The 54,494-nt window shown below is 38.4% G+C and overlaps 2 protein-coding genes across 2 annotated transcripts; both read left to right on the top strand.

The window, feature by feature from the left end:
* Nucleotides 1-1,220: 1,220 nt before the first annotated feature.
* On the top strand, nucleotides 1,221-17,709 carry TERB1 (telomere repeat binding bouquet formation protein 1). The gene is made up of 21 exons (XM_065641117.1): nucleotides 1,221-1,274; nucleotides 2,812-2,870; nucleotides 3,726-3,836; nucleotides 4,022-4,150; nucleotides 4,614-4,745; nucleotides 5,202-5,262; nucleotides 5,359-5,474; nucleotides 5,608-5,730; nucleotides 6,281-6,433; nucleotides 7,544-7,675; nucleotides 8,194-8,319; nucleotides 9,326-9,483; nucleotides 10,282-10,637; nucleotides 12,232-12,293; nucleotides 13,214-13,306; nucleotides 13,552-13,719; nucleotides 14,207-14,287; nucleotides 15,746-15,859; nucleotides 16,257-16,369; nucleotides 16,865-17,092; nucleotides 17,658-17,709. Exons 1-21 carry the CDS (start codon nucleotides 1,264-1,266, stop codon nucleotides 17,685-17,687), a joined length of 2,556 nt encoding a protein of 851 aa, XP_065497189.1. The 5' UTR covers nucleotides 1,221-1,263; the 3' UTR covers nucleotides 17,688-17,709.
* A 2,171-nt stretch (nucleotides 17,710-19,880) lies between these two features.
* On the top strand, nucleotides 19,881-47,247 carry DYNC1LI2 (dynein cytoplasmic 1 light intermediate chain 2). The gene is made up of 13 exons (XM_065640741.1): nucleotides 19,881-20,145; nucleotides 21,212-21,285; nucleotides 21,658-21,774; nucleotides 27,992-28,222; nucleotides 34,558-34,724; nucleotides 35,064-35,157; nucleotides 35,729-35,864; nucleotides 36,207-36,318; nucleotides 36,887-36,946; nucleotides 37,702-37,743; nucleotides 38,158-38,275; nucleotides 39,274-39,390; nucleotides 44,231-47,247. Exons 1-13 carry the CDS (start codon nucleotides 20,051-20,053, stop codon nucleotides 44,335-44,337), a joined length of 1,470 nt encoding a protein of 489 aa, XP_065496813.1. The 5' UTR covers nucleotides 19,881-20,050; the 3' UTR covers nucleotides 44,338-47,247.
* The last annotated feature ends 7,247 nt before the right edge of the window (nucleotides 47,248-54,494 follow it).

The following is a 54,494-nucleotide window of genomic DNA, read 5'->3' as shown; positions in this document are numbered from 1 at the left end:
GGAAAGGGGTTGTGTTCCTGAAAGCCTGGCTTTCAGCTACGTTGATCTAGTAATGGATTCTCTTCCCCGTACCCGTTGTGTTGTGCTGCTGGTGTGGTGTCCAAAGTACAGGGAACGGAAACTGAGCTGCATTGAAAACCAAGAGGTTTCCCCCTGGCCTGGGGCTGGAGCCACGCCAAGTGTCGGACAGCGCTCGGACACGGCCGAAGGGCTCTGTCTGTCTCCTGGAGCATCAGCGGCCTGGAGCCCCAGCCCGAGGGGCCGCCGGGGCCTCCCCGCCCGAGGGGCCGCCGGGGCCTCCCCGCCCGAGGGGCCGCCGCTCCCCGCGCGGGCTGCGGCTCCTCCTCAGCGGCCGGGAAGCGCGAGCGGCCGCGCGCGGCGCGCCGGGGCGGGAAAGGCGCGCGGCTGAGGGCGGCTGCGCGGAGGGGCCTTCTCCTCAGGGCGGGGAGCGCGGGGGTGACCGGGGAGCGCGGGGGTGACCCGGGAGCGCGGGGGTGGCCCGGGAGCGCGGGGGTGGCCCGGGAGCGCGGTGCCGGCCGGGCGCGGCAGGAGGGGCCCGCGGGGCCCTTCGCGGCTGAGCTGAACCACTCCCGCTGCCAGACCGACAGGTAATCCGTGCCCTATTTCCCATCCTGTTGATGTTCCCCACCCCTCCCAAAAGCTGGCAGGAGGAGGATTTTGCCGTTTCATCTTGAGACTGTTGACCTTTTTTTAATTGTTAAATCTTTTATATGTTCTTTCCTTTTTATATTTGGGATGATCCGGAGTACTTCTTAAGACTTCTACTTCAAAGCCCGACTCTAATAATGAGCTATAAATGATACATGGCTCATTGGAGAGGGCGGTGGGATGAACACTGACATAGCACTGAAGACTTCAAAGGCCTGTTAGGCTGAGCAGCGTTTCTCGAGTCAGCAGTTGCACCCTCAGCCGCTGCTGTGAGTTTTGGTTTCAACAGGACACCAACAACCCAAACTTCTTCTGACACACAGGATTTGACCATTGGGTTTTAAAAAGAACAAATACCCCTGAGACTGACGGCTCCTACCGCGGTGTGTCCGCACGGGGCTGAGTCCAGCAGCCCAGCCCCTGACCGGGCACCTTCTGTCAGCCTCCTGAGCTCCACAACCTCCCGTGTCCGTCTGTCTGAACGTTCAAGCCCTGTGTTCTAATGCTGCTGAACAAACGCATCAATATATCCACTTTTTTAAGACGGTATTTTTGAGGTTTGAGGAGATGTTACTAGGTTGTTTCCCATAACCGATGGGGAAGAGGTAATGTATTTTATAGGCAACATTTACCAGAAGTCTGTAGCAAATCCTGTTATTTATCTTTTCATCTTTGCCCTTTGATGCAACATCAGAGTTGAGCTATTTGCATTTTAATGTCGGCTGGTTTATAAATACTATTTTGTGTGCCTTCTGTATGTTGCAAAAAAAGATCCAGTTGGGGTCAAGACATATCTTTCTATAGCATTAAAAAACCCCTTGTGCTGCTTATAGTTAAGGTTTGTATAAATGTGTATTTAATTAAACTTTACTGAAATGAAATTAGCTCCAAAGTGAGCTCATTTTACAGCCTTTCTTTTGTTAAAGAATATGTAGGTAGTTTTTGTTTTCTCTTAGGCTAGCAGGGTGGTATCTGTAGGGGTAAAAAGACGTGAGGAAGACCTGAAACTTTTCTGCTATTGTGGCAGGATTAGATTTGCAAGAGAACAAAATGCATATACATTATAATTTCTGAAAGGATAAAGGAAGATAAACTCTTTTTAAACTTTCTCTCTTGAAACGTGCTTCACCAGTGCTACTGTAAGGATTTATATGGAGCATTTGAACTAATGAAAGCAGCAAAGGGATGGGGACAGTCAGTGACTACGTGGAAAGCAGGGCTGGCTCTCTTCATTAAGACGACACGTTTCTTAGAGCCTTTGCTCAACTTTGAGAAGAATAACTCATCCATTATTAAGCTGGATTTATCACCGATTTAAAGTTTCTACCTCTCATTTTTGGGAGACTGAAACAGGTTCCTGTGACACTTGCATCAACCTTTCTTTGTGTTTGGGACCTGGGGCACGGTTAAGGGACTGTCTGTCTGCTGCCAAACCTGAATATCACTCTCAGAACTGCTTGACTAACTCAGATGCTGGCACATGAGGTTTATGCAGAATCAATGCTGTGGAGTTGTCTGGTTTACATGGTTCACGTAATGTGATTTCTTTGGTGAACAAAAATAAATTCTTAGTTTAAGAAAGAGTGTCTCCATTTATGCTCGTTGTCTTTGGTTTTGATCAATTCTGATAAAACAAAATAGTTATGTTTTAGTGGCTCACTGAGTAGCTGTAGTAGAATGAATGTTTTGTAGTGGATGTCAGACACACTTGACCATCTACATAACATTACTTGGTGGCCTTACTGCCACTTGTTGGCTGATGATAAAGTTGGCAACCTGTTGTAGTGAAAATTGGATCAGATTTGTTGTGATAAATGACACAGAGATAGGTATATTTTAATTGATAGGTGTTTTCTGTGCCCCACAATAGTAACATGGAATCACCTGATTTCTGCAAACTGTTAACTTTCAAAACATAATAACAGAATAGTTACAAATGCAGTGTTACTATAAAATACTGTATTTCCAAAGGAAATCTTTGCCATTCGAGAGCATATTAAGCTGTGCATGTGTCAAATGATAGTGTAAAACCAAAAAAATGGAGTGTATTTTAAGAAAAATGATGTAATTTATACTGCATATGATATTACAAGCACTGCTAATCCAAACAGAAAATAAACCACTTTTTCCTTGTAATTGTAGAACAAGAACAGGGATACAACCAAAAATGGAAAATCAGAAGGTGCAGAAAAAACAGTGTGGTAAGTTACCTAACATAGTTTGTCATTTATTATCTGCATCAATTTTACAAAGTCTTAGTAGACTGTGATAGGTCTGTCGTGTGGTGGTGAACTGTTGGGCAAATGTTCTTTTTCTTTGTTGTCAAATTTTTGGATTCTGTATTGGATAGCAAAAGGGCAAATCTAATGGCAAACCTTGCAAGTGTTTAAAATACACAATATCTGCTGTTACTGTTGCAGATAATTATGAAATAAGTCTTTTTATTATACCCAAGAGACTAAGAAACAGATTTGCAAAGTGGTTTACCTACCTAGAGTTGTATGTAGGTGCCCAGAAAATGCTTTGTGTTAGCTTACTAACCTAACTACCTATTAAAGATTCTAGATGCTGTGGTAAGTGATTAAGCCTACTGTAACAAAATACCATATAGCAAGCCTTGCTTTGTTGGATTCTTTCCCTATTTACTCTGTAGATTTTCATTTGCATTTTCGCTCTGAATATTTTTATGGTTCTGTATTATTACCTTAAATACACTTAATGTATTATGCCTTGCAGTCGTGACTTCAATATTAAGTAATTTACATCACGTTTACTAACAGTTACTGATAGTTAAAGGCCAGAAATATTAAAAGGGGGCTGTTAGTTTAGCAAAGCAATCATGCTCAAATAACATACTATGGAGAAGAATATTTTTATATTAGGTACGTTTGTCATTTATAGATGGAAGTGGTGTAGCTCTGTTTTTCCTCACTGTATTTTTTTCTTTAAGAAGTGTATACATACTACATTTTTGGTCAAGTTTATTGTAATACTAAATGGATCAGTATAAAGAAAATATAACAATTTCCATGAAGTTTTTTTGTGTTTGCTCTTAGATATGAAAACAGATCTGAACTTACTGCTTGAATGCCTTAAATATCAGATGGACTGCCCTGTATCTCAGAAAGAGGCTTTGATCACTATTTATTCAATTTGTCAACAAAACAGTAAGAAGCATTTTTCATTAGAAACAAAGCAAATTTATGATCGCAATAAATGCTAAGAATCTGGTTGTCACTGTAAAAAAAATATCTAAAGGATGTAAGGCTTGAGAAGTTATAGAATCTTGGAACGTTTTTGTTTTACAGAGAAACAAAAGCAGAAGTTTAAGTTTTGTTTTTTTCTGTTGTAGGTGAAGCAAGTGAATATTTTCGAGAAATTGGTGGTTTGACGTTTATAAATGATCTTGCGAAGTCAAGTGTTCATTGCATAGTGAAGGAAGCGGCTTTGTTTACCTTAGGAATTATAATAGAGAGTAACGGTAATAATAAGTAATATTATTTGTATTTCTGAGTCAGTTATGATCCCATGTTATTGCTTGTGCTTTGTCTCTGTTACTTTTTTGGTCTCAAAAAATCAGATTACAAGATTACTGCCCATGACTCGAGCTGATAAAGTTGCTACCATTTCACTTGTCTCTCCCCAGATTTGGAGAAATACCTTGTTGATTGGTGCAGACAGCATGTCTGTATGATACCTGTCAGCTGCACCACTCTTCCTCAGCAAGTGTTCAGTGACTCATAGATTGTTCCAAAGTTTGCCAAGGTCCTGGTTGCATTAAAACTAACTACAGGAGGAAGCCCTCAGCCATTTTGTAGCCCTGTTTTGTCTGTGCTCGCCACATACTGGATGCAACTGAGACCGTAGTTACTGTATTACAAAAATAATATAGGATTCTGAATGGCTTGCTTTAGGACTTAATGGTTTTTATTTTCTGGTTTCAGTTTATTGTCAACAAACCTTGTGTACTTCTGCATTGTTTGAAGACCTCATTTTATTTTTAGTTAATAAGGATTCTGGTGTGAACTTGAAAAGAATGTCTGTCTATGTCATCTTAGTACTGGTTTCAAATAATAGTAAGTTGGGGTTTTTTTCTGTTTTATAACACCTTTTTTTTTTTCTATTTGCCAATCTGCAATACAGACATTTGTAGCATTCAATAAGTAATGTTTTGGTAAATTTAATTTATAAAGATGGATGGTCGATGTAACTGAACCTGAAGTGCGTAAGTAGATCATCACTTACTGGGATTTCCTTAAATTGTAGAAAGTGTTGTAGTCCAAAAACTGAAATCACAGTTAAGAAAAAAATGCAAACCAGTAGTTTCTGACAATGTATAGAAAAAAATAGACATAGAAAGAAATGGAACATTTTTGCCAAAGTGTTGCTGTGATTTTTGTTTTGTGTTTGTTTGTGGGCCTTATATGCTTAGGAGATGGAAATAGAATGCACATATGTAAATTAAATGTGACATTAAGAATTCTGTCTCAAGTTGCATGTGTCTTCGGAGTCTTGTATATGTTCTTTTTTAGAAAGTGGGCAAACCTATGTCAGAGATACAGGCTGTATTGGTCTTCTGCTACAGTTATTCAGGTAAACAAACAGTTGCAATTCAAACAGAAAATTATAGACTATTTAGGACTTATATTTGCTTGCCAATTTGGGACTGGTTTGCATTGTTCTTAACAGAACAACTCTTTCCACATCTGAGATGGATCTGTCAGATGAAAATACTAATCAGTGCTATCAGCTGTGGTCTTCAGTCTGCAGTACTCTCTGTGCCTGTGTTAACAATCCTCAGAATGGTAAGTGTTGCTGTTAAAATTGTGAAAAAAGTTTAAAGTATTTCTCCAAAGTGACAACAGTTTTCATTTTTACTGTTCAACTGAAATTTCATATTAGATTTTGATCTGGGGTTATTTGTTTTTACTTTTCCAGAAGATAATCAAAACATTTGCTGTTCAGTTTTTCCATATGCCAAAGAGTGGCTCGAAAGTTGCACAGCGCCTGAGATAGTTCGTCCTATTTGTTCATTTGTTGGTCTCACAGTTGCAAATAACTGTAAGTGAAGCTCAAGCTTTAAATAGTTTTTCTTTTCCAAAAGTAAGGTTAATTCAACAGTTAAATGTTTGATATCTTTTTGTCAATCTCTACAAATTCATTTGCTGTTCTTCCAACTTTTACCCTGAAAACTACATTCTACCATATTTACTTGCACTGCATTGTGCTTAAGTCCACAAATTGCTACAAACTGACTACATTTAGTAAAGTCAGTAAAAACTGTTTGGAAGCTATTTTGATTAAAAGTATTTTACAAATATAAGTCATTATTACATCTCTGAAAACCATGACTTAGGTAGAATTCAGGCATAATGTTTGCTGTTTGTATGCATATTTTAGGGCCATGTGTTTCCTGTAACTATTTTAAAAGGCAATTACAAAATTTCTTAAGATTTATATATATATCCAGCTTCATTTCTGTTGTATGGGTGGAAAGGTAATGCTTAATACATGCACAGAAAAAATGTGATGACTCGAATTGATAAAATGCTAAAACAATTTGAAACTTGTATTATTTAAGACACATTTTTCCTTTTTTTTCCCCACTAAGCGTATGTGCAGAAATATTTTGTTTCTGTTGGAGGACTGGATACATTAGCTAAAGTTCTCATCAAGCTGATGCATGATTCCTGTATGAGTCACTCTAGCACAAAACTTGCAGTAGTAGTAACAAAGACTCTGGATGCCTGCATTGCTAATGACTGTGAGTGAAAAACCTGCTACCATTTTTTATATATAGTAATTTTAAAGTCTGGTTTTGGTGGAAAAGTGCTATGAGTGGATGCTAAAAGGCAACTAAGTTATATGCATCTCAGTTTATATCACAGATTTGTAAAAATTCAAACATGTATATGGGGAATGATTCAGTTCATCTGAGGTTGGTTGTTTTCCCCTTGTTGCTAAAATAAACATAGTGAAATTTAACCTGTACTGAAAATGAAAAATAAGATCCTGGAGCTAGTTTTGTATAAGTAAAGCTGAGAACTGGGTATGGCAGTCATCTTGGATCCCGGAGTTAAGACCTGTGTTTCTGTAAGCCTATGTGTGAGCTAATAAGCTCTGTAAGCTTTAGTAACTGGAGCATGGAGCTGAAAATGTGATGTGTCTGTATAACACATCTTCACCCTGATTTACTCTCTGGATAGTCCTGTCCTAATGAGCTCTTTGTATATTCCATCAGGAGATTTTGAGAAACCTGTGAGCCTGATGAACCAGTGCTGCCAGCCTTGATTATTATATTTGATGCTTCTGCCATAAGTGCTCGCTAACGGAAGTTCAAAGAAGATTAATACCATATACCTGCACTGGTTTAGAGCCTAGTTTCAGAGAAGTTGTTACGTGACAGGGTTAGGTTTCAGCATGTAATTACTAGCAGTAGTGTTCCCAGTTCCAGGAAAAGATTGCCCTCTACCAGAAACTTTCCTGGCTCTTTTTATGGCAGATAGTCCATGTGTCAAACCTTATTCTACTCTTTCTTGCTCTGTTCTGGAGCTGATAAAGGATATGGAGAAACTCAGCAGAGGTCTACAAAACTTGCACATTGCAAAGCCCTTGTTTATCCGATCTTCTACCACATCTCTATACAGCACAACTAGGGAGAAAGGGCAGTGTTGGCTTTGGGGAGCAGCATGGGCAGAATTACTGCACCGGAAGGGATGTCACAATTTGAAGTGTTAAAATGACTGAGAAGGACTGTGCAGGTCCAAAGTTTGCAGAGGTCTGTAGAGTTCCCTTGAAAAACAGTGTTTTATGCTTGGATGATGCCTGTATGCTATCTAGTTTATTTTTCTCCAAATTATTTTTAACATAATAGCTGCCATGGGTATTGTCTTGACAAAGTATCACACTGTGTCAGAGCTACTGAAGCTGCTGTCCAATGACACTCTGGATACAGGAGAAAAAATCAGTATTATTCTAGCAATTGGACATTGTACTGAAGTTTGTGGTAAGATTTTTTTTTTTCTTTTTCCTGTCAGTTTCTGCTAAGTTCTCATCCATTATTTCAATGGTGTCATTTCATCAAGATGGGAACATGAGGGAAAGTTCTATTAAATAATATAATATTAATATTCAGAAAAAAATGTTTTCTATAATGTTTCATTTTTTAATTTTAAAACCTGTTAACAGATAGCATCTTCAAGAGCTTAGACGAAGTAGACTATTATGCAGGAATTCAGAGCTGGGCTTAGGTATATCGGGGGAAAATTCATCCAGACCTGAAAACTACTACAATACATATACCAAATAAATATTTTTGAACTCTATTTTTAATGGCCCTTGATATATACAACTTCTGTCCACTTTACATAGCTATTAATTTTTTTAAAAAGCTATGTAACAGTATTGTTTTTGAAGTAGCATAACCGGTAAGTAACCCTGAAATGTTTTGCCAGGCTCCTCAGGACTTTCCCAAGCATATCTGGTGAAAATATAACACTTTCTTTTTTTTTTGTCCTATTTTAGAAGAAAATCAGTGTGAACTGCTCCAGAACAATGGTCTTCCACTTATGATTCAGGTATTAACTGAGTCTCAGGATGAGGAACTAAACAAAGCTGCTACTTTTGTGCTGCAAAACTGCAAACAAATGAGTAAGCTTACTGTTACTGCTTTAAAAATTACAGAGATGACTTCCATCTTTAAGTTCTGTTGACTTTTGAAATTATTTTATGTGTAGTGGCTTTGTTATTCTGTGTACTCCAAGAGATGTTTGTTTTCTGCAGAAAAGTTGCGTATTGGTCACTATGGACTGATTATGGGATTTAAGTAGAAAAAATAAAAGTAAAAATTCCAACAGTGTTGCAATAATGCATTTGTGAATCCAATAAATTTAGGCCCAGATTTTAAAAGCTTTCCCATCTATAAATCATATGCAAGATATTAACATTGTCATGTAACACTCAATTGGCACTCTATTCCTGGGTATGTGCCGTCGTACATAGAGATTAAACCAGTAGACAATCAAGCCTGAAATCACTATGAATACAATTATTTTGCAATATTAAAAAATCTGTATTTTTAAAGTAGGGTGTGTTTTGAAGTGTCTTGCTTGTTTGTTTGTTTTGTTTTAATTAACAGTATAATACCACCAATGAAACAGAAAGACACCTTGTCCTTTAGTCTCTAAAGCATAAAAGGTATTATGCAATTGATAATTAGTAAAAAGCATGTATCTATGTTTTTGTACTGAAAACTTAACTGAGAGTTTTGTTTAAGATTGAGGGGGTGTGGTGATTTTTCACTGTCCATGAATATGGAGTTGTTTTTAAAGAAAAGAAAACAGACCCACACTGGTAGGGGACCTATAGAGTTAAGATTAAGTCCATGATGAAGTCATTTTTAGAGCACAGCATCGTTGTGTGAACAGCTTATAGTAACTACAATTTTAAGCTCACCTCTTGTAACTGTAGTTTATATTAGAAGCGTATTAACATTTGTATATAAATTTCAATTAACAGTAATACAAAATTATTAAGAGGTTATATTTTGCATTAAATTATTTGGGTCATCCCTCAGCATGCTAAAATATAATAAATACTTATTAATGTGTTAATTGGTAGAATTTGCAATATTAATTTTGATTTATATTCTATAAAGCTGAACAATTGTCCCTTCAAATAAATGATAATTCATTAAATGTGAACAATGCAGAAGAGTTGGATGTGCAAGTCAGAAAAAGAAGTCTACAAGACTACTGGAAGAAAGCAAAAGAAATTTTACACAGAATAAAGTTGATTGAAGAAGAGCATAATGAGGTGGGCCTATTTACTAAAGTAGAATCAAACTAAAGCAAATCTTTCTGGAGTTTAGGGAGAAATAGAAAGTAAACCCTTAAGATAAGGTCAGTGTGAGCTAGAAAAGCAAGGAAAACATTGGATATGTGTGAAACTACAACCTGCAACTTTTACCATTACTGTATATCATACAAAGTTACAAGTATGCAGGGCAATCAGAGAATGCAGGCATCTGTATTTCTATGAAGCATTTTAGTTTGTTATAAACCCAGATTTTCTACAAAATTGAGATCACTTAGGTTGGAGAAACAAAAGTTGGATTTGTTTTTAATTTGCCTGTCATTTGAACCAATAATCTAGTTAACTGTTTGCCGGTCATTTGAACCAATAATTTAAATATTTGTATGCATGAAATTCCCATGATTGTACAGCTGTGATGGGAAAGATGATAATGAACAAATGTGAATATGAACATTTTCCTTGTGCTGTATAGCTACTTAGTAACTCTGGGTGTGGAACAGCAAGTTTTTGAGTTATTTAGGGGGATCTTAAGTTAGTTAAATCTTTTCATTCCTCCGTGTGCCTTGTATGGTAACAAATCCATTGCTTCAACCTGGAACTGTCACATAGTAACTACCCCTTAAACACCTTCAACAGCATTGCTGTCTTGTTGGCTCTTGATCAGGGGCTTTTGAAGCTTCTCTGGAATTTGTTTTAGCTTCAGAGTTAGACTGGTCTATTCTACTTAATCTTGTTGCTATATTTATTTCATATTTTTATAGAGCTTGTGTAGTTGCTAACTAGTGTTTTTTGATACAGGAGAGAGTGCAAGGAAGAGTCTTTGTACACGACAGGTCTTCAGAAGCCAATATTGAAGCATCAAATTACCATGAAGTGAATCCTGCTGATCCAAAAACTTATGTAGAAAGAATACATAAAGAAGTACATTGTCCACAGTTGACCTCTAAGTTGGATGATCATGTTCTTGCTCCATCTTCTTCACTGAAAAATGGAATAGTGAGCACTGTGGATCCAGTCAATGCTTCTACTAAACAAAACAAACAGAGTAATATTCCGTGTTCAGTTAATGAACTGCAAACAGGCATAGTAATTCAAAGGCACGGTATAAATGAAAAAACTGCTTGTGTCAAAAATCAGTCTGTTCCTCAAGTAAGGTAAGTATCTTACACCTAAGCAGAAATACTAAGTTGCTTTTCTTTAGTAATTTCCAAATTGAATGTCAGCCTTTCAAATTATGTTACTAATTATGTATTTTTCTGCTAGTGAAAAGGCATAGGCTTTCAGTGGCTCACTAGAGAGTATTCTGTGGAAGTGTTTTTGATGAAACATATCAAAGATTGTGGGCACTGTAGTAATAAAAGCTTCTGATCTTTATCTCTGAATGGCGAGCTTCTGTCAGGTGGTATAGAGAGCATGTTACAGGCCGCGTTCTAATGCCGTCAACATAGTGATGAAAAACATCTGTAGTTTTTGCCTCAAAATTCTCACTGGTTCAGTAGATCAAGATTGGACCCATTGGTTTGGATGAAACCACAAAGACTTCTGTAGTATGCACTTACTAGGAAAACAGCACTTACGGAACTGCTCTGCAAAAAAATTGTAATTGGAATGCCAACAAACTAAGGAAAACTCTCCCCCCACTCTTCTCCCCTCATGTTCAATTGCTTCCCTGCATGGGAAGAAAAAGATAGAGTCTTGTTTAGTCATTTACTGTTCCCTTGCTTGTTGCTCTCGCACAAATACTTTTTTTTTTTCCCTGCTTATGATTATCTTTCCTACTGATAAACAAAAAACAGATTATAGGCAACTTGCAAGAATAAATACAGATTCCATTATCTTGAGTTTATATCTTGAATATCCCCCAAGGCAGGCAGTGAGAGAATATGAACAAAACTGTTTCTCCTTTTTTTGAGCTCCACATTTTTATTGTGCTTTTTATGCGGCTGGCTGGACCCTGCTCTTGTGCAGTTTCCTTGCATGCTTTATATTGTAACTTTGCAACTACTGCAGAAATTATCAAAAGCCTAGGATATTTTCTGTGGTACATTCAGGTAAATTTTGCTTTGCTGCTGATTAGCATAATTTCACACAGCTTCTTTATTTGCAGTTCTGATCTCTGAAGCACAAAACTGTTAAGAAACTAATTTGGAGTGGGGAGTGCTCTCCTTGCATATGTATTTGTGTGAAAACAGTGGTTACCAAAGCATAACTATGCATAAGGCTCCTTGCTTCTGCAGCATTTGGAGGGAGTCAAGGACACAGAAAAATGCGTGATCACCATATCGTAGGAGCATGTTGGTTGCAAAAAAGTCAATCAGTATAAGAATAAAATCAGTTACCTTTTAGAACAATTGCTACATCTGGTGAAGGCTAAACTATTTTGAAGACTTTGTGAAGGTTTTAGGTGTGCTGAGTAATCCTTATGTGAACCAGAATCGCAAATGATTCTGGAAACCAGCATCCTTTGAAAGCACTGCATTCCAAACACTGGAACAGACGTGCTGAAGAGCACAGCAGGGAATGCTCATCACAGACCTCTGGTAAACAGATTCCTATCACACAGTGATTACATGCTGGATACTACAAGCCCAGTAGCTTGGGATAATCAAATTTTTTTTGTGTGTGTTTTACATATTTAATGTGCTTCTTGTTTTGCCTTTGGAATGTGTGTACTAATTTTACAGGTAAATGTATGTTATGAAGTTTGATTATTTTTTTTAAAAATTGTTGACATTTTGATCTTCCCAGTGAACACGTATTAAATCAACCAGCAGAGATTGCTAAAAATATGAAACAGACATGCACATCAGGTACAAATAGCTAAACATGTTTCTTTCTTGGATAATTTTGTTCTTAATGAGATTTTAATTAGTTTTGTCTACTATTACAGCTGCTTTTTATCCGATGTTATATATTATTAGATGATAGAGTACATTATATATAATATCCTTTATTTGCATTGGTTTGGAATTCTATATCGTACACAATTTTAGCAGAAGAATAGTTATTCTGCTTCTCTTCTAAGACAGATGTTAGCTTTCTTTTTTTTTATTGAGTTTAACTATTCAAATGAATGTATAACAGACAGATGTTTTAAGTTTAGTCTGAATGCAATCCGTACTGAACAGTGAAAGCCATTAATAAAAAATGTGTAAGGCTGCTGGTTTTGTTCTGTACTTGTAAGACTGAGGATAGAGCCTACCCGTGAGAAGGACTTTGGCCTGGAGCTATTCCTGCATGTTAAACCTGTGTTTAAGAGAAAAATTTTTCAGATTTGCATTGATCTTCTCCATCTGATATACTTATTTCAGAATTGGGATCTGTTCAATCAAATTAGTTTCCTGTTGATTTATAAAATTTATACTTATTCATTAGGTTAATATTTACCAGAATGGTAGCTCTACAGGTAACAAAGCTGATCTCTAGGTTATACCTATTTAATTGGAGAATAAATAATATTCCAGTACGTCACATTTTTCAGCATGTGATTCCAAATAGGAATAAAGTCTATAGAACGTAGTTAAGCGATCTGAGTTTATAGTTATTTTGCTGTGTTCAAATTGAAGTAATATGCTTTGGGAGAGTGGTGAAAAAGTACTGAATTAAATGTAATTAATTTGGATTTACAAAAATGTAAATGCGATCCATTTAATTGGTATGCTGATGCGTGATTACCACGGCAAAAGACAGATTGCATTTTCTTACTGTTTTTGTTTCCTTCCTAATTTAGATGAGAATGCATTCTACCCAGAGATAACCAAGGAAGAAAAATCTACTTCAGCTACATCTGCATGCCAGAAGATGGCAGATTTAAGGTGTTTAGGTAAATATTATCTTAGGTCTTTCTTTCCTGAGTCCATAAAAGAAGGCTTAATGAGACAGCAATGCAGTAAGTGAACTGACTTTACAGAAATTTTGAGACCTATGAGAAGTGTGACCTCTTTTGAGATGTGTATTTGGAAAACTGGAGGTCAAATTGTTGATCATAGTGAGCAGAATAAAATGTTGGACTTTATGATAGGTGCTGTATCAGTCGTGCTTGAAATATCCCTTTTTTTTTTTTTCCAGGTTGTACAGCAGGACTGCCCTTCAATAGCAGAACCTTTACCAAGGTGTTGCAAAGTTGTCCATACCAGTGTGACCGTCACAAAGTCATTCTGGAAGCTGAAGAAAGATATAAAAAGGAACTTCGCAAATTGGCTGTTTGCAACAACAGTAGATATGCAACTTATGAGAGTAATTATGATATTTTTTGTAGTTGTAACTATTGTTTTAAATTACATTTAAAATTCTGAACTTTATTTGATGTGAATGTGATTGTCCCACTCTTGTAAATACACTCATTTAATTTCATTTACTAATGATTTGTAGTAAATGAGATCAGAACTAGCCACTTCTGTTTTGAGGATCTTGTGTATTTCTTTGCAGTAGTGACGTATCCTCATTGTAGGCTTTGATGAGGCTCTGTCCTGTTTACCAGAGTTAGTCAAGTACTATAATAATAGAAGGGAATATATTAGGTTGAAATAAGTGTGAATGGATGTATGACATCATAACACGGTCATTTCATTCTAATATTACGTACTTATGGATGTAAGAGTCTTATAATTCTTGATGAATTAAAAGTGTATCCTATGTTTTTCTGGTTTAAAGGAGGCATTTTGAAAAGTAAACAGTTACTACTTACTGTCATTTGTACTGATGTTCATCTTATATTTTCCAGAAATAGTGCTGACCCCAGTGAAGAAAGAAAGACTGCATACAGAAATATCAACTTTTAGGAGCAAAAAGGATAGTTTCCAAAGTAAGGGCTCGGTTTGGAAATTAATGCAAAAAGCCTTTACTGTTTAAGAAATTCTTTAGGAGGACTTTACCGTGGAATGCTGTGGATAGGGAATTATGTTGTGGGGGTTTTTTTCCCTGTGGATTCTGTGAAAAATATGTGTATTAATAGGCCAGAAAATGCATATTCTATAATCATGAAATTGCGTTATGCACCTTAGTTCACAATGAAGTTATCTGGTGCTTTCTTTGTAAATACTACGTTGAATCCTGTCAGGCTTCCTTCCATGCTATCTGGTATTTTCCAGTTTTGTGGCATTAATTTTTAAAATCCAGAGGTATAGCTGGGATCAGAACACGGTACAGCTGCCTGTTCCTGGATTCAGCATCACTCTATTACGCAGTTACAGCCATGTTATCCTATGATACCTGTTTATGTTCCTGCTCTGAGCTCTGCTAAGGACTTGGGTCTCCGTGTGCTAAACAGCTAAAGGGTAAACTTTAACATATACAAAAATAAAAGAGCAAGTAACTGAAAACAAAATTAACTACAGGAGATCTGTTTACCTGTCCTGTATTATGGGGTGTTGAATAAGATGTTATTAACAAGGTAGAGATGGAAAAGTGAATATAAGATCTGTCAGCTTCTGCAGTGCACTTTAGGAGCTCTATGTTTACAGAACCATCAGTTGCCCATAAAATCTGATATTCTTTATAATGCACAACAATTGTCCATTGGTAAATAGCAGAGTACGTATCTTTTACAGTATTTTATTCTGTACTGCAGCAAAAAAGTTAATGGTTATAATTTTTTTTTCTTACTCTGCAGCTATATAGATATATTTACATAATTCACAAGGAATTTTCTTCAGAATATGGTGATTGTGGTACATCATGCAGAGCTCCAACTACAGCCATACTTTACTACATTCATCAACTAGTAACCCATACTGTTTCTTACGATTCATGAGCAGAAATTTTAAAGTAGGCTGAAGCAGCTCTCTAAATCAGTACTTAAATTCTAAAATATTAATATTACTTTAAAAAAATCTTTTGAAAAATGCGCCCACCCATCAGGAATTTATTTTTGGTTTTCTGTTTCCAAAAACCTTGTTTACATTGTTATTTATTTAATTAATTCCCAGCAAAAGCTAGTAGATTTTTTAAATTGTCTTTTCCCCTCCAGATTCAAAAATTAATTAATTTGGCTATGGTAGCTATGGAGGTCTTTTAAAATTTAAAAAAAACCAAACCAAAACAAACAGCTTTATTTCATCGCAAGAGCCCATTACACTAATACATTACCTTTAGCAAGTAAACATTTTCTGAAGTAAACTGAATTTTCCACTCTTTCATCCAAGACCAGATAGTAGTATGGCTCAAAAGATGATTCTCTCTCTAAAACATTACCTGTGTTTTGTGTGTGGTTTTTTATTTCTAAGAAAGACACATAATGTTTTATTCTTTGTGTTTCTTTAAGGTATTCTTTTGACTCCAATTAGAAAAAATAAATCTAATACTTCAAATAGAGATGAACATCGTAAAAATACTAGGTTGACTGACAACTATAACTTGATACCTACGTATGAAAAGTGTGAGTATTACCAGAAAATTTATTCTTTAGTAAGCATAGCTTAAAGATCAGGTTTTGCATTTAGGTCAGGACAGTGAGAAAAGCACCCGTGCTTGCTATGGGAGAGGAATGGCCGAGAAGTTAAATACCTGTGTTCTTGTACCTTCAGTCATAGTATTATTGATGTTTGAGTTAATTCCTATTATTTGCCAGTTGCTTCCAGCGCATAAATAATCCTCAAGTATTAATGTCAATTATGAGAAAAAGATTGAACGAAAATGAGGTATTACTAATAAAGCAATATTTACATATTCAAGTTCGTTAGAAGAAATGTTCCTTTACAACACTATATTCAGTTTTACAGTAGATTTCAGTTAGTTTCAAGTAACTAAGAGGTTCCTTGTTCACAATTTCATAGCTTTCAAAAAAACCCAAGACGCTAACTTGAAGAGACGAAGAGTCAAAGAAATGTGCAACCAGGAATGTCAGCGCTTAAAAGAAAATTGTATATATTCACTTGACAAGGGTGAGGTTAGTTATGCAAAGCCTAATTATACACTCACATATTTATAAATGTCCAAATAAAATCACGATGAATTGCATAAGTTCTTTTAAAGTCACCTTTAACAGGAGCCCAGTAGCAAAGTGAACCTTATTGAAAAGAGATTCTACTCCAGTCCTACTGATTTATCCCTGAAATGAGTTAAGCATTTTTCAACTGACAGTCCTTTCTGAATAATGGCTATGGAGGTACACTTTTTCCTGCACTTGTAACATTTGCGTAGTATAACAGAAACCTCAAGAAAAAAACATACTAAAGGTATAAACTATGTAGGCACGACAGAAATGGTCATGGAAAAATACTGAATGTCAGTAAGCGGGTGACAGTGAAGAAATCTTGAAGAACCATTGTTATCTTGACAAAGCGATCATTTCTTCAGAATTATGTAATATTGTATTGTCAGTAATAATATGTTGCTTCCAAATATGCAATAGCATGTAAATTTACATAATTTTTAATTGCAGAAAAATACGTATTTGTGGAACGATGAAATAGGTTCCCTGGACATGAAGACAAGAACTTTAAAAAAGAGAAGAACCCGAAAAGATTTCACAACTGAAGAAATTAACTATCTTTTGAGTGGAGTAAAAAAAATGGGTAATCACTGGAATTTAATTTTGTGGTCTTATCCATTTCAGAAAGAACGGACAAATGTTGATCTTGCCAAGAAATACTACAGGTTACAGTTGCAAGTAATCCTAATTTTATTTTCTACTAATCATACATGTGGTCAGCTCGGTTTTCAGCTTTTGCCCCTGAACTGACTTGCAAAAAAAAGTCAGGCCATCAGAATTTGCAACCCATGGGATTGTACTTTGTGCCAGTTCAATGCCATGCGCGCTGAGCATTAGAATGGTCCCTGATGTAATTCAGTTGGGGCTTGTGCTTGGAGGGAGAACTAAACTGGGAAACTATCAGAGAACCTTTGAATCCGCCGGCGCCACCTGACAGGGTACAAAGAGAATAGGAATTTCAGTTAAGGACGCTCAATTAATCCCTGTGTTTATTAGGAAGTTAATATTTTCTCTGTTCAGTATCTTTTTTGATGATGGTTTGTGAAAATTCTGGTGGTTCTCCCCATGTTTAATGTGCGCTCCTCACACAGTGATGCTCTGTGTGGATGGAGCGGGCAGCATTTCTGCTGTGCTTTGGAAATGGGTGGGAGTGTTTAGTGGCAAGCAGTTTTCTACTGAAACGTTTTCTAAAATTGTGCAGTGTTTCGTGTCAACATTTGTCTCTTTTATCTCTATTTTATAGAGGCAAGAAAAAACCAAAGATAGTCAATAACATCTTTCAAGAGTATTTTGGATTTTGTTGCAGAATGTCAAAGAACATCTTTATTAACCGTGAGGTGTTGGCACAACAGTATGAACCCTGAGAGAATTTAGATTGGCTTGGACTCATGGTTTACAGGGTAACATTTATGGCCCAGTTGTTATGCTTTGTACATTTCAATCACATGTAATTTGATAAGGTGTTGTTTGGTTTTTTTTAAAATAATGCTAACATAGCTAAAAAAATATTTATCAGTAAAATTTAATTTAATTTCATTTATGTAACATTCAGTTTGGCTTTCTGTTTGAATCTTTGTATAGTTTGCTTTATACCATTGGTAAGAAAAGGCTGTATTGCTAAAATGAGTATTTTATATCAGAAACTGGTAAGCGTTAATGTTGTTGTGTCTGAATTTGTTTCGTCTTAATCAGTGAAATGTTTTAAACGGGTAAAATATTTTGTCATGTGCTTAATGTGCTGTATGTGCAGAAAAATGTATCTATGACAGAAAACACCAACTGCATGTAGCAGGGAAAGTTTACATTGGTACAGTAAGTAAATTGAAATGGAAGGCCCGTGGAAATGTCAACTTCTGGGTAGAAGATTTAATGTGTGGTTCAGCTGCAATATTTCTTGACTGATATTAATGACTGGGAAAACATTCCTGGACCTATGTAAAGTACTTCAGTGTTGAACTAAGTAGAATGCAGGTACTGATAAGATTTGGCTTCTGTTTACAGTTGGACATTTTTGGTGTATTATTCAAGTGAGCAGAACTGCCGTTTCTGCTAATTATACAATTTTTGTACAAAGCTTCAGTGAAAGCCATAGTAACTTGATTTTTCAATGATAACCTTAGATAAAAAATACAAATTAAATAATACTCTGATAAATGAATGATTATTTATTAGTTAACTAAACTTTTTCCATAAGAAATTATCTTATTAGCACTAGATTTTCACTATAATGTAGCTTAAATGCTTAAAACCAAGCAAGATAACCAAAACCGAACGTCTTGCAGTAAAGATGATGCCAATGAGAAAATAAGTAGGTCTTCTGATATTCTCAGCTGTTGCACTTTGTTTTTTATATGATTAGAATATACAAGCTTCTTCTATAAAAGATGCTGCTTTGAATAGCTCCATTCAAAGATGTAGTCAAATATTGGCATGCGTATTTGCAGCATATGAGCTAAAGAACTACCGAGAGCCGTATGCACAGCAGGGAGATTTTGGTCTGTTACACACTCTACAGTATTTTTCCAAGGGCTCGGAAGCTGATCCTGGACAAGCTGCTGCTTCGTCTGTTGATGGCACGTACATCAGTAATCTGTATTATCACGGTCTAAATATATTTCAAGTGGAGAAAATACGCAAGGCATAAATCTTTACTTGACACAAGGTCGGAATATTGCAGTACTGACAATTTAGCTAATATTAGGTATGATTTAGGTTGGAGAGGGCCTCTGGCGTCCGTGATCTCATCCCCTCAGAGCAGGCCTCAGTTCAAAGTTAGGCTGCTTGGGGCCTCATCAGCTTCTGGAGATCTTTGAGGATTAAATTCCCATAACCTCTTCTGGTGCTTCAGCTGCCCTTGGCATGCAAGGTGCTGAGCAGGCATCATTAAAACATTATGTGTAATCCAAAAGAGAAGAGTCGTGGACTAGAAGCAGGCAGAGACCTCTTGTGTCAATATTTTTTTCTGTCCTTTTCAGTGACTGCACAACCTTGATAATCTTACTAGTTTTCTTACATAAAATGGTTTGGAATCCACACCTAAGGAGCATCCAAAAAATGTAATTGCATAAGAATAATCGTCATCTTTAGGCTGCTGAAGCGCAGTATTTTTCATTTTGAAAGGCTGAATTGGTTACAAATCACAAAGGAAAGTGTGTTTTCGAGAAAACTTGAACTTGCTTTGTAGTTCTATGGGAAGAACAACAATTACTGGCGGGGTGTGAGAAGGTGGGTGGCAGTTAAAGCTTGCTTCGGGAGGAATAATGTAGAACAGGCCCTTTCCTGCAGATGCGCTCACTCCGGGCGCGTCTGCCCGAGCCGGTCCCGGGGTCACCGGCAGCCGCCGGGCCGGGGCGCGCCGCGCGGGCACCAGGGGGCGCTGCCGGCGGCGGCCGCCCCCGCCGCGGAAGGCACCGCCCAGGGCGGGGAGCGCTGCCGGGGCTGCCCGGGCGCCGCCTGAACGGAAAGCGGCGCGGCCGGGGGCGGCGGGGCGGCCGCGAGGGGCGGGGGGCGGCGGCGGCGTTGGGCCGCGGCGGGGCCGGCAGCGCGGGCTGCCCGCACAGCCGGGCCGGGGAGAGGGAGGAGCGGGGTCCTCGGCGGGCCCGGGTGAGGTCACTCTTTGTGGCTGCAGTCGGCAAGATGGCGCCGGTGCTGGTGGAGAAGAAGCTGCTGGGGCCGGACGGGCCCGGCGGCGCCGAGCTCCCCAGCGAGGAGGAGGAGGGGCAGAACCTCTGGTGAGCGGCGGCGCCGGGCGGGGGCCGCCTCCCGGGCCGCGGCAGCCCGGCGGCGGAGCCGAGCGGCTGCTCTCGGGAGTCCCGCGCTGTCACGGCGGGTCCTCCTGCTCTCCCGCGGCGGGCGGGAGTCCTGGGCCGGGCTGGAGCGGAGAGTGCGCCCCGCCGGGCCGGGCGGCGGTGGGCGCGGGCTGCCGGGCCGCGCTCGGGCCCCGCTGGCGGGGGCGGGGGGCGGCGGGGCCGGGGGGCAGTGGGGCCCTTGCCGGGTGTGGACGGGCCGTGGGGTGCGTGAGGGGAGCCCCGCGCCCCCCGGAGCGAGGGCAGCGTCGCTGCGAGGGGCGGGAGGGCAGGGGTGCGGAGCGCGGGACTCGGCTCCGCGGGAGATCGCTTGTTTTTGCGTCTGAGTAGCGCTTAAAAAAAAATAATGGCCAAAAAAATTGTGCATAAGATACAGTAATGGATTGTGGGAAGAGTTAGTCATCAGTTCAAAAGTAATGTTTGCAGCTATGTGACGTCTTATAAGGGAGAAAAACTTAAAAAAATGTTACCGCGTGAGTTTTAGGAATTATAAAAGCTCTTCTCAAAAAGGTGGCATGCTTTTGGTCTTTTGAAATGAACCTGAATCTCTGACTGTAGCATCATATGTGGTTTGTAAATAGAACGAGTGTGAGTGGATTGGCCTGCGCAGCTCTGCTGAGCTCACGGGTGCTGTCACTGGGCAGCGCGCCGTGTCTGTGCGCGCCGTGCGCGCCGTGTCTGCGCGTCTGTGCGCGCCGTGTCTGCGCCGTGTCTGCGCGTCTGTGCGCGCCGTGCGCGCCGTGTCTGCGCATCTGTGCGCGCCGTGTCTGTGTGTGCGCGTGTGCGCGTCTGAGCGCGCCGTGTCTGTGTGCGCCGTGTCTGCGCGTCTGTGCGCGCCGTGTCTGCGCCGTGTCTGCGCGTCTGTACGCGCCGTGTCTGTGCGCGCCGTGTCTGCGCGTCGTGTCTGTGCGCGCCGTGCGCGCTGTATCTGCGCGTCTGTGCGCGCACCGCCCTGCCTGTCAGCCTGACAAGGGGGATGCTGTTTTTCCAGGTCCTCGATACTGAGTGAAGTTTCTACCCGGTCAAGATCTAAATTGCCATCGGGCAAGAATATTCTTGTTTTCGGTAAGTAGCATATGCAAGCGGTTGGGTGGTTGGTTTTGGTTTTGTAGAAAGTGTGTTTAAAACAATGATGTGAACAAACTGAGGCATCAGTTTGTTAAAATTAGGTTATGTAATATGATCTACGGTATTATTGTCTTTAGGCTGATAGATTTATTTTCTTTTTGGTTTATTATCCTGTAAGATTTATAATATGTATTTCAACAAAAGGAATGCAATTCTGAGTAATTTAAGTGCTTTGTTCTTGCCACGGTATAAGTCCAAAAATGTACAAAAATATTTCTGATTGCTTAAGTGTGTTTTGAAAAAAATGTTTCTACAAAGTTAAAATTAATTCTGAAAGTGTCTTTCTTTCCTGTAAAAACTTACTGGCAGGTGATGATGGTTCAGGTAAAACCACGCTTATGGCTAAAATACAGGGAGCTGAGCATGGCAAGAAAGGAAGAGGACTGGAATACTTGTATCTAAATATTCATGATGAAGACAGAGATGGTAGGTTCATTTTATGTGTAATCTCTTTACTGTAATTAAGTAGCTGACATGCCTTTTTTATAACTGTGGTTTCATCAGTGTATTTTGGGTTACGCCCAAGTAACTGGTTCCGGTGTTGTTCTCTGTGTTTTAGAAGCTATATTAATTTCTTATAAGTGAAATGCATTTTACATTCAATGTTCATTCTCCCAGTTGCCCTTCTTACAGCTTGACCTGTGCATGAGAAAAAAGTACACTTGAGCGGCTCTCTGGATCCGTTTACTTTTAGGGCAGATAGATTTGCTGATGTTGACTTACTAGCAGATATAATGTAATTTGGTATGACTACTTGATAATGATAGAAAGTGATACATCCATGAGAATTTAATTCTCAGTATGGATTTCTGGGCATGGGGTTTTGGTGTTTTCTTGCAGGGGCTGTGTGCAGTATTTTGGTTAACTATAACTGGGGTATTTTGTTAGAATTGAGTGAGTGAAGAACAGAACTTTAAGTTAGAATTAGTATTTCTTTTTTCTCAGATTGAAACTTGTCTCTTTGCCCCTTGTCTGTCTTTGTTGTTGTTGATGATTGCTATTCTATATGGGAGGGGGATGATGACAAAAGACTGTTTAAAAGCAGGTCTAATTAACTGAATATTCCTATTTTTAGGAAGGCTAGGGACAGGAAGAGATGGGGAGTGAGTTTATTATCCTTGCTCCCAAGTCTGCCTCTGCTTCTCTCATTTTGGGCAAAATGCTGGACCTCTTTGTGTTAGTTTCCCTCTTCAAAAATGGGCAATAACAGTCTTCCTGTTTGTGACTTTGTTCTGAGTTGTCAGTTCAGAAGGGGGAAGCAATGGATGATGCCTTATCCATGTTTCTGAAAATAAATGAACTAGGAAGATCCTATAATGGTATTTTGGAAATGGAAATGTGCTGAAGACTTGCACGAGTGATTAAGTACCATATGTGACTGGTTGTTATGGAGATTGGTCCTGTGCTCACATGGTAGTAAACTGTCTTTGGATATTAAGTTATGCACAATTAAAGGATGAGTACATTGCCCTTGTCTTCAGTGGCCACCTAATCTTGCAGTTCCTAAACATCGTTTGTGCTGTAATTTTAAATGCTGAGCCATTCTTGGCTTCTTGAAGTTCTTGGTATAAGTGGTTTCTCATGCACAGTCTTCTTTAGTACTGCATAAATACTTCATGGGAGAAAAAACCACTGTGATTAGGAGTGTTAGGACAGCCCGTGACATCAGGCTTCTTGCAGCATCAAAGGAGAAGGTATTATAAGCAGAAAAATGTTTGGTGTGCCTTTTTTCCTGGTGCTCTCTTTCAAACCTCAAGTATGTCCCTACTTTGGAAATATTTTGGAGCTATTCCTGAGTATCTGGAAGTGATAAGTATTTAAGGTGATTAGGAGAAGCCTGTCATAAGAACTCAGGCATCACAAGCAGGAAAAAGAGACCCTTTTGACTGCCAGACTCAGCTGGAGAATTCATGTGTCCCTTTAATGGATGTGTTAGGATCTAATAATACATGCCTTTTTCTTTTCTGTCTCATTAGTGTCATCAGTGAGCAAAATAAATAGCAAAGTGGGTCAGGACCTCCCAGCAGGGAAAGATAACGCTTATCCTTCTCTAGGACAGGTTTGGGTTAGTTTCCTTAAACTCTTTGCATGCTCTAAGTGTGTGTATGCTCAGATACAGGTTTAGGAACAAAGCCTTTATGATTGAGCCACAATTCTTGGAAGCCCAGAAGAAACTGAAGATGGGCATTCAGGAGCTTACTATCACATATTCAGGTATCTGCTTTTTATTACACCCCAACCTATTCAAGACCAGCAAAGCACAAGGATTTCCAGCGGTGTCAGATCAACAGTGGTAACTGAAACTTCGTAGTGGAGTGAGAAATGTTTTCAACTTCTTTCCCAGGTGCTAGAAGATTTCTTTGCTCTCTCTGTCTTTTTCTTCTTCATTTTGGAAGAGTTTACTCTGTCCAGGAGAAATATTTTGGTCACAGTGCTGAGTCATTATCTACCTCCCACCTCCCTTTGAAAATCTTAAGGAAAATCTTCTGGTTTGCTTCTTATCCCCACCCCCCTTCGTCCTTAAGGGATATTTGAATCTGACTCTTCCTACCTTTGAAGTAAGATTACTCTAGATTGCTAGGTGCATATCTTAGTTTACAGTTACTTTTTTCTTTTCCCCTAAGGATTAGATCAGTGATTAAAGTGTTCTCTTTTTTAACAGGAAAATTAAGCAAATACACAGAAAGCACCTCTTTTTTGAAGAACCCCCGTGGCTAATACAGGTGGCCACTAACTTTTTGGTTTTCACTGTCATCGGCTTTTTTCTTGGCAGTGACTGGATACCAAGATACACGTCCCCACTGCATTGGTTGTTTGCTGCATCAGTTCTGTTAGATGTTAGTTGTCCAATGTAACGCTCAGTACTCTGGCCCCTAGGTCTCAGGATAGCTTAGAATAAGTTCACTACTGAATCTCTGCGTGAAAAATCTCTGTCCTAGGCTATCAGGTCAAATTCTGCCTAGGCTAAGGCATTTGTTCAAGAGGTTTAGGGATGCCTGAGAAATAATCCTGAGAGAGAGGATTCTCTTAGATCATTAGCCCCAGGTACAATATCCTTGGAGGGCATGGCTTCTGCATACATGACACCATAGTGCATCTGGATGAAAGCACACACACACACAGCACTAGCTCTAAAGTTAGCTCAGGATATTAAACAACCTTGGAGCTCAGGCCCAAGAGCTCTCTCTTAGTGGAATTTCTCAGGGAGCACGACCAGTTTTAATTTTTTGCCTTTCTGTGATGAACAGGTGTTCTGTGCTGATGCTGGCTAGTCTGCTTTCGAGAGCTGAGAAACTTAAGTCGTAGGAGGTAGAAGAGAGGCTCTGCATAATTTTTTTAAAGGATATGTATTTCTGGAGTACCTTTCAGAGTCTCTTGCAGTGACGGGGCAGAGTTAAAGTGAGGACATACAGGAAGACAATGTGACAAACTGCCTCGCCTGGTTTTGTAGCGCTACTCTGTGGCAGGGGTGCCAAACTCATTGTCACCAGGGGCCGCATCAGCCTCATGGTTGCCTTCAAAGGGCCGAATGTAATTTTAGGGCTATATAAATGTAGGAGTAGTTTGACACCACTGCCGTATGAGTGAGCTGGCAGTTATGAACACCGTAGAGAACTTTCAGTTGAACTGCCTCAGATTACAAACGCAATACAGTTGTCCTGACTTTGCCAAATGTGCCAATGAAGTAGAGCCATTCTGTTGTTGCATTCTTTCTTACAACAAAATCAAGTAGTCTTGGTTTTTTTGCCTCAGGTTTGGACTGGCCTCAGTCATATAAATGCACATTGCAGTGGAACTGGTTATTCCACATTGAGCCAAGTGCAGCTGGTACACTGGTTTCTAATGGGAATTTTTTATTTGAAACATCTTTAAAGTAGTTCTCTTGAAAATTATTTTTCCCTCTTTTCCTTCTCTTCATAGCTTGGACGAGGGATTTCTAGTTACCACTGATACCTTCTGAGTAAATGCAGGAGGTGTAGTTGCAGTTTGCAGAATCAACCATCTGCAGTAAAATTCATCAAAGCTGGAACATATTTTCTATGGCTAAAGGGATAATGAAATATTGACAGGATTTAGAAATGTAGTTTTAGCTAGTATTTTAATAGTCCTTAATAAGTAGCACCTGCTTTTCCAACAGGATCTGGTAATTGCTGTGTTTTGGTGTCTCATGTCGTAGCCGCTATGGAAGGTCTAGTTAACGTTGACATCATATGACTAACTAGGAGCTTGACGTGGTGCTGACAAGGTTGAATTTGCCTTCAAGTCCTTGCCAAACTGTGAACCACCGGTACTGTATTTTAAAGTGTGTTTTTTATTTGTAGCAAATGTAAATCACGAGCCATACCTCTTTACTGTAAGAAAGGAGGAAAACCTTTCATTTTCATGCAGTGTTATCTTTTTTTAAAAAAAAAGTACATTTCAATGTCGGTGCTGGACTTCCAGTCTTCCTAGCAGATTGGTTTCATTTGAGTGATAGTTCCACCTGCGTTCTAGTTCCAGTCTGTGTTCTAGATGTAAAGTAGAAACTTAAATCCTTAAGTAGGACGGAGTTGTTTAGCGAAGAAAACCTTTGTAGCTTTTAGGTATTGCCTTAAAAAGTGGCTTAGCAGCAGTGAACTAGGATATTAATTAATTTTTGTTATTTGATAAGGTGTGAAAGTCTTTTCTGCCATCACAGCACTCTCTACAGGAGAAACTGTGAAAGTGCTGATGGGAATTGTATACTTCCATAGACTATAGGTAGACCTAAGTTGGGTTTTTAACACTTTTGTATTTGCTTCAAGGAGGAGGTCAATGTCTATTAATAACCTTTCACTCATGGAAAGCTCCCAGGGCTTTTATTCACTGATAGGTTTCTGATTTTAGGAATATAAAAAGGATGCTTCTGGGCTGCAGAGAATAATGGAGTCGTGCGCTGATGTTTCATTTACTATTGTGAAATAGTAAATGTCTTCACATTTTGTCCTAGCTTCCTTTCTGTTTTTCCAAACTTTTATCAGACTTTCCCTCTGTCCTTAGAGGTCTTCCGACAGCTTTAGGTTTGTACATCCAGTGCTGTGAGAATCTTGTGTGGTATCAGTGAGACGGCTTCCTGAAGGGGGTGAGAAGAACAGGGGAAAAGAGGAATATGCGAAGATTAATTTCTTAGATACAAAATTATTACTGTAACTGTTTACTGTAAAGGATAGATATGAGATTAACAGTTAGAAGAAGATCTTTTAAGTTAAAAGCGTAACTGTTGGCCTATTTGTGTCATGACTGATGTTTCAATGTCTCATGACAGCCTAACAGTACATAAGTAGGAGCATAACAAATGCTAAATGAAGACTGCCCACGTATAGCATCTTGCTATAATCTGTCTGTAACTTGGCTGTTCAGTAATTTTATCCAAGACCTGATTAAAAGAATGGCATGTATATCTCTGTGCTCTTTTTTTCTTCCGATTTCCTTAGTCGCGTTTCTGCCTTTTTGTAGAGCCAGTGTTTTTTATCCTGATGGATTATTTCTTAAAGTTATGATAACTACAGTGATGGGATTTATTTTGTGAAGTTAAATGATTTGGAGCACAGGGCAGGGAAACATATTGAGGCAGAGTAATCGTGAAGTAATTGTGAAGAATTGTGAATTTTGAAAATCTGGGCTCTGCAGTGGTTGGTTTCCTGATCCGTGTATTTCAGAATTCACGTATCTTGCATGTAATACCTGTGGAGACCCACTGTTCCCTCTGGACAGATGTAGTGGAATAGGGAATATATCGAAAGAGTCTAGAAGATAGTTGTTCTGTTTCAGGAGGAAGTTCCAAGGATAATGCTGCTGCTGCTGTTGTTGTTGTTATTATTATTATTATTAATTTGGATAGATTTTATTGTTTAGAGTACCTGATAAATCATTCCTGGATGATGATCCATTTTCAGTTTCTTCTGTTCTTGCCAAAGTTCACATTTGGGGTAAAATTTCTCATGCTATCTTTCTAGGGAGAAACACAAAACTAAAATACCAGATCTTTTGTCCAGTACTCACTCTATAAGGAGCCTGCCAGTAGGAGCCAGTGCTAAGTCAGTGTGAATTAAGAGCAGGTAGCGCAACTTTACAGTTTGGGTGGTTGTCAATTTATCCTGTGATTGCTCCTCCTCCTGTGCTAGAAACCTAAGCTGCTTATTGCCTGTATCTTGTTTGCAGCTTACTTCTGTTGTGAGACGTCTTCAGTATGTTAAACCAGCTAATGTGTCAGAGGGACACCTCAGACTTCCCTGCTGGCCTCAGCTAGAACCACCCCCTTTTGAACTTGGAGTTAACATGTGTCAATGTGTATTCTAGTTTTACTCAGAATATACATATTTTGTATTCAGGAATGCTGTGCAGTATCTAAAAACTGTCGTGTCAGCTGTCCATAGTAAAAGCCAGATAACATAAATTATTTTTAAAAGATTCTGAACCTAGAAAAAATCCTGTTAAATGAAAGCATCTACTGGGTAATGTAGGCATTTACATACACACCTGTGTTGAAAATAAACAGGCAAGATCTGCTGGTAGTTGGGGTTTGGTCTTTCATTTAACACTGATATACTCATCTGTTTACTTGTAGACTAGCAAAGCAAAAAGTTGGCATCTGTTGAGTTACAACTATACCTTTTCTTTTCAGATCATACTCGCTGTAATGTTTGGATTCTGGACGGAGACTTGTACCATAAGGGGCTATTGAAGTTTGCCGTTTCTGCAGAATCTCTGCAAGACACCCTTGTAGTGTTTGTTGCAGATATGTCTAGACCTTGGACTGTTATGGAGTCTTTACAGAAATGGGCCAGTGTCTTGCAAGAACATATTGATAAGATGAAAATTCCTCCAGAAGATATAAGAGACATGGAACAGAAGTGTAAGTTTTTGCGCATCCATATATTCTGGTCCCTTTTTTTTGGTGGTTGTTTTGAACCAGCTCTTGCAGCTTTCTTTTGTAATGATAAATTTCTTCAGAGTAGTGTTTTAAGAATGGGTTGGATAAGAATTACTTTGAAATTGTGATTACAACTCTAATTCATAAAGACTATTAGGTTTTAAAACAACTTTTCCTTTTTTGCTGTGCTAACAAAACATCAGGTAAATTAATGGTCTAAATCCCTTGCAATAATGAGATTTTGATAATTTCATTTTTAAAAAATGACTACATACAGAATGACATTTTTAAAATAGTGACAAAATTCAGTACTGAAGTGAGCTGTCTGCTCTCCTGTGGTATCTAAGCCAGGTCCCATTTCCATCCTGTGTTTATCTTCCAGTAGGTCTCTTTGCCTTTGTTTTTCACATGGCTTAGGCTGTGATCCTGGTACATCCAATTGTCTCTGCCTGCAGCCATTCCTACCTTGTGACTTTAGGAATGTTGTATAAATTAACTTTCTTTCCTGGCATATCTGTGGCAGGAAAGAATCTTGCACTGGCAAGCAGTCACCGCTGCAGTGTTGTTTCCCGCAGCTTCTTTCCTTTCCTAAAATAGTTCTGAATGTTTCTTGAGAGTTTTTTGGGTTTCCCTATTGAATTACTCCAAAATAAATTCCTTCAGTGGAAAAGGCCTTAGCTGCAGTGCAGATTCAGCCTGATCTTTGCTGGTTGCTGCTTTTGTTGAGGGGTGGTGGCTCCCTGCAAATACTGTGTAGGAGCTTCCTTAGATTCACTTTAGGCAGCAGTGTAATCTGTTTGGCATGTGAGCATTCACATGTATTTCTATAGCTGATCTCCTTTCCCAAAAGGCTTGTGCCTATAGCATAATAACTAGAGTTTAAACTTAATGACAGAAACCACCTGGATTTGATCACCAGCTTATATATATATTAAAAAAAGTAAAATCTGACCATTTTTAAGGGGAAAAAAGCTTTTTTTTTTTTAAATATATGTGTGAGAGATTTTTGGGAATGGGAGATGAAAAGGCAGGTCTAGTCTCAGAATACAACAGCTAACCCAATTTGCACTTTTCTGAGGCACACCAAATTTTATGGCAGTCCAAATAAATGTAGAATTTGTGCACTTTTACTTTTGAAAAGGGAAGTATTTTAAACCTTCACTAAGAGTATACTGTGTGGAGGAGCCACTTACAGCTATGGCAAAGCTTTAGCACAGTGTTTAGGGTACTTGGAACGGTATCATCCTAAGATATTTCTAAATTAAAGTCTCGTAGAAATTCCGTGTTTCTCTTGCACTTCAATAGAGTCGAGAGCAAAGGAAAATTTGAGAGCTGGCTAGCTCACAGGCTTGCAGGACTCTGCCATGTGATGGCTGAGCAGTGAACTTCAGTATCGGTGTGCAGGTGAAACGGGCCCTACTGTCTGCACCCCCAAACTTCCATCTTTCTCATTTTCTCAGTCTCTGTGTGGGACGCTTGTGTCGTCTCAAATATGCGTCTTCTGAATTCTTGCAAGCTGGCCCTAGGGCCAGATCTGTGCTCTTCTCTTAACAGCAAATTGTGCTAAAAGAAATTCCTATTCTCGCTGTGGGTGTATTAGTGTAGCTGCTCAGACCATATAGAGCACACATGCCTGAAGAATGCCTTGTGATTGCAATCCATCGCTAAAGCTACACCAGCAAAGTTTACTTATTAAAATCCAGCTGTGTATGCTTACTAAGATAAGCTGCCACTTAGAAAATGGAGAACCACTGTGTTGGAGTAGCCTGGATGTAAAAAACCTGGCATAATAAAGCACAGATGTAAAGCAGGCAGTCAAAATATAGAAACAGGGTGCAGAGTGAAGGAATGTGCTAAATTCATTCCTGTAAAGCCCCCCTGCAGCGTCTCCCCGCTGGGAGGTGCATGTTTGACTTCAGCTTGCAGAGCCACATTCCCATACACTCGCTTCTAGGTAGAACCTGCGGCATGTGGACCAGGCTCAGTGTCCACAGAGCTTTCCCCAGCGATTACGCTCGGTACCAGTGCCTGTAGTTCTTGTTGACCCCGGGGAAACATTTTCTAGTATTATCCCAATAGCATCCATTTAAAGTGCTGCTAGGTTGTTCATTCTCCATTACAAAGATCTTATTACCACTTTCCAGAAATCCTTTTGTTAGCTTACCCTTCTCAGTGGAATTGAACTTTGGACTGCTTGTCTTTGATTTCAAGGGTTCTGTGGCCTTTCTCCACCCAGTCTTTTGTCTTGTGTTTGCTATTTGAGATACTGACTCTTGGCTTGGCTGGGTGGATGACGCTGGGCTCCATCTGGTGTACGAGCTTTCCTTTTGTGTTAAAGAGCTTCCAGAGTGGGAGGCAGGACACACATACGGAAGCAACAGGCTGCCTTGAAAGAAATTGAATTATTCAGAGTATACCAAGAGGATTGTTTTGTCTGTGCTCACTCAGCTGCTCTGGAAATTCCTTGCTAAAAGCTTGGCCAGTGTGGATTCAGATAAATAATGTCAGTTCAAGTGTTCTAATTTAATTCAGGCTCAATTATGATAAATAATTGTTTAGATAACACACATTTGAATACTTATTTTGGGGAGGATCTAAATTTTGCATCCCTCTTTCTGACAGCAAAGCAGAAGACTGTCAAGAATCAAGAAATGCAGAAAGGAAGTATACTGGTAAAATGGCTATTATATTAATGTCCTCTGGAGCATTTGAAGCTAAACACCTGAAACATAGTAGTACATTTTTCTGAAAATTAAGCAGTGTCCCATTTAAGCTGAACTAGTTTCAGATTCTCTGCCTTTTTTTTTTTTTCGTAACCACAGCTCGAAGAATTCTTAACCTAAAGGATAGAATAAACTTAATTTGCCCAGATGTTTTTTGTCTAGGAATTCTTTTCACAAGACTAAAATTTATGGTCAGTGAAGATAGTGCACAAAAAAAAAGCTGCATGAATTGATTGTGAAATTTAATAGAGTGTAAATACAGAACGACTGTCTCGGGAAAATTTTCTGTGTTTTTCTTGTTCTGCTGTTCAGTGTCTTCGTGATCTAAGTAGTTAAGTTGTAGTGTTTGTCTGCTCTTTCCATATTGCAGTTAAACAGTGCTCCAAGACTGAGGAGTTTATTGTTACTAGAACAATCAAACCTAAAAATAATTGTGGATTGCTTTCTTGGTGGTACTTCTATTCTAGCTACAGTCAGCTTTCAGTAGCTTGTGTAAATAAGCAATAAGGTGAGAACAAAAGGGTTAACTGTAGACTTGTATTCGTTTGCTGTGTTAAACGCAAAAGTCTAAATAAAAGGCTTTTTTTACCTAGATGAGCCACAAGTTTGGCAGATAAATCAGTAGCACAGGTGTAATTTTTATGGCATATCATCACCAGGTGATAATTTTTCGAATGTAATAGACTGTTCCTAGTACTCAACCTTACTGATAGGTAGCAGAATATTACTGATTTGTCAGATGAGCATTTGCTTTTCTGGCTTCCTATTTTATGTGAATCATCTTATTTCCTGTTTAAAAAAAAAAAAAAGAGAGCCACAGTATTTTTCTTCTACTTCTTAATCAAGAAAAGAGTTATTTCTCATACCATAGAGAATGTGATTCCTTAACATGAATTATGTGGAGGAGAAAATATTCATAGCTCACTAGAAAAAAAAGATTTGTACAAGCCGTTTGGGTGCATGATGAACTTTATGGCCATTAAAAGTGTAAGAGTGGAGATCAAGTGAGAAACAGATATTGGAAGTAAAGAAAAAGTATTTAATTGCTGTGTGGCACTTTAACTGAAGTGAGCTTCTTTATTAGCTGCTTGGGCTGCAGCTTGTTGGTAAGAGGTAAATCTGACAGCACTTGTGGTATAGCTTTACTGGGATTTAACGACTAAAGTTTGAATGCTAATGGGGGTTCAGTGAGAGTCTTTTAAAAAGTTTTTAAGAGCCTATTGCTAACAGGCACTTAAACCCCTTTAATTCAGAAACAAGCGTATCTGTGTTCAAGATACAGCAGTTTGAGGTTCTTACTAGAGCTTCTTTTGCCTTCTTTTAACTCTGGTAGTTGCTTGTTTAGCGGCCACCCTTGTTAACTGAAGCTGAGTGTTTTCTCTGTTATTTCTCAGTCTCTAGTCAGGGATTAATGCCAGACCACGTGCATTATTAACAATCTTCAATAACAACGTCTCCAGTTTGTTTCTTCCTCCATGCACGGATCAGGCAGAGCGAGGTACGGCCGGGCTGATCGCAGGTCTGTGGAGCGCGGGGTTTGGTTCTGCCTGCTCCTGGGGAGTCTTGGCTCTCGAGGATTATGGTCTTCATTGCCATTCAGCAGAAACTCATCAGGATGTCCGTCAGATTTCTGAAGTTTCTATGTTGCATTTGCTCTTATTTATATTAGTAAAATTCTTGGGGAATCTTAAATAATGATTTATATCATGTTGTCAAGAGTCTTACTGTTTTCAAGAGAGGCTCTCCTTTCTCAATTTTGAGGGGGTTTATACTAATAGATAACTCGGTAAAGAAAAATATTTCTGCTCTGATATGACCAAAGCCTAGGAAACTAATATTGTCTGATTATAATGCTGTAGTAAATTGAGAGCAGTATTATCAAATATGCTTTTACACCCAATTAAGTCAGAGAGGCTTATCTGAATGATTGTGGTGGATGTAAATGGTATTTTTTAACTGTTGTGATATACTTGTCTTCAATAGGGCTTTTTTTCTATCAAGTACTTACCAAAAACCCTTCTGTAGTTAAATACTCTGGAATTAATTTGCTTTCTGTGAGATAGTCAGTAAACATATTTAATGTGCAGAATGTATAATGGAATTTTGATTTCCAGTTGCTGAATATGAAACAGTACTAGAGGAAAGGATCTCTTTGAAAGCACTGTTGTTTCCTCTCCACCAGAAGGCACTGCCTCCCCAGGTCTAAAAGCAACTGAATTTGAATATTTTTTAAAATTTTCTTGGGATATATTGAATTAGCGATTAGAAGTCTTATGGTCTATATTTAATGTGTGTTTTTTAAGCTTTTCTCTGGACTAGACCTTCCTTGTTTTCCACAGGAATTACACAATTTTATAATTTAAATAAAACCAGCAGATTGTGCAGCTTTGATTCTTCCGATTTGATCTTCCTTGCACATGCCCATTCTATTGCAGGCATGGTTCCTATTTTGAAAAGGTACAGTGACTTCATTTTGCAAGATTTGTATTTTAAACTATTCTGAGGTTTTCCCACTTCCTAAACCTCAGCAGTATCCGATGGCCTGCAGTAGAGTTGCAGTTCCTTCCATGTCACATGGATGGATGTGCTGAACAACACTGTCTTTGTGACTGTGCTGGAGATTGGGAGCTTTCTCAAAGAGTTTTCCTCACTGTGCGTACGGTCAGCCTGCTCCCACTATTTATAACATAAAGATGCTTTCAGGGGGGCAGCTCATGGGGCTTTGCTTGGCTGTTTCTGAGTGCTCCTCATGGCCGGGAGCAGGCACATCCCATAGGCAGATGGATCTGCTCTGGGGCGTTCATCCTGGAAAAAGACAGAAAAGCTGTGAGTTGCAGCCCACTTTTGATGAAGCCTGCGTAGGGTCGCAGTCCACTTCCAAAATGGAGTTAATACTAGTTCTTAGGCACTTCAGTATTTCATAGTGTTCAATATTATTGGAACATGAGTCATTACCATAAAATTAAAACATTGAAAACATAGAAGGCATCTAGTTTCCTCTGGACTCCATTATAGTTTTCCAGAATATAACAGAATCTCTTCAGATAACATTTAGAAGTCATTGAGTTTGTATTTATACAGTGTATTTTTTATGTTTCTAGCATTTGACTCCTGCAACAGAAATGCGGAGTCATGGAAACTTAAATTGAGTCATAGTTTATAAGACAGAGTGGCTGTTTCAGCTTGGTGTTTTCTGTGTCCATGTACATTTTCACCATGCTTTCTTCCAAAACTAGGTACAAATTGTGCTAAGTGGTAACGTAGCTAAACTATATTTATATTTTCTGTTATCAGCTGCCCTGTAATGAAATGCAGTGAGTTGAGGAATGTGCATTTGTGATACCGTGATATCTTGCCGATAGTTTTGATTACTTGTCATGGCTACAAAATGCACTCGATTTAGCTCGCTCTAAATGTTGGTGGAGAATTACTGTGTTTGAAGGGGGCAACAAGGCTTAAGCTTGCATTCTGTTCTCATACAGTGCCTCATTAGAAAAGGAAAAAAAAAGGTGAGAGTTCTAGTTATTTGTAGATTGATTATGGTTTATAAAGAGCTAGTTCCTTTATACCTTAAGAAGATCTCTCTCTTAATAGTTATAAAGGAGTTTCAAGAGTATGTAGAACCTGAAGAAGGCTACCAAGGATCACCGCAGAGGAGAGGCCCTTCTTCTGGCCAAGAGGATGAACACGTTTCTTTGCCACTTGGAGAAAATGTGCTGACTCACAACCTTGGTATTCCGGTGCTGGTAGTTTGTACAAAAGTGAGTTTCTGGTGCTGTTTGCTACTATGGAAAAGTGTAATTACTTTTCTTTTGGAAGGCATGCTTTATACAGGCATGCAAAATGAATTCTGGATTAATAGTAAAGGGATATATTTTAGAAGTAAGCTTCTGCCATCAGTGTCAAGTTTTAATTTTGCAGAAGGGTAATAACCTTATCAATTAAATGTTAATTACTTTGTCTTATGATGTATTGGTGACACTTTAAAACCAGAGGCTCAGAGTAAACGCGATGTGTTTGTAATACCAAGGAAGATGTTTTAAGATGTGCTGGGAGTGACTGGGTTCTTCTGGTTTTGGTTTTTTTTCCCTTTCTTGCAGTGCGATGCAGTGAGTGTACTGGAGAAGGAGCATGATTACAGAGAAGAACACTTCGACTTCATTCAGTCACACATTCGTAGATTCTGCTTACAGTGTATCCTTTCCTGCACTGAAGAGATTTGCTGTAATGTGGAAGCAAGAAAATATGTTTTAGTGTCAAATTGCACGTAAAGTTAATCTGAGAAATTGCACTTCAAGATTGCTTGGTATTTAGTTATTTACTATGTAGCATTTGTTGTTTTGAAAATGTTGAGAGGTGTATAGAACTTTGTATGGTTTTTAAATTCTGCATGGAATTCAGAGCTTTTGTTCCTTTACAAAGGATTTATCTTGCATTTCGTGAGGTGGTTTTTCTTGATTTTCCCCTCAGTACTTGCAATTTCCATGTAAACCCGAGATTTTGGCAGTTTCTTTAGTTTTTGACTTTTTCAAAGTTAAGTGCCTGGGAAAGTAGGCAACTTTTGTGTATGTCAAGAGAAAAGTATCATGAGTCTGCTCCTGTTATACCCCCTTCCTCTCCTGGATACTACATGGCTACAGCTTTTGCCTTAAACTGCTTCTCAAAATTAGGTCTAGTAAATATATGTCCATTAGGTCCTGTTTTGAAATTCTTACTATAATTTAAAAACTATATCTTAACATGTTTTCCTTAAATAAATAATCAGATGGGGCTGCCTTGATTTATACATCAGTTAAGGAGGAAAAGAACCTTGATCTGTTGTATAAGTACATTGTACATAAAACATACGGTTTTCAGTTTACCACACCTGCCTTAGTGGTAGAAAAGGATGCAGTTTTTATGTAAGTCAGTTGTGTAAGCAGCATGGTTTCAGATTATTTTATATTAAGCATTACACTTCATATAACTATATATAAAAAGAACTTGAATGGTTTGTGTCATTCAAAAGCTTAGTATGTGAGTCTTCTGAAATCTTGAACTAAAAAACCAACTTAGTGCGTATTATTTGGGTAACTGGACTCAGAGTCTACCATTCCAGCTTTTTACTGTCTTTGGAATTTAACTGAGGATGAGGACTGACCTGTGACAGAATTGCCGTATTCAGGTAGAGGGCAGTAAATAAATGGTCTCTGTAGAGACTGCTTTTTGTGACTGAAAAGGCAAAGCTTTCCCTCTTTTTGTAGACCTGCTGGTTGGGACAATGAGAAGAAAATTGCCATTTTACATGAAAACTTCACAACAGTGAAACCAGAAGATGCATATGAGGACTTCATTGTGAAACCTCCTGTAAGAAAGGTAAAAAGCGGTAAACTCTTCCCTGACAAATAAGAGCAGTTTGCTTGAATGGCTACTAATAACTGCTAATATTGAAGAGCTCCAAATCTAAATGTATTTATTTTTTTAAGCCAAATGTGTGAAACATCAGGCTTTCATTTTCCAGTTCACCTTAGTGAATGAAAGGCAGTCCAGAAATAACCACTTCACATGAGCCTTTTTGCATGCATGGGGCAAAACCAGTTTTTGAAAGCGGAGAATACCGTTGTAGGACTTCAACAATTTTCATGATGAGATTAATACCAAAGCTTAACAAGATGAATGTGAATATTACCCAAGTACTCAACTTTCTGGGAGAATACCCACAGACTGCCATCAATGGTAGTCTGCTCCATTCACTTACAGTATTGTTTTAATGACAACTTCTTTAATGTTACTACTCTTTTAAATGTGAAAGGAGTGGGTTTTTTTTAAAGTGAGAATCATATTAGAGATGAGACTCTCTTTCTTCCCTTTTGATCATGAAAACATAAAACCAGTTACAGCAATTTCAGTTTTTACTTCTAATAACAAAATATTTTTTCAACAGTTAGTCCATGATAAGGAGCTGGCAGCAGAAGATGAACAAGTATTTCTTATGAAGCAGCAGGTAAGAATGGAAGAATGAAACCAAATTACTAAATAAGAATTTACTTCAAGCTCTCCATTGTTATTGCCTACAGTTTTTAATTCCTCATTTAAATCACTAGATAGCCACTTTTCAGCTTTGCAAATTCGCATGTAGTTGTGACATAAGACTTTTCTTTATTTTAACAAAGGCAAATAGAAAATATGGCCACTTATCTTGGCAAGTTGGAAGGAAAATATGCTGAGAACAGAAATAATTTACATTTCAAAGGAGAAGAATGAGAAGATAATTTGAAATTTCACAGCATAGATATATTGATCTGTAAAATACAAATACTTAGAAAACATCTTCGTGTTGCAGTTTTCTTACAGCCAGAGGCTTGAAAGACTCTAAGATGTCAAATTTGGGTATGCTGTGTCTTGTTATTTTCTTTACCGCTCTGTTGTTTTAAAAAAACAAAACAAAAAACAGAATGCAAACCAAACCAAAACCAAAACTTTCCTGTATAGTTGATTATAAATGTAGTGGTTACAGACTTGGGTGTCTGTGGTTCTGGCTTATTTATAGTTCTGGGCTGGCTGTGTAAGACAAAGGGCTGAAGCTTATTTATTCGTTTTAACTCTGTCCTCTAGTGGTGAAGTCTGGAAGTACATAAATATCAAAGGAAGACTGTAAATGTCAGAAAAAAAAATCAAATAAGTGTTAGCTTCACTGTATTTTATTTCTTTATATTTTTCTGAAATATGTTTAATATTCTTAATACGTTGTTTTTGCAGTCATTCCTTGCCAAACAGCCAGCAACGCCTACAAGAGCATCAGTAAGTAGATCCAAGAGAAGAGTAGGAGGTGCTTTCTTTCCTTCTAGAGAAGAAGGAGCGATTCTAACCTGTAGAGATTCATTTTGTAAATGTAAAATACATAATCTCCAACTGCAGAAAGTAAATAATAAAAAAGGCAATATTTTAAAATGTTGGTTATAAATTGCTTAATTGTAATTCACTATGGTAACACAGAAATATCTGATGATTATTGAACTAAAAATTTACTACGGTGATTCATCCTTTCTTTCAGTGGAGGCACATGCCTAAAATAACCAGTGGTGTTTTCTTTGATATTTTTTTTTTCCTAGTGTGCATACACTACAGTGCTAATATAAAGGTTTAAAAAGTAATTTGTATGTGATGTTACATTTGCTTTCTTCTCTAATTTGTGTGATTTGGACTTTTTTAAAGGAATCTCCTGCAAGAGGCCCTGCAGGATCCCCAAGAACTCAAGGCAGAGCTGGTCCTGCCAATGTACCCAGTGCCTCACCAATAACATCAGTTAAGAAACCAGATCCAAATATTAAAAGTAAGAATGAGCATTTTATTGTTTTTATCATGTGTTATTTCCCTTAAAAAGAAATCATCTTCTGTAGAAAGATTTTGCAATTTATTCAGTAATGGTGTCGTTAGTTTAATAACAGGAATGAATTTATGACAGCTTCAGGTTTGATTTTCTTTTTTCTTTTGTTATTCATATGGTTTGAAGTAGAGTTCCGTGACTGCCAAGCAGAGTCAGAGCTCAAATACATTGTTTCCTTAGGTTGCCTAAATACATCTATTATGCATCAGTTGGATTATTAGAGTGGGGACTGCTTTAAACTACACGCAATTTTATACTTCACATCACTTATTCTGGAATCCACAATGAAACCTGTTCTGCTAAACCTTCTCTTGAATGCAATTTTTTATAGTAGATGAAGATACTTGGGAATTACACCATCCCCCCTCCTCCTCAGCCCTAAGACGGAGCTTGGCGGTGTGGGCTGGTTTCTTTCCTCTGTGTGCATTAAATAAGTTGGTAGGGCCAGCGTTGTTTTTATGGTGACTGGTGCCAAACCTCACCCACAGTGGGTACCATCCTCGTGCAGTTCTGGATCGTGTCTCATTGCTGCATATCCATGTTCCAATTTATGAAAGGTAGTGTGGCGCGAGAGACGGCAGTAGAATGTCTATGCAGTTTGTTAATGGACTTACAAATCTTTGCACATCCATAATTAATACGTTGTTTCTTGGATTCTACATGTAGAAAAAAGCATACAAATGTTTAGATTAAAATCACCCCCCCCGCCACCATTCCAGAAGAGCAGTAATATGCTCTCAGTCATTTCTGACTTTGCCAAAGAATTGAAAGGACTCGTGTCTTTAAATTGAGCAAGGAAAGATTCTCGTATTTTAGGTTTATTTCATTGATTGGTAAGAGGGTTGTATATGTATGTAAAAAATAAGTTCTATCGTTTACCAGCACTAACTATTCTGTGATATATATATATATATATATATATATATTTTTTTTTTTTTTTTTAGATAATGCTGCAAGTGAAGGTGTCTTGGCTAGTTTCTTTAACAGTCTCTTGAGCAAAAAGACTGGCTCTCCTGGGAGTCCTGGTGCTGGAGGAGTGCAAAGTACAGCCAAGAAATCAGGTATTGGACTTGTGATTGAAGGCTGGTTTGCATGTTTGCAATATTTTATTTGGCCCACATTGGTCTAACAGTGTGTATCTTTTAAACTGCTCAGTAAAGTGACAGACCTTGACAGATGACAGTGCCAAGATGTACAGTCTTTAAGAAAGAACTAAACTACTGCAGCTTCACAACTCCAGGGCTTCTATTAAGCCTGTTATAACTTGATTATTCGAGTGAGATATAAATAATATTTGAGTCTTGATCATATTCAGGAAGTGCTAATTTTTTTTTTTTATTTTTTTTTTTTTTACTTTAGAATTCCTTCCTTTCTTGACACTTAAGCGTTGCTTGAAGGAAATGCGGTTTATTGGGGTTGGGATGTAGTCTCCAGTCAAACTATAGAAATCTCTCCAAAGTTCAAATTTATATAAATTACTTATTATGACAGCATGAACTTATTATCTCATAAACTACTTAGTATTTCATTGTGATCCAACACAACAGATAACACTGATCAAGTGGATTTGTTCTGTGTATGTGTCTATGACTGCATTGTATGAGATATTTGCTGATAAGTAGTTGTACTAGTTTAGGTGAAAATAAAAGAAACTCATTGGAATACTTGGTACCTAGAATTTGACTTATGGCAAGTCAGGGTGGTTTTGTTTGTTTTGGTTTAGCATGGCAAATTCTGTAAATTGTCTTTATCTTTATAATAAATAACAAGAAAATAATGGTTTGTATTAGATATTACTTATATAATATTATTGTATCTACAGTGTAAAAATATTTCATGAGTTCTTTCTTAATCTAAAATACCATTTTCAGTTACACACTGAAAGGTGTCCCCTGCTTCATCAAGTGCAGCCTTGTGCTATTACTGACCATAATGTCAAATCAATTGCTTTTATAGAAATAGGACTATAATTAGTTTTTAGGGATGCTCTTTATCTAAAGCAGAATCAGTTAGGAAGTTCCTGGCAAACAAACTCTGAAATAAAAGATGTAATGTCATCTCTTCAGGAAGCCTATTCTGTTACTTAATTTCTTAGTTATTTTTTCTCCTGTACAGTCAGTATTTCTTTATCCCAGTACTGCTTGTCTTGTTCGAGTGGAGACAGAGATCAGTGTAGCTATTTGGCTTTTGCATATCTGGAAGCTCTTACTCTTTTACCCGGGACTTTTGTCTGGACAACAAAAATACTTTTCTGTCCCCTCTCCTCATAGGACATGTTTTTATAGCTCGGATAATCCTTACTGTTCTCCTTTGGAGTGTCTGCTCAGATGACCTGTTTCTTTTGGTGCTCAGAAGTGAATGCAGGTCTGCCCTAAGTTGATGTTACTTAATCTGTGTTATGTATTGTGCTTCTGTTTTGACATCTCATCATGATGCTCAGGTGTTTTCATCTGTATGATGTTGATCAGGATTTGTTATTACAATACAGCCAGTTTAATACAATTTCTGCCTCCTAGTAGGAGGTTTTCTAGTCTGTATCAAGTTGTCTTAGTATTTCAAAAGGTTGTAGATTTGCTTAATTGTTGTTTTGCATTCTATTATTATGCATCACTTTGATAATTTATATAAATAACTTTTTACCTCCAGTCCTGTCTTTCAAAATCCTTTATAGTCTCTTCAAGAATTCTTGCCTACATATCTGATATATTCAACAGTTGGACTGGGTAGATTGCCGAATAAAAATATTGACTAGTACTACAGATAACTAATGGGTAATTTTATAAATTACAATACAGTAATTTTTCTGAAATATCACTAGTTTATTTATATGAAGGTTGTGTGAGATGTGTTATCAACTACTACTCCCTTTTCCACAGGACCTGTTATCCTGTCATAGAAAGAAATTTGGTTGGCTTGACACAACTTGTTGGTAACAGATGCATGTTGATTGTTGTGATGGTAGGCTGTTTTAAGCACCTAAACCGTAATTGCAATTTCTGGAAAAAAATACTAGAATAAAAACTAGCTAGTCTGTAATGGGCCTTACTCTTCCCTCTTTCAGTCTTCTAGAACATTATGTGCCTTTCAGCACTTCTCAAAGATAACAAATGGCTCTGTGTACTTTTTTAAAAAATTTCATTGTGTGAACATTAACTTCTAATTGAAATAGTTATTTCTCTACTGAAACATCTAGAAACAGCAGTCATACATCCTTTCTTAACTTACTTGTTTTCTTAGACTAAATTAGACAAGTCGTTTTCTAGTCTTCTACTAGAGCTTGAGCTCTGTTTTCCTTACTAGTTTCTTCTTCATTTGTTCCCATCATTGACTTACCTTTCGTTGACCACGAGCCGTGAGAATGGTACGCAGCACTCCAGACAGATCTCGCTGCAGTGCCCGGTACAGCAGTTCTCTCTCTTTGGTGGCCATTCTTCTCATGAATGATCTCAAGATGGCAGTGGGCTTTTCTTGGCTGCGTCAAGTTGGCAGCTCATGCTCATTCCTTGACTTTTGGAACAGAATGATCGGCTTTCATTCAAAAGGGAAAAGGCCTCTTTCTTGTCAGCTGATATGCTCACATCGTATATTCAGCCAATGTAAGATTAAATTTTCCTGAGAAGGTAAGGGCTGCTAACATTGGTATCTTAAAAGCTCTTGTCGAGTTCGCAAGGTAGTTGGTGCTGGTGATAACACGAAGGATTACTTGCTCTTTTGTGGAAGAGTTGAGGAGAATATCTTGGAGAAAGTCTTATTTACAGCAGCATTTTCTGTCTGAGTGAACATGCTAAAATGATCTTTTAAAGCATTTTAAATGTCTAATCTAAGCTGTTTAAAGAACCCTAAGTTTTCAAAAGGTTGACACTAAAAATATTTAGCTTTAAAGAGACCATCTGTTTCTCCCACAGCTATGAATATCCTGTGGTTGGAATGCTGAGATTCTGTCACAGGATGAGGGAGACATTGTGGATCTCAACATACTGGTTGGCCTAACGGATTGATTGGTCTCTGCTGTGTTAACTTGCACTTGAGAGAACTCTCTCATCTGGGCAGATGCTGCCATGTCTTGTCCATTTCTCCTGCTGTGCAGTTCCTCACCTGTCTTATTTACCTTTGTCTTTCTTCCACGTGTAGAACATGATATTCCAAAGAACTTCATTTGGTGGTTTCTGTGGTGTATTATTTTTCTTGGCACAGACTTCTAGACTTAAAAAGTTATTTCATTTATATTCACAGATTTGGAGATTCGCCTTCACCTTTCCATTCCTGTGCAACAGATAAAGAACTAGGGTTCCCTGCTCTCACTCTAGTCTAGAAAGGAGGATACATAATAATTGTGTAAAACTCATCTCATTGACTAAGGCCATTACTATCCTTAATATTTTTGTAGGGAAACTGAAAGTGAGTTACCAGTTTAACTTATAATGTAGGGGAAAATTTTATTCTCTTAAAAGAGCTCCTTGTCTTTCTTCTTTGAAAGGTGCTCACCTATGATGGTGGTAAAGGGGAGTGTGTAAACCTGCCTATCGTTGAACAGCTTGGCCGTGTTTTTTGTGTGCAATATGAGGTAGTTGCAGGACACAGCTGCTTGGTGTTCTTTGGAGGCTTAAGGTTCCAGTTCATCTAGCATTAAAAAAGCCACAGTTTTTGTTTAGATCTACTTCTGTCTGAGCAAGAATTTTGCATGGTTTTTATTGTTTTAGGATTTAGGTTTTTTTTAACTCCAAGGCACCATGAGTTTACATGTAAAGTGTTTTGTCCTGTATGCTATATTACAGTTAATGTACTAATTTTAAAATTTTGTTTAAATACTCATGCTTTGAATAGATGCTGTTAAGAGTACTGTGGCTTACAGCTAGTGCTTAAATCTAAAACTTTTGTAGTGATTAAAGGTAACCTTTTAACTTGGTTATGTCTTTGTACTTTGGAAAAAACACTTAAATCTCCAACAGTTAAATCTTGCCTTCTTAATGTTTTCAGCATGTACCCTGGAAAAAATCCACCTAATATTTCACACACATTTGAGCTGGAAAACAGATGCTTGTTAAATTCTTTGGCTATGTAAGGAAGCTGTACATGGTTATATAATCTACTTTTTGTCTAAAAATATAGCTTTTTAATCTTAAATGCTTGTATGTACTAAGCATATAGAATATTTAGTTCCAATTTTAGTGTTCAGTTTGTCTGTGGGTTTATAATTTTCGGAATGAGAGGATTAAACTGACGGTTCAGTTGGAGAATTGTTAAAAAGTTTTGAGTCTAACATAAAAATGTAAGATATGCTTTTCCATTAAATACTTCAGTGTGTCTGTTTCCAATTGAAGAAGTCCTTTGAAATGACTGCTCTGAGATATTACATGAATATGCAATTCATGTCCCCTTTTTTAAGGGAAAAGTTGTCTGCAGACATAAAAGAGTTCTTCCTGTTAGTTGTTTAATATTAAAACACAGCAAGTGTAAGTGTGACGAAACAAATGTGATTTTCGTAGCAGGTGTCCTATGTACCTTGGAAAACTTGTGGCTAAAATCTGGGTTTAAAGTCAGTCCTTGCTATCAGTACTAATAATAGGACTATGTACAGTCATTTTTTATAGAAAATTCTAAATGTGATTGTTTTCAAAATGTTAGTTGCTGTAAAATATATCACAGATTTTCTTTGCGTTATGCTGCTGTATAATTCAGCATTTCATCTCTTTAAAGTCAATCAAATCTTAGTATTTATCAGTCTTTATGTAGACATTACCTTGCATTGTGTCAGGCCCTGTGTTCTTGGGCAGGTGGTGAAATAAAGAGAAAATAAATGATACATTGTCATATAAAAGCTATTTTATGAATACTTGTACTCATTGATTAAAACATTTAATTGAAATTAAATTGTTTTAACCTTGTCCTTTTTCTTTTTAGGACAAAAAACAGTTTTGACAAATGTTCAAGAGGAATTGGATAGGATGACTCGCAAGCCAGACTCTATGGTAACAACAAACTCTCCTCCAACAGAGAACGAAGCTTGATAGCACATAAAAAATGCATATGTAAATGACCAAATAACTATGTACATTGATCTGATAAGACCAGGAATTTTCTGCTATGGCAGATGCTATCAGTTTTCTTGGGGCAGGGGAAATGAGCTTACTCCATCATTGCCTTGTCCCAGTAAAAAGTGCACATTCAGGAAGTTTGCATATAAAATCCCTCTGTATACGATAACCATTTAGAGTTTATATAGGGCAATTCTTTTGGTTTTGGAGGTAAGCAGGTGCAGCTGCATTTCCTGTTGGGAAGAACACAGAGAAGCAAAATGGAGAATTCTTATTAAAATACTACTACTGATTGCACACAAGGCAAGAAAGAGAAACTAAATCCTCTTTCAGAGTTACTGGAATTGGCTACTTGTATGTTTGCAAATGCATTATATTCTTGGAAAGGTGGTGGTGGTGTAACAGAGCATTAATTAGGTGAAAGAAGCCTAGGGAGGGAATGGAGCCCTGAAAGGGGAGACAGATTTGGGACAGTGAGAAACTAGAACGTTGGATTGACTGGAGAGGAGCAATGTTGTTAAATCCTGTGTTTCACATAGGGTAAATAATCACTGTTTTCAAAAGACTACTTTACATTGGAGAATTCCAGGCCAAACACTAAGCGTCATGGGAATTTATTCTTGTTATAAATCTTGGTTTAGTTTTTAAAAAAGTCTAAGAGTGTGGATGCCCTTTCTGGTGTAGCTGACAAAGGGAGAAACTATAACTTGTTTAGATCCAAGTGCCTGGCACAGTGTGTGACGTGTCTTTAGGAGGTGCTTGAATTTATTGTGCACTGTAGTACAAACAGTCACTGTTTGGTTTTATTTTAAAATGGGTAGTTTGGCAATTTGTATTTAATTTTAAATCCTGTTTTCTGATAGCTTCTGCCTTTTTTTACGCCAAGAGGCTAGCCTATGAAGAATGGTGGGTGACGTATCATTTTCCCATAATGAAATATGCTACAGAACACTCTCAGTATTTTTTTTTCTTACTTTTTGTAACTAAATATTAGCTACCAAGCTAAAATTGATTCCTGCCTTACACTTATGGAGGTTTTTAGAAAAAACTTTCAAGGCCCTAGTTCCAACCACATCTGCTGCAGGTGCAGCCAACTGCAATTCTGAAGGTAACCTAAAACGTATGAATGTGTACATGGTGAACACACTTAATAACTTGTATTTTCTCTAATGTAGCATTTCATTTGGAAAGATGGGTTGTGGTTGTCCCCGTTGCTCTAACGGAGCTCTGCCCGTGGTCACATAAAACCATCATTCTGTAAAAACAAACAAAACTGCTATTGTTACTGAAACGGCACTTTGATTTTATATACGGTATGCTTGTTTTACATGTACACACTACCATAAATTAAAAATACCAAGCGTATTCTGTGCTCTTAATGTTGAAGGGAAAAACCACAATTTGAATTTTGCAGAGTTTACTTTTTATTGATATGAACTTGTACTAAATCTGATGTCTGGATATAACTTCCCTAATATATATTGTTACTTAAATATACAGAATTAGATTGACCACTAACACAGTACTGGATGTTAACTTCAGATCCTATGTTACATCAAGAGGCTGTTCTTGTAAGTCTGTCTAAACGTTATCTAGAAAGCTACGAGTATTTACTTGCCTCTTCCACGAACTTTAACATGAGTATGTTATTTGTGCCAGTTTTTTTTTTTTGAAAATACTATATTTTTCTTTTTTTTTTTTCTTTTTTTTACTTTTTTAAAAAATAAGCGGTATGACCTGAAGTTATACAGTTGTGTAGATAACAGTTAGCCTAAGGCTGCGGACAGCTGACGGGTCGTGTGGATGTGCTTCCCGGTGTCACGGGCGCCAGCTGCAAGTTACCGCACCAGAAGTAATTACACACTGTCCTCCTGACACTGAGAATTGAGATCGGAGATTAAAACATCAAAAACTTGACAGGAAAATTGAAAAAGTGTGTGATCATAATGGGATATAGTTTGAAAACCTCAGTCTGAAACTGCATTTTTTTCTCATCTAACTTGATAAGCACTTTCTCTAGTAAGATGGCTAAAACTTAAAATTGAAGTACTTTCCAGTTCTACAAAAATGTTAAATACACTAAAATCGATCAAAACTGATAACGTATGATAACTTAGCAGTGTTGCAGAAAGACGCTTCTGACAAAAAAGGAACAGATTTCCGGTTTCTAATTGCAAGTGAATGCTCCTAGTTTATTGAAAGAAAGTTGTAAGTAATGTAGCATCCTGTGGTTGCCGAACTCTGTCAGCTTTGGTGAGCTGCACAGTTGTTAATTCTGGTGTCTTCAAGCATTGGAACCAAAGGCCAAATTGCAAACAGCCTTTACGTTTTCAAGTGAAACTTCATTTTATTTGCAGATACACTTGTATGGTAGACTGTTTAAACTATTATATGACTATATTTATATGCATTATAGTGACTGCATCTACTGTTCACGTTTAAACTAAGAAAACAAAAGATGAAAGCATTCAACTTGAAGCAAATAGAAAAATTTAAAGATCGGCCCTCCATAAAAATGCTGTGGTTATGCTGCTTGATTTTAAGTTTGCACTTTTTTTTATTGGCATTTTAAAAAACTGTTTAAACTGAACAGAATTTCGTATTTTATTTAATTTAACTACGTTGAAAGTGACTGCTCTGTACATCATGAACTTAACAATATACATGCTGTAAATGAAAGTTCACTGTCCTGTATACTAAGTTTATTGGGGTTTTTTTCCAACTTACAATTAAGACTGCAAATGTATGAAACAAACCTTAGTCCATTTGTATGGCTTTAACCAGGTGCAGTATGCAGTCATGTGGAATCTTGCTTTCTAGTGCTGGCAAAATGAGGACATCTTTAATTACTGGCTTCAATAAACACGAATCCAGACTGCTTTATGCTGTGCTTTTTTGTTGTTTTTATGATCCCCCCTCTAGAGCTATTTCTTTGGAAGCAGAATATTAGTGTGTTCTGTGAACAGGAGAAATAAGTTGGCTTGGACCGTTGTGTAGCTTGATGACAGCTTTCTTCTTGGGAGTTCTTGTACCAGCCTTTGCTAATGCAGCTCCCCCGGAGTTTAGAGCGTGTACCTTGTGTAAGTAAAGCAGAGTTGGTGTAGCCCTGTTTGCAGAGAGAGGAGTGCTTGTGGTAGCTTACACATAAACAGTTATGTCAGCAGAACTGGGCTGGATGCAAAGTAATACATTTCATGAGAATGGGGAAACAGTTGGATATTTTTCCAGGTTAAGATGTATACCTTGTAATATATTTTGCGGAATACTGTATTCAAGCAGAGCACTGTTCCTAAATTTGCTAGATTAAAATCCAGATTATGAGAAATTTAAGGAGTAAATTGTTTGAGTGGTGCAAATGCCTCTTCTCTGCCAATAGCAAAGCTAAGTTTTCTCCCTTTTGTGGATGTAGCATTTTCTTCCTAGAAGCACGGAAAGAGTACATGGATTTAATTAGGATTCTACCTGTTTGGTTCATTTTTACTTTAACCAGATGCTTATATATCCCCCTGCATAGATTGAAGTTCTAGTTATTAATATTTCTTGAGTCACCCTGCCTCTGAAATAGAAATGAAATAAGCTTTTGGTTTCTGAAATACATAGTTTCTCTAGAAGTGAATCTTTCTGAGGCCATGAAACAAATATAATTTTTGAATTGCCATAATGCTTTATGTTTTAATAAGTTCATTAATATAAGGAATGAATTTTAGTCCTTCAAGATGGGATTTAGAAGTATTTTTGAATATATGAAGAGAATTATTGGTTATGTTAATTGGGGAGGGGGGAACTAACTGAAGATTTCTTCTTCAGACATGCTGAAGTTGAAAGTTACTTTCTTCGGAAAGACCATAACAGTGGATCGAAACAGAACCCTCATAACTCCTACATTTACTTTCCTGTTGTTCAACTGCATTTTTTTTCTGAAAAAAAAAAGTCTCCAAATTAAAATAAACAACCAAAAAAGGATAATAAGGCTTTAGTGTGGAAAACGTCTTGCTGGAGGCGCTAAACTACTCTTAAAAGATGAATCCTTCGCTGCCCAGACTGCTCCGGGTGGTGGTGTTAACCCCTCTGGCTTTTCTCTGGAAAGGTGAAACGAAGCAATCTCTCTTGCACATGTACATCAATGCCTCTGGAAATGCTTAAAAAAAGCTCAAGGAGTTAATTTTCTCAAATGAGGTGCTTTACAAGTGGTAGTATAAATGTAGCGTTACAATGTTGCACAATCATGCAGGTCTCCATAAATCTTAAGCATGGGGCACCTAATTCTGCTTTAAACTGGCTTAAAAAGTTAGTAATATTGGCACCTTAGACATTTCTTTTGCCAAATACAGCAATGCACCTAAGAACATGGTGCTGACGTTGTTTAGAAATGACTGATGCTAAAGATTGGACATGACAGTGTAAGCTGCTATGTAGCACTGTTTCCCTCTGAAATAGCTATGTTGTCACTTTGGTTTGTGTTCCAGTATTCGTAATTACAGACTTGGACTTAACGAGGCGGGGTTATATTGAAACCACGCTATGAGTTACATGTAAGAGGTCTGTTAAGATAATACCATAAACAAGAGAAGCAATTAATTTTCTCTGCCTTTGTTTGCAGACTTCCTATGTGGCAGAATCCACATTGCTAGTTATAACTTTCTATCTGAAGAAAAAGATCCTTGACTCCCCTCTCCCTGACAATTAACTACAATTATGTTTGGCTGAAGGTTTCTGGAGATTAAATATTCCAAGTCCAGAAGGTGGCAGACTTGGGATCAGTGCCTGTAGGCAATGCTGCTTATTGTGCCATTGCAAGATGCCGTCTGCATTGCTTCTGGTGGTCTCTTAATAATTCTTGTTTGGCAGATTTTCTGTTTTCAGGCTAAGTATCTTTCAAAGAGTGATTTGCTGAATTTTTCCCAAACAAAAGTGGTCTAATTCAATTCTAAGAATTTTGTTAGTATGGGTTTGGCTTTTTTTTTCTTTCTAATTTTGAGTTGTTTTAATTAAGACACTCTGGTTCCTTTCTTTCGGAACAAGGCTGGAATAGCAATGTCCAGCACTAAAATCAGAGCTGTATCTGTGCACAAGAAAGCTCATTTAGGTTGTGCAAGCTGCCTTTGTGTTTCATTTTTCAGTATGAATATTCACTAATGAAACTGTTGGTACTTGTTTGTAGGTAACACTCAGTGTAGCTTTAGGACACATGCAAAAATGTCATCCTTGTCCCTGACTTGCCAAATGCTTAAAAACAAAACAAAAAAATCCTTCAAAATATGCCAGAAAAGTGGTTGCAACTAAAAGCTGGTAGGACTGTCTTGCATGAATATTGGCAAGAATGTGCAGTAAAATATTGAAGTTCTTGAGAAAATGAAATGTGCAATTGTAAATCTCTGGCACTCCGCTTACCAGATTGACAGCTTTCCAAAAAACAGGGACTTTTCCTCTAGAGAGGGAATGACATGACAGCATTAGAATCAATTGGCAGAACAGAGGGAGCGAGTCCCCTGAGAAGATAATGGATGGAGGTGGCTGCTGAGGCTTGGATCAGATCAGCTCTACGTGACTTACGTGCATTGGCCCAAGTGAGTGACTACAATTTTTGTCTTGTGCCACGTTGCCCGTTTGTGTCTGTGAAAGAGTCCAGCCAGGTTTCTGGCCTGATGCCAGGCTTTTGCCTGCCCTACAAGGCAGGCTGGGACAGGTGGCAGATCCCGAACCGGGTACAGCAAATTCACAGCGTGGTCACCGTGCAAACAGGAACGGTGGGTGCGTGTCGTAGGAGGGTCATATATGATGGGGCAGAGGCCCGGTAATTAAAGTCTGGATCTCAACACAGACTTAACACACATTTCGGCTGCAGAGCAAACTTGGATGTTGCACTCAAGTTTAAATGACCATATTGACCATGTAAGTCTTAAATGGTAGCATAAAGGTGGAGATTAATGTTACTTGCTGTGGTTGGTTAATAAAAACTGGTTTACATTGGTAATGAATCACTAAGTCCTATCAAATTAAAACCTCTCTTTTTCAGAGGAATCAAATTATTATCCATGAGGGACTTGGTATACCGACTATGCTTCGGAGATTATTAGAAAGTGAAGATGTTTAAAATTTTCAGATGGTCTGAAAGACTTAAGTTACTGTGCCCATAGGCACAGAGGGAGAAGAAAAAAATTCCATTTTATTAAAGACCAGTCACTGGCTGCACAGAAAATCTCTTAAATCCAGAACAAAGGCACGAGGCAAGAGGGAGAGATCTTGATACTTCCAGCCAAACCCTGAACTGGATTATCTAGCTCAGGTGTGGAGGTCAGTAAGGAGAGCGATGGAGACTTTGATCATCTGTGCTGTAATCTCACTGTGTGACTCCACTCACAACTGCTCAACAACTTTCAGCTGACAATATCCTTTGCTAATAACTGTTAGTTCCTGTTGCAATGGGCTGGTTTTGAAACAAGAAAGTGGTATATAAGCCTTAGATATATGTAAGAGATTGGGGTGACTGCATTAATACTGAAATTTGTGTATGTTATAAACCCAAATTGTTACACACAGGTTTGTTTTCCTGGGAAAAGCACCTGTGCCGCAGAAAAACACTGGATTGTCAGTAGTCAACTATAATTAGCAACTGTTTAACTAGCTTGGACTGCTACCTTGCAATGCTGTTTTGCGGGGCTGAGAAATTGCCAGTGAAACTGGCAGAGTCTGAGGTATTTCAAATTTCACAAAAGCCTGTCAAAATCTTTCCAAGTCACCTTTTAGCTGAACATAAGTACAACTATTAAGAGGATGCTGTCATATTTAAAATCTGTTTAGCACGGTCTCCTCTGCTGTTGCATTTGTGCTCTGCCCTATTCAACCCCCTCCTCAAAAATAACTTAAATCTTTTGGCCAACTTCAGTGACAAGAACAATCTCGCAGACAGCTGACTTAATACCAGTTGCATGAAAATTAGTGGCTTGGTGGAGACGATAAATCCAAAGATTTCCTCTGCTTGAGGTAGGGATTGCCAAGTAAGTTTGGCTAGTTCATCGGCGAGATGGGCCAAACAACAGTCGGTCTGCACACATGGAACCTGGCATAGCACTTGCTTCCTTCTGCTCAAGCAGTAGTTTGAGGACATAAATAGGAGCTAAGCCTGTGGTGTGTGAAAAGGGACCCTGGGGAGGGTGCTGGGTCATGGGGCTCTGTGGGAGGGGTGAGGCGGGGAAGGTGGGAAGAGAAGACATAAGTCTGTAAGGAATCGGGATGTATTAGTTCCGCTGTGTATGGCTTTGTAGAGTTGGGGCCATATGCCTGCCTTGAGTTTACAGCCGGTGATGGAAGAGTTGAAATTATTTTTCCTGTTTAAAGAAAGGAAAAAAAAAAAAAAAGCCAAAACGTTCCCTTACATGTAGAAGATGGATGTAACTAAAGAAATACTCTGCAAGGGAATGAACCAGATTAGCTGAACATAAAGTTCTGTCGTATGGAGGAATTAAGTGCTGTTGAAAAAAAAGAATATTCTTTGAACTGTTGTCATGTTAGCAATAAACTGTAGTTTAGCTATAAGTAAAGCAGATTCAGAAGGATAATTCAAAATGAACTTTCTTAACATTCGCAGTTCCCCATCAGAAGTGCAGGAGCTGATTGGTTACGTAACAGCAAACACAGTATTAAAACAGTTGAGGTCAGTTGTTTTCACTGGCCCGTTTCGTCCATGGAAAGAAAGAATGCAGTGAGTGTACTTCATCTTTTTTTTTTTGTAAGCTAGCTAAGGGACCTTTAAAACTTTGCGTATAAAACATGGTTTATACAATTTTTTTCATCCTCCCCTTCAGCTTCCCACCTCCTCAAAACATAAAACCCAGTTCTTTCCCTCCAATGGCCTGCGGTACCCTGCACGCTCCATCTCTTGCTATCAAAATCCTGGATATCACAGGGGGAGCCTGACCATGCCCAGGCAGTCAGGGGGAACTAGTGTTTTCTGACCTTCTGTTCTAAGACTCTGTATTTTTATGGTATTATTGGAAGAAGACTACCTTTTTTCTTGGTTCAGGGCTTTTTTTTTTTCCCCTCTGTTCCCTGAATAAATGTAGTGCCATGAATAAAATAAACACTGCTGTCAGTCTCCCTGCATATTTTTCAGTGTGCTTCATTATACAGGATTCTTTCAAAAGAAACATAACCCACAGTCTTGGCTGGTTCCCAGCACCATTAAAGGTCTGCTGGCACTTTTCTTAAGAATCTGAGGTTCTGCTGCTATTTTTTTATAGAAATCAAGTTCACCTCCCTGCTATGTCGAGTGTCTGCTGCCCTTCAGCCCAGCTGTGGCTGCAAGGTAATCCCTCTCTGGCACTGGCAGATTGCAGATGTCCTTACAAGTTCTTGGAGGTGAAAGGAGTCAGTGACTACTTCATTAATGATGAAGGCAGGGGAAAAAAATACCTGGCCCAGTATACAATACTGAAGATGTTAATCTCTAATCCTGGATTGAAGAAAAAAAGACAAAGTTGCTCTGTGAATGGTTCATTGTTTATAAAGTTGTGTTCGTAAGTCTGCAAAGTAAGGGTCTAACTAATTTTATTGGTGGTGTTGCCTTTCTAGGCTTTGTTTTTTTGGGAGACTTTTTGTTTGTTTGTTTTTTTTTGAAGGGAAAATACTGTTTCCTGATAGTGATGGTGAAATTCCAGGAGTGATGTGTTTACCTGTCCCCTTAAAGATGAAGCCAACCCTGTGGAGCTCCGTGGCACAGGTGGCCGCCCCGCGGGGCTCGTGTTGGAGGAATCTGTCACACCAGCACACGAGGCCTGCAGGGATTCCAGGGCTGCTCTGTTTATTTTCCAGGGTGTAAGGGCTGGAGTACAGGTGAAGGTGTTGGCAGTGTGCGTGGGCTGATGTTACAACTGCAGGCAGGAACAGGATTCACCGGCGCTTTCTGTTCCTAGAGCTGCCCTTTTTTAACCAGACGAAAAGCCAAGAGTCGCTTGCTGTGCTGTGTCAGTGTGTGCCTGAAGAACCCCGACCAAACTGTCAGATTTGAGAAGCAGGCACTATGCTGTCAGCTGTGAAAGTTTTCTGGATATTCAGCAGAAGAAACTTTCATAGGTTGCCCTTCAAAGTAGTTTCTGTCCTCCTCTCTGTTTCTCTTTGTACTTCTCTCAGTTGCTATGACTGTGTTTTGACTCCTAGCTGAGGAATTCGGTTCTCGTTATTGTTCCTGAGGTGCCTTTGTGCTGAGTGGTCGGACCTGGGGAGGTTGCAGTGTTACTTCAGCTGTGGCTGGCCGTGGTGGAGTAGGAATCATCACACTGTTCAGCAGCAGTTATCCTCCACCAGTTAGAGATAGCCGGCTGCACGACTCCCCACCATTCTGTCCAGTTTTCCTTCTGCTTAAAGCCCATGTCAGAACTTGCAGCTTATTCCTGTTGTATTAATTCCTGAGTCTGACTCAGCAAAGTTACTTGCCTGCTTCCCGTGCTGCTCATGGCTACAGAATCGCAATGTGCATGCCACACTCCCACGCTGTGAAAAAGGACGATTTACTGAACTAAGGCACTTAAAACTACCAGATGTTTTCTTTAAGCGAGTTCTTTGTTAGCTTCCTAGGGTGAGGTTTGTGGTGTTTGGGGTTTTTTTTTTCTTTTTTTTACCCAACTGAAAAGTTGAGGAAAAGCTTCGGCATTTTTCACATTGAGAAATTCAAGGGGAAAAAAGCCTCCTCTCTGATGCCAGAGTTAAACTCTAATCACTGCTCAGCTCTCTTGGAATTTGGCAGCATACCAGCGCTCCTTCCCTTTGGTAGGTCATGTGGAAATGCCGGAGCGTTTTCTTAAAGAACCTCTCAGCTCTTTCCAGGTACTTGCACAGATGTAACTTTCCCATTAGGATTCTAATTCCTTTCGCACTCTTAACTACATTTAAGCACCATTCATAATAGGCACTATTCAGATCTACAAAATTTTATGTACAAACATCAAAATACTTCTAAGTGTGTTAAAACTACATAAATGCAGCTTTAAAAATTTGATTTAAAGTTGGTATTCCTATTAAGTTGAAATAGAATCACATGCTTCGATCTTGAAAATAAAACTCAAATGTGCTTAATGCAATGAATCCACAGTTTATTAAAGGCTGTATGAATAGTTGAGGTGAAAGTTCAGAGG

Source organism: Caloenas nicobarica, chromosome 9, assembly GCF_036013445.1.
Source record: "Caloenas nicobarica isolate bCalNic1 chromosome 9, bCalNic1.hap1, whole genome shotgun sequence".
Taxonomy (NCBI): domain Eukaryota; kingdom Metazoa; phylum Chordata; class Aves; order Columbiformes; family Columbidae; genus Caloenas; species Caloenas nicobarica.
The sequence above is the reverse complement of the archived record's forward strand: the minus strand, read 5'-3'. Positions and strand labels throughout refer to the sequence as shown.

What these genes read in the sequence shown, in the direction of transcription:
- TERB1 (XM_065641117.1), top strand. An exon ending in TGTTAACAATCCTCAGAATG is followed by an intron (nt 5,475 to 5,607) that starts GTAAGTGTTGCT and finishes TTACTTTTCCAG; the next exon opens with AAGATAATCAAAACATTTGC. An exon ending in TTGAAGAAGAGCATAATGAG is followed by an intron (nt 9,484 to 10,281) that starts GTGGGCCTATTT and finishes TTTTTGATACAG; the next exon opens with GAGAGAGTGCAAGGAAGAGT.
- DYNC1LI2 (XM_065640741.1), top strand. Translation starts at nt 20,051, where the DNA reads ATGGCGCCGGTGCTGGTGGAGAAGAAGCTGCTGGGGCCGGACGGGCCC. An exon ending in GAAAAGGATGCAGTTTTTAT is followed by an intron (nt 35,865 to 36,206) that starts GTAAGTCAGTTG and finishes CTCTTTTTGTAG; the next exon opens with ACCTGCTGGTTGGGACAATG. An exon ending in TATTTCTTATGAAGCAGCAG is followed by an intron (nt 36,947 to 37,701) that starts GTAAGAATGGAA and finishes TTGTTTTTGCAG; the next exon opens with TCATTCCTTGCCAAACAGCC.